Source organism: Hevea brasiliensis, chromosome 13 (assembly GCF_030052815.1).
Source record: "Hevea brasiliensis isolate MT/VB/25A 57/8 chromosome 13, ASM3005281v1, whole genome shotgun sequence".
NCBI lineage: Eukaryota > Viridiplantae > Streptophyta > Magnoliopsida > Malpighiales > Euphorbiaceae > Hevea > Hevea brasiliensis.
Window position 1 is genome coordinate 88,794,526 of NC_079505.1, and position 60,948 is coordinate 88,855,473.

At 37.3% G+C, this 60,948-nt stretch overlaps 2 protein-coding genes and 2 pseudogenes across 2 annotated transcripts; 3 read left to right on the top strand and 1 right to left on the bottom strand.

Annotated features, from left to right (window-relative positions):
* Positions 1 to 8,521: 8,521 nt before the first annotated feature.
* Positions 8,522 to 8,621, bottom strand: LOC131172348 (small nucleolar RNA R71; annotated as a pseudogene).
* A 26,260-nt stretch (positions 8,622 to 34,881) lies between these two features.
* On the top strand, positions 34,882 to 35,396 carry LOC131172232 (proline-rich receptor-like protein kinase PERK9). Its single transcript, XM_058133187.1, has 2 exons — positions 34,882 to 35,303; positions 35,375 to 35,396. Exons 1-2 carry the CDS (start codon positions 34,882 to 34,884, stop codon positions 35,394 to 35,396), a joined length of 444 nt encoding a protein of 147 aa, XP_057989170.1.
* Positions 35,397 to 35,892: 496 nt separating this feature from the next.
* Positions 35,893 to 55,632, top strand: LOC110652816 (UPF0481 protein At3g47200). Its single transcript, XM_058133188.1, has 2 exons — positions 35,893 to 36,201; positions 54,134 to 55,632. The coding sequence occupies exons 1-2, from the start codon at positions 35,893 to 35,895 to the stop codon at positions 55,496 to 55,498; spliced, it is 1,674 nt and encodes a 557-aa protein (XP_057989171.1). The 3' UTR covers positions 55,499 to 55,632.
* A 3,527-nt stretch (positions 55,633 to 59,159) lies between these two features.
* Positions 59,160 to 59,667, top strand: LOC131172233 (BURP domain-containing protein 3-like; annotated as a pseudogene).
* The last annotated feature ends 1,281 nt before the right edge of the window (positions 59,668 to 60,948 follow it).

Here is a 60,948-nt window from a genome sequence, read left to right on the forward strand (position 1 = left end):
CCTGATCTACATTTTGTCCATCTCCTCTCTCACCCTCAGCCTCCTCCTCGCTATCCTCACCTTCATCCTTGGGAGCCAGGTTGGCCATCCAGGAGAAGTCCTCCTCAAGATAACGCTTCTTGAGCTCGGTCAGGAGATCTCTGTGAGCATTCACATAAGCGCCGGCCACTCCAGTCACCATCTCTTCTTCTTTCGCCTTGAGCTCCTCAACAAGGTGAGCGAGTTGAGCAGCTTCATCGGCCCGGAGCGCCTGAACTTCTCCAAGAGCATGATCTCGCTCAGCTAGAACATGAGCTTGCTTGGCCAGCTTGTCCTCATAGTACTTCATTCGCCCCTCAAGTTGAGATATGTAGTCCTGAGCGGATGATAGTTGGGATCGGAGGGAAGCTGCTTCATGACCCATCCTCTCGACCTTTTTACCCAGGCGATGCGCCTTCTCCCGTATGATGTGCTGGTTCACCAAACACTCCACATTCAGGCTCATAGATCGGGTCAGGATGTCTTCAAAATTATCCGGAGACAGCCTATCCCGATCCTCCCGTAGGCAGATAGAGGACCCCAACACCTTAGCGAAACCCGAGTTTTCCCGAACAGTCTGGTTCTTCTCCAGCGAGTGGAGCAGAACTTGAGTGCCGCGGGAAAAGTGCCTCACCTGTTGTTGGGAAGGACCCCCTTCCGCGCTCGAAGTAACTGGATGAGGTGGAGGCTGCTCTTCCCGGCGAGGAGGGGATCGAACCACTTCTACGACCACCGGTCCCGAAGGTTGAGACGAGCCTTCCTGTATTTCCCCGGGCTCATGACGAGGTGTCTGCATCTCCTCGGCCTGCTTCATCTCCCGTACCTTCCGGGAGATCTCCTTCTTTCGTTTCCGGTTCTCTTTGGAGGCTTCGCCGCTTGCCATACCTGCACAAAGAAGAGGTCAGTGAGATCGCTAAGGTCCTGAGATCTGAGATGTAGAAAATGCCGAGGTCAGAGAGCTGAAGCCCACGATCTTTGCCGATGATCAATTCCATAGTCCAATGGTGCAGCTCGGCCGTCACTGCATCCAAACAAGAGAACTTCTCTCGGGATGCCTGTTCCTTCAACTCCATCACCATTGCACCCTCTTCCCTATTCAACACGAGACGCTTCGGAATTAAGGGGCCTTGGTGTAGCTACTCTGAGGAAACCCTCAAAGCTGTTCGGAATTTTGCTCCTTAGAATGAAGAAGCGGTTCTTCCAATTCTTCAGGGAGGATGGCAGATCGGTGAAAAGCCTGCAATGTGGCTTCGCCTGGAAGAACCAGTACTCGTCGTCCTTTCGACGAGTTAATCTATGCAGTTCGGCGAATACCTTAGGCGTAGGACGGAATCCCTTAGCTCGGCAGAGGCCTCGGAAGGCTACTAAGATCCGCCACGAGTTCGGGTGAACTTGAGCTATGCACACTTGGTAAAATTTTAAGACTTCCTTAAAGAAGTCGTCAAGAGGGAACCGCAGCCCGGCTTTCAACTGCTCTTCATATACCATAATCATGTCGTTCTCTTCGAAGAAGTGATCGGCACGGTGATCGCCGTGACATCGGATAAGTTCATATGAATCAGGCTCAATGTTGTACTCCTGGCTGAACGACTGCAAATCAGTTTCTTGAAGGACCGATGGCAGCTCGTCCATGGGAAAATTCTCTCTCCCTGAAGAAGGCGCATGCCTTGATGATGTCGCTTGTCCCCGAGCTGGAACGAAGACCCTAGGAGGTTCAGGTCGTGCGCTTGGCCCGACCACCTCTACTTCATCAGATGACCATGAGAATTGGATGGAAGGAGGGCTCGCCACTCTCTGACCTTCGGCGCTGCTCATTTTCAAAGGAAATAAAGAATTTAAACTAAAAGAAGGATCAAAACCCTTACCGGAGCTTGATCGGAGTCGGGAAGAACTTGAGGAAACGAGAGAATTTTGAAGTTGTTCACGAGAGATTGAAAATGGCATAAGAGAGCAACTGGCTAACCCCACCCCTATTTATACTCGTCCGAGCATTTAATGCTCACGATGTTCCAGGCAATGCATCGGTTAGCGAGACTCGCCAGCTGTTCTGACACGTCTCACGAATATTTCAAAATTCCATAAGGAGAGACCGGCTAGTTAGGGATCAACTAATTAAGGCGAATGTTTGGAAGTACAGATCGGTTAAGGGTTGTTCAGTTAGGAACCAAATCGGATAAACACACCAGAGATTGGAAAATAACCAATGCAAAAATAATAAAAATGATAATTGACAAAATAAAATTTTTATTTCCAAAAGATCGGATTACATCATTTGGGCAATCTCTAGGGATCGGATTACATCAAAAGTCGGACTACATCATTTCGGCGATCTCTAGAGATCGGATTACATTGAAAGTAAAATTACATCATTTGGGCGATCTCTAGAGACCGGTGGAACATCCCATCCAAAAGGCTTATGTCAAAGCCTAGTCTCGTGGCTGAGTCAAAAGATGTATTCAACCAGGAGACTGGCTGTTGACATGGGATAGATGTACAGCTTAGATGGGGGGACTATGACTCTCATGAGAATGAGAGAGGTCGTCATCAAAGTTACCTCTCGAAACCGAGCCGCTGTCAGAACACCCAGTGTGGTGAGGAGCCAGATGAACGCCAAGGAGCAGTCACCGGTGTTGAGGGGAATATTAGCAGTTTTCTCACTCGAAATCAGTTCGCCATTTGAATCGGTCGAATGATTCGATATCAGCACGATCGAGGTCTGCGACCCAGATCGGTTAATTAGTCCGGTTCTCTCATTGTCATCGGATAAGGTCATCATGATTCTTCGATCACCGGGATCGTAAATTTTCAGTCGGGAAATAAAGAGGTCTATCGAAAAAAGATCAAAGGCCACAATCATGGCTGGAACTACTGCCGGAACAGCTAGAACAAGAAAGTAAGGAGAAAAAGAGGAAAATCAAATGGAGAAAGTTTTTGGGTCAGGGGTATATATAGGGGGAGATCAAGCATTTATTGCTAAGCAGAAAACGAAGTAGACGTTTTGGGAATCAAGGGAAATTAATGCTTTGACCTAGACCGGACCCGATTAAGGGGAGGACCAGAATGATACAGATCGGAAGAAGGGAGGCCGGTATAAAAGATCGGAGAAGGATCATGTTAAGAAGATCAGAAAGGAAGAGAGAGCAGAAAACAAAGAGAATAAGGTGCCTACCACTGTCGTCATAATCAGAGCCGAGGTAGTTAAAGCGTTGCAGGTGAAATCTCAACCGCACGCCCCAGAATCGCCTGCATTACTGACAGGTACCAGAATATGTCATGACAGCGCTGTACCTTCCAATTTCCACCGTTGATCTGACTTGTAAGGACTAGCCCGGGGCCCTTGGATCAAAGAAGAAGACGACAAGACCGGCGCCTTTCACTCCTAGCCCTTGGATCGCCCCGGACAAGAGAATTTGGGACCGTCAGATTAAAGGAGGAAAAGGACAAATATTCTGAAGGGGATCTCGGCCGTCTGTCCTGATTCTCTTTAATTCTTGAGCTTCGGATTATGTCCTTTGAAATCTTGACCCTCCATCTCCCTCAAGATAGATCCTGACCCTTCAGGGGAAGCACCCGGTCCCTATAAATACCTGCATGAAAAACTGTTCAAGGGACGGACAAGAAAATGAGGTAGTTACTATAGCGAAAGAACTCTGAAATTTAATTCAGATCGTTACTCTGCTTTCATAAGAAGAACTTTTGGAACCAGTTTTCTGAAGTGTTTTCTTAAAAGATTTTGAACACTGAAACTCTCCATTTTCAGCTCGTTCATTATCCCGTAACGCTCACATTTTTCAGTTCCTTGTTATCTTTATTTTCACTTCCATCGTCCATGCTCAATCTCATTTAAACTCGGGTACAATTCTGACTCGATTGCATTTAGTGAAGCACTCTTTGTTCCAAGGCGAACCTTAGTCTCCCGGCTATCAACTTGCAATCTTATTACGTTTTGTGATTCTGTAGTTAGTTCACTAGATTCGACTCCTTACAGGTCAGTGTTCATATTGCCATTTTATTAAGTTTAGTTCTTGTTTTACGTATTTCCTTTCTTCTTTTTTTTTATGCATGTTATTTTCTTTAAGTTCATATCACGCTAGAAAAAAATACAAAGAAAGGTTGTGCTCTAGTTTATTTCCGTGTCGGCCAATCCATACTTTTGTTAATCTTTATTATTTCTGAACGCAAGTCATCTAGTCCCGAGTAATGTATAAGTGGTTGGATGAAATGTAGGTAATGGCAACTTAAGAGTCCCTTTGAAATAATGAAAGGTCTAAATAATAAGCCAGAAAAATGGTGAGGCTGAGTCATTAGAATAACTCAATAGATTATTGGGCAAGACGTCATAAGACAGAGTAAAACCAAACCCTGGATAACTAAATGGAATAGATCGGCTATCGAAAATGCTGGTGAGGTGACCATATAGGAAGGTCGGAGGATTCGGTTTGGTATCCCCTGCCCAGTCCTAAGGTACCAATAAGTTAAAGAAGTCTTGCTCAGACCCCCTGACACCTTTGAACGTCAGAACCCTTAGCCTTAGGTCCTCTCGATAGGTAAGATTTAGAGAGATCGGAAAAATCCTTATCCGACTACCCTTTAAATAAAAGAGAGCGGAAGGGAGTCCTTATCCGATCCTCAACCAGAATTTCAGCAAATAATTTAAAAAGAGATCGGAGGAGGGTTCTTATCCGATTCTCACCTAAAACTTTAACAAACAACTTAAAAGAGGTCGGAGGAGAGTTCTTATCCGATCCTCAAGCTAAAATTTTAATAAATATTAAAAGAGATCGGAGGAGAGTTCTTATCCGGTTCTCAATCCAAAAATTTTAATAAATATTAAAAGAGATCGGAGGAGAGTCCTTATCCGATTCTCAATCCAAAATTTTAACAAATATTTTAAAAGAGATCGGAGGAGAGTTCTTATCCGATTCTTAATCTAAAATTTTAATTAAAAGAGATCGGAGGAGAGTTCTTATCCGATTCTCAACCCAAAATTTTAAAAAAAGTGATCGGAGAAGAGTTCTTATTCGATCCAAAATTCTAATTTTAATCTAAAAGAGATCGGAGGAGAGTTCTTATCCGATTCTCAAATTGAATTTTAACCAAATAGCCCCTTCAAACAAAATTAACATACAACAGTAACTCACTAAGGTTGTCTCATTTACTTATGTATCTGGGTAATCTGAATTTAGTGAAAAATCAAATATTCCTTTTGTTAAAAGGATTAACATTTCCATTCAAGCCCTCCTAACTAATTTATAAAGAATGCAAAGTTAAATCTACTTACCCTTATTAAGGGACGAGGTGGGGTGCCTAACACCTTCCCCACCCGTTTACGGATCCCGAACTTAGAATCTCTGTTTCGAAGTGGTTTTATTTCAATTTATCTTCGCAAATGGTTTTCTTTAATTTCCCTCAAAATTAAAGTGGCGAGTCCTCATTCTTTTCCACTTCGGTGAGGGTTCGTTCAGGCGATCGCAAAACACCTTGCGACACAAATGATAAAAAATTTTATATCTCTTGAATATAATCAAACGTTCAATATTTATGAATAAAAAAAATTTTTGCTGAGAGTGCTTTATTTCTATAATAAGTATCTCTAACACGAATAAATCTAATTCAATAGATTATGATATACTTATGATTTATTAAAAAAATACATAAATTATTTTACACCAATAATCAGTTAAAAAATAAAAAATTATATTTTATATATTATTTTAATAATATGTCAATTGAGTGACTTAATATAGTCTGGTGTGGTGTATATAAGAAATTTTCTTAACTAATATAATATTTATAAATTAATTATATATAGAGAGAGAGTGTAGAAAAGTAGTACTCGTTTAGAGCTTCTTTGGATTCCATCTAAATGTGGTAGTTGGGTCTATAAATTATGATGTAACTAAAAAAATAAATGTGGTAGTTGGGTCTATAAATTATGATGTAACTAAAAAAATAAATGTGGTAGTTGGGTCTATAAATTATTGGGTCTATAAATTATGATGTAACTAAAAAAATAAATGTGGTAGTTGGGTCTATAAATTATGATGTAACTAAAAAAATAAAATTATGATGTAACTAAAAAATAAATGTGGTAGTTGGGTCTATAAATTATGATGTAACTAAAAAAATAAATGTGGTGATACATACATTTTGTATAGTCATTTAGATTTAAATTCATAGCCATTTTACTTGATTATTAGTCACTTTTAGCTAATTTCATTAGTTATTTAGTTTTTCATAATTGCCAATTTTGGATTAATTTGTAATTTTTACTTTGTTTTGTAGGAAAAATGGTATTTTTGAAGGACCAAAAAGAAATTTTACTTTTGAGGAATGATTTCTGCAGCCAAAGATGTCAAAAACAAGTTTCAAAGTTGAAGTATACATTGGCCAAATTGCGCATAACTTGCCGCATAAGTTATGCAGTTCTGCATAAGAAGAAGAAACTGTCCCAACCACCTGCCGAAATCTGCATAAGTTGCCGCATAACTTATGCAGATTCGTGCCTCCCTTATGCAACCTCACAGAATTGTGCATAACCTATGCTGTCTTGCACCTTGCTCATGCAGTTTCGCACAAGAGAGCCGAAACTAGCTAATCGCATAAGGGACTGCATAACTTATGCAGTCCACTTATGCAGTCCCACAAAAACTTCATTGATGAGCTGGCAGAAGATTCCCTCAGAAAAATCACACCTCAAACACACCATTTTAGGGCTCCTTGTTAGAAAAAAGTGATAAATAGACCCTTATCCCTTTTAGAAAGGAAGAGAAAAAAAGGAGGAAGAAAAAGAAAAAGGAGGAGGGCGGCAGTTGAAGAGTCAAAATCATCTCCCACACCATTTCCAACCAGATTTGGAGATTTCTTTCTTTTCTTGCATTTTTCCTACCTTTCTAATATTGGGTTTCTTAGTTCTTAGCTTAGATTAAAGTTTTATTTCTATATTAACTCAGAATTTCTTGTGTTAAACATGGATTGTGAGTAGTTTTTTTTTTATTCTGGAGTAAGGGATGTAATATTTGAGATATTTTGTGGATTTTGATTGGGTAATCCATATTTTGTGGTCTTAATGAGTTTTGTTCATTTCTTGTGTACTCAATGACATGCTTAGTGTAGGATCCCATTAAGTATTGTTCTTAATCCATGGTTGAGGCACCGAAAGGAGAAAACCTTGTGATAGATAATCAAGAAATTGGACTTAATTGACTTAGATCTAGAAATAGACTAAGGATTAAGAGGATTTACAGATTAATTAAGGAACTTAATGGGTCTTAATTAACTTTAACTCCACGAAAGTAGGATTAGATTGATTAAGGCACTCTTTGTCCCACTTGAAAGGGTATTCAAAGGATTTAAGAATTAATCTCCTTAAAACCCATAAGTTCCACAAGATTGGATAACCAATTTAAAAATCCCAAAATAGCTTGAATATGAACTCCCGAACTCCGGAATCGCCTTTTTATCATTGTTAATTTCTAATTGAATTTAATTGCTTGCCATTTTAAATTTTTCCATATTTCAACTTGTTTATTTTAATTTGATGCAATTTTAGTTTAATTAATACATTGTTGAATAGACTATTAATCTCACACACATAAAATTTACACTTCAATATCTATCAATTTATTGCTTTAATTTCAAAAAAATAGTTTAATTTAGTCAACTTTTTATATCAAAAATTCAAACATTAACACAACTCCTCATGGGAACAATATCTTTTCTATATTACTTGAACGACCCGTGTACTTGCGGTTGGGCCACATCAAGTTTTTGGCGCCGTTGCCGGGGAGTTGTTTGTTTAAGATTGAATTCTTTATTATTTTAGTTGTTTTTAGTTTTATCTTTGTTATCTTTTCATTTTGTGTTTGTTTGTTCTTTTCAAGTACTCTTAATCTTTTATGAGAAGAGCAAGAAGCACAAGTGACACATCCTTATTGTTTAATCCTGAAATTGAGAAATTTTGTAAAGCCAATAAGAAAGAAACCAGAAAAAGAAAAGAAGCATTGAGAGAAACTGAATTAGAAGCAGACATGGCTGATGAAAGAATTAGAATTGGTGGTAATGCTGGAAATAATCGAAACAATGAAAATGCAGCCCAAGGTGAAGAAGTTGTAAATGCTAATGTGCCTAGGGGAAGTATGATGGATCATGCTTTTCCTCGTTTTGATGACTTGAGAGAAAGTATAGCAAGATCAAGAATTGATGCAAATAGTTACAAGATGGATTTTGGAGTTCTTGAAATGATTCAAAATTCCCAATTTGGGGGGACATCCTTTTGAAAATCCACACACACATTTAAAGAAGTTTGCTATGATTTGTGATATGCAAAAACAACATGGAGTATCTGATGATGCAGTAAGATTGAAGCTATTCCCATTCTCTTTGAAAGATAGAGCATTGGATTGACTTGATTCTTTACCTCACAACTCCATTACAAATTGGGAGCAACTCACTGATGCATTTCTTGCACAATATTTTCCACCTGGAAAAACTCAAGAATTGAAGAATCAAATGATAGCTTTTAGACCATGAGAAAATGAAACTCTCTATGAATCATGGATGAGATGGAAGGAATTAGAGAGACAATGCCCACATCATGCCATTCCAAAATGGATGATAAACCAGAATTTTTACACCAATGTTACTCCTGCAATGAGAGGGATTATTGATGCTCAAACAGGAGGAGAATTTATTATGAAGCATGAAGATGAAACTTATGAGCTATTGGAGAAAATTGCAAAGAATACTCATCTTTGGAGTAGTCCAAGAGGACCAGCTCCAACTCAAAAGAGGCAAGCTGCTGGAATGTGTGATCTTGATCCATTCAACATGATTAATGTAGAGTTTGATGCACTTACAAATGTTTTGGCTAAGAAGATGGAAGATTTAAGTATGTTGGTTAGTTCATTATCATCATCTGGAAGTTCACAACAAGTTGCTTATGCAGAAGGAACTACCAGCTGTGGAGTAGACTGTGGAGAGCAAGCTGCATATGTTGGTAATTATGGAAACAAACAAATGGGGAATCCTTACTCTCAAACTTATAATCTAACTTGGAGGAATCATCTCAACTTTTCATGGGGAAATCAGCAAAGTCAAGTCCCAAATCAGAATCTTCAGCCACAACAGCAACAAGGAATTCCATATCAGCAAAATAGGCAACCATTACCTAATTTTCAGCAGAGAAACATGAATCCTACACCTCCACCAAAACAGCAAGAACAAAGTTCCACTACAGAAGCTGTATTACAACAAATTCTTGCTAACCAAACTAAGCATGATGAAGAGATGAGAGAGATGAAAGCAAGGCTAGAACAGATGCAAACACATAACAGAATGTTGGAAAATCAGATTGCACAATAAGCATCTTCCTCAAGTACCAAGTCTTTTGGAAAACTTCCAAGTCAACCGGAGAACCCAAGAGAGCAGTGTCAAGCTATCATTTTAAGAAGTGGGAAAGTTGTAAATAATGAGAAGAGTGAGAAAAATGAGAAAAGTGAAAATAGTGAGAAGAGAGAAAATGAGAAAGAAACTTATGAGAGTGAAAAACAAGAAAGTGAGAAAGAAAATGCAGAAAAATGTAAAGAGAAAATTGAAGAAAAGGAAGAGAAGTATATACCTCCAGAGCCCTATAAGCCATAACTTCCCTTTCCACAAAGATTTCAAAAAGCCAAGCTTGATAAGAAATTTGGAAAGTTCTTAGAGGTTTTGAAGAAGCTATACATAAATGTGCCTTTTATTGATGCTCTTTCACAAATGCCCTCTTATGCAAAATTCTTAAAAGAAATTCTCTCAAACAAGAGGAAACTTGAAGATCATGAAACTGTAGCTTTGACAGAAGAATGCAGTGCTATCCTCCAAAGGAAACTTCCTCCAAAGCTCAAGGATCCAGGGAGTTTTTCAATTCCATGCCACATTGGGGAATCATGTTCCACAAAAGCTTTATGTGATTTAGGGGCTAGTGTTAGCCTTATGCCCCTCTCCATTTATGAGAAGCTCAATATGGGAGATCTAAAACCAACCCACATTTCTCTTCAGTCAGCTGACAGATCAATTAAGTATCCTGAAGGGATTTTGGAGAATGTGCCTCTGAAGGTTAGGAAGTTCTATATACCTGTTGACTTTGTCATCTTGGACATGGAAGAGGATTCTAATATTCCAATTATCTTAGGAAGACCCTTTCTAGCTACAGCAGGAGTATTAATTGATGTTAAAGGATAAAAATTGACTCTTAGAGTTGGTGAAGATCAATTGGTTTTCAATATTAATAACACTATGAAGAAGCATCATTCTGAAGCTGATACTTGTTTGAGAATTGATATCATTGATGAGCTGGTTGAAGAACACTTCAGAAAGAGATATCCGGAAGATCCACTTGAAAATTGCTTGGTTCATGGAGGAAGCATAGACTATGACAACCCTCATGTGGCTGCATATGCTCAATATTTAGAGGGTAGTCCACCATTCATTTCTGCTCCAGTTTTTCAACTCACACAAAAGGAAAAAGTCGAATCTAAGCAACCATCATTCAAGGAAGAAGATGCACCTAAGGTAGAACTTAAGCAACTTCCTTCTCAGCTCAGGTATGAATTTCTTGGCACTAATAACACTTATCCAGTAATTGTAAATGCAAACTTGAGTACTTTAGAGGTTGATAAGTTGTTAAGAGTGTTGAGGCAATTTAGGAAAGTTTTAGGATATACCATAGATGACATTAAGGGAATAAGCCCACACTTTTGCATGCACAGAATTATTTTGGAAGAAAATTGTAGGCCATCTATTGAACATTAGAGGAGGTTGAACCCAAATATGAAAGAAGTTGTTAAAAAGGAAATTTTGAAGTTGCTTGATGCAGGGATCATATATCCTATCTCAGACAGTACCTGGGTTAGCCCAGTACATGTTGTCCCAAAAAAGGGTGGAATGACAGTGGTCAAAAATGAAAATAATGAATTGATTCCCACAAGAACAGTGACTAGTTGGCGAATGTGCATAGATTACAGAAAATTAAATATTGCCACTAGAAAAGATCATTTTTCACTTCCCTTCATTGATCAAATGTTAGAAAGACTGGCTAGGCATTCTTATTTTTGCTATTTAGATGGGTATTCAGGATTTTTTCAAATCCTTATCCATCCAAATGATCAAGAGAAAACCACTTTTACTTGTCCATATGGAACCTTTGCTTATAGGAGGATGCCATTTGGGTTGTGTAATGCACCAGCCACTTTTCAAAGGTGCATGATGGCAATCTTCTCAGATTTCATTGAAGATATAATGGAGATTTTTATGGATGACTTTTATGTTTATGGATCTTCATTTGACATATGCTTGGCTAACCTTTCTAAAGTTTTACAGCGATGTGTAGATACTGACCTTGTGTTAAACTGGGAAAAGTGTCATTTCATGGTTCAGGAAGGGATAGTGCTTGGACATTTGGTGTCTAACAGAGGAATAGAGGTTGAGAAAGCCAAGGTTGAAGTGATAGAGAAAATGGCTCCTCCTACCAATATCAAAGGAATTCGAAGTTTTCTAGGACATGCCGGGTTCTACAGACGCTTTATCAAGGATTTTTCTAAAGTAGCCAAACCTTTGTCTAATTTGTTAAGTCATGACATACCATTTGTATTTGACCAAGAGTGTTTGGATGCCTTTTGTAGGTTGAAACAAGCTCTTATCACTGCAGCAATCATGCAACCTCCCGATTGGAGCCTACCTTTTGAAATTATGTGTGATGCTAACAACTATGCAATTGTAGCTGTTCTTGGTCAAAGAAAAGACAAAAGGGCTTATGCTATTTATTATGCTAGTAGAACACTGGATGAGGCTCAAACAAATTATGCAACAACTGAAAAGGAATTCTTAGCAATTGTCTTTGCATTGGAAAAGTTCAGACCTTACATAATTGACTCAAAGGTGGTTATATTTCCAGATCATGCTGCCATCAGGTATTTACTCCGTAACAAGGAGGCTAAACCTAGGCTCATTAGGTGGATTCTGATGCTATAAGAGTTTGATTTGGAGATTAAAGATAAGAAGGGAGCTGAAAATGTAGTTATGGATAATCTTAGTAGGTTGAAATTGGATGATGAAGAAATGGATGAAGTCCCTATTGATGAGTTTTTCTTGGATGAACAACTTTTCTCTCTTGTTGCTAAACTACCTTGGTATGCAGACTTGGTGAATTATCTATCTTGTGGAGTTTTACCTCTAGGAATGACATGGCAACAAAAGAAAAAGTTTTTACATGAGGCAAAATTTTATAGATGGGATGATCCTTTACTCTTTAGGAGATGCTGTGATGGTTTAATAAGAAGATGTATTCCTGATGAGGAGACACAAAGTGTTATGCATCATTGCCATGCTTCTGATTATGGAGGACATTTTGGAATCTCTAAAACAGCTAGTAAAATTTTGCATGCTGGTTTCTTTTAGCTAAATCTTTTTAAGGATGTGAGGAAATTTGTGTTAGAATGTGATAAATGTCAAAGGAGTGGAAATTTGTCAAAAAGAGATCAAATGCCCCTACATGATATTCTTGAAGTGGAATTATTCGATGTCTGGGGAATAGATTTTATGGGGCCATTTCCTCCTTCATATGGTAATAAATACATTCTAGTTGGAGTTGACTATGTGTCAAAGTGGGTGGAAGCTATTGCAACTCCAACTAATGATGCTAGTGTCACGATCCAACCTATGGGCCGAACCGGCACTAGGACCTGGGCCAGCCTAATGCCCCCGAGGCCCGTAGTAAGCCTAACTGTTCATTAACCCAACTCTAAGGCCCATTTGGGCCCAATTTCAAGAAACCAACCAGACAGAGTCCGGCCATAAAATGGATCTACCAACGGGGAGTTTTTGACTCACCCGACAGTAAACACAAGAATACTCAATTGGGGAGCTCAGCTCACCCTCCACATACTCATCAGCATAAAAATAAATGGGAGCTCAGCTCCCTCATCCAATCCATCAAACATGCATAGAATATTAAGTTTATAAGTCCAAAATAATAATTTAGTTTACAGACCCAAATCAAATAAATATTTCTAACACATGCGGAAATTCTAGAAGTTTATAGAATTACACAAATACTGATAAACGACCTGCGATGGAGAAAAGCAGGTTAACCTCAAAAAAATATCCTCCTGTGGCCTGTAAAAATTTTTGAACAGGAGTGAGCGTTCGACTCAGAGAGTAAAATATCAATTTTAACCATAATCTCTATAACTATCTAAAACTAATGTACCCTGTAGAGTGAAATGCAACATCAACATCATTTTCACATCATAACATCAAAAAGGCAATTTGGAGCACTCACGCACCCTGTAACATCAATCATAATATATGGGAGCTAATCCCCTATACAGCTCTCTTAAATCCAACCTGGTGCCAGCGAAGAACTCAGCTCGGACTTCCACTTAAATACCAAATCGGGGTCCCAGCGAAGAACTCAAGCCGTGTCTACCCCGAAGGACCGGGTCCCAGCGAAGAACTCATGCTGTGTCTACCCGTCCTATCCATAGTCCACACCACATCACACGCACGCCAACGCACGCACACTGCTCCAAATTACCACAACAATATACATGGCACTTTCACAGTTATGAATGCAACATAAATCGTGCCTAAGGTTTAACTACATAAATATATGCATATAAGTGATGCATGGGCATGCTTGAGCATATAATAATATCGAAATTACAATTAAAATTAATATTTTACTCACAGACTTGACAACGGTCACTGTGACGGCTGGGCGGAGGAAGAAGGCTGTCCCGGCTCCCCTGACAATTACATTACATTTATTTAATACAAATGACTCAATACAAATCAAGAAAAGACCAATTACATCCTAAGTCGTGCCGAAAATCCGACAGAGTCTCCCCTATACCTAGGACCTACCCAACCTGAAAAAGGGCTCAAAACACACTTCTATATTCACAATCCATATATCCACAACTCAATCACATCACACAGCCCTTCCTGGGCCCATCAAATCAATCATCCATCACAATATGTAAAATTTCAATTTAGTCCTTATAATTGATCATTTTTGCAAAAACTACCCAAACAAGCTCTAAAAATTCTAAAACTTTGCCCCGCGGTCCTTAGCAATATTACTAGGCTATTGCCAAAAGAATCATAATTTTCTAAGCTACCACGAATATTTTATGGATTTTTAATCCTATTTAAGCACTAGAAAATTACGAAAAAGCAAGGTTCGGGTTTACCCTTGCCGATTCTGACTTCGGGGACGCGCTTGGGACGTCTGACAATGGGGGGGGTAGCCAAAACCTCGGTCCAATTCGGAGACTTTTCCAGTGCAGTGCATGCCGAAATTCACGCACCGGTCAGCGCCGAATTTCCGCGAATTGAGGATACCTACACGAAGCCCATAACACGGGGGTTAGTACATAAATTTTTCAGAATTTTCTAAGCTCATTTAATGCTCAGAAAAACACTGCGAAGTTCCGTGGGACCCACCGAAAAATGGTGTTGGAAAAATTCGAAATTTATGTCGCCGCGAAGCTCTCGACGAGTGGAGCGTGTTGGTACCCTCGGTTTTCTCGTGGGATTCATGGTTTTCGAGAAATCAAGCCCAAAAGTCGAAATGGGCTAAAAACTTCCCGAGCAAAAATTGGACAAACCGCTCGATGGATTTCGGCGTTCTTGATGTCTATGGAAAGCTCTCGCCGAGTAGATGATTTTAGACATAAGACCCGGTCCAATTGGTGGCCGGATTGGCTGGATTTTGGCCGAAGAAGTCGAAACGCCGCGCGCGCGAGGGAGGGAATTCGCCCGCGGTTTTCGGCCGTTTAGCGCGGCCACTGGCTGGGAGGCGGGTGGCGCGGTCGGTGGGGTGGCAGGGGGAGGTGGCTGGCCGGCGGCAGGGGCAGGAGGAGAGAGAAAACGGGAGGAAGAGAGAAGGGGGAAGGGACGCGCGGGGGAGGATGAAAAAGGGAAGGGAGCCGGTCTGATTCGACAGATCCGGTCCGGTTCGATTAGACCGGTTTGATTCAAAATACAAAATTTTAAATTTTTACTCTGCCTCGGGACTGAAAACGAGGTCCAAAAATTCTGAAAAAAATTCCAGAAAACTCAGAAAAATACGTAGACTCCAAATATATTTTTAGTTTTGCCACGTGGTCTTTAAATTAATTTTTAAAATTCATCAAAGTTTATATTTTCGAAAAATAGAACCCGATTTTTAAAATCCAAAAAATCTCAAAAAAATTCTTAAAATTTAAATAAAATTAAAATACCAAAAATGCTCATAAATTTAAAATTTTTGGGGTGTTACATTCTTCCCCCCTTACAGAAAATTCGTCCTCGAATTTCACACAAGGCAGAATAAAGCACATGATTATACATTGAACAGATAAGGGTACTTGCTACGCATGTCCCGTTCTGACTCCAGTGCACTCTTCCAGATCGACTCCTCCATAAAATCTTAACCATAGGGATCTGTTTTGATCTCAGCTGTCTCACTTGGTAGTCCACTATGGCTACAGGCTGCTCCTCAAATGTCAAGTTCTCTTTTAGCTCTATCACATCCTAGTGCGATTACATGAGAAGGATCGGGAATGTATTTCCTGAGCATGGAGATGTGAAACACGGGATGAACGTGAGAGAGGTTGGGTGGTAGCTCCAACCAGTAGGCAACTGCTCCAACTCTATCAGTAACCTCAAAAGGTCCAATATACCGAGGTGCCAACTTGCCCTTCTTTTCAAATCTCATGACTCCTTTCATTGGAGAAACCTTCAGGAATACATAGTCGCCCACTGCAAACTCCACATCCCTCCGTCTGGGGTCTGCATAGCTCTTACGCCTCCGAAAAGTTTTGCTCGTTCCCTGATTAAAGGAACTACCTTTGAAGTGTACTGCACTAGGTCTACATCATGCACCTTTGCTTCCCCCATTTCTGTCCAACACAGAGAGACCTACACTTTCTTCCATATAATGCCTCATAGGGTGCCATCCCTATCTTTGGAGTGATAATCGTTGTTGTAGGCAAACTCCACCAAAGCTAGTTGCTCATCCCATTGACCTCCAAAATCCAAGACACTCATGCGAAGCATGTCTTCCGATGTCTGGATTGTCCTTCAATTTGTCCGTCATACGAGGTGGAAGGTCGTCTTCAAGTTCAGCTGTGTGCCAAGTGCCTCCTGCAACTTTCTCCAAAATCGAGAAGTGAACGGGGCCCTCTGTCGGATATTATGGGCGGAACTCCATGCAATCGACTATTTCTCGAATGTAGAGCCGCATACCGTGCCCACGAGTATGTAGTATTTACTGGTAAGTAGTGAGCTGCTTTTTTCAAGCGGTCTACAACTACTCATATCGATTCATATCCTCGCGTGGTACGAGGCAACCAATCACAAAATCCATAGTGATCATTTCCCACTTCCATTCCGGGATAGGGAGCTCTTGCAGCTTCACCGACGGTCTCAGTGTTCAAACTTCACCTTCGACAAGTCAAGCACTTGGACACAAAGTGCTATGTCTCTCTTCATGCCATTCCACCAATAGCTATCTTTCACATCATGGTACATCTTGGTGGAACACAGGTGGACACTCATGCATGTGTAGTGTGCCTCTCGCATGATTTCATTCCCGAGGTTGTCCACATCGGGCACACATATCCTAGAACCTTGCACTAGGGCGCCATCATTGGCAAATCCAAACTCACCACCTTCACCTTCTTTGTACTCTTTCTATAATCTTCATCAATAGTTGGACTCTGTGATTGGAAACTCTAACTCTGTCCATCAAGTCTGGCCTAACTGAAAAGTGAGCCAACAATACCACCTCATCTGAAAGATCTAGGATTAAACATTGATCCATCAACTCATTTAAATCCTTAATAAGTGGTATCTTCTCTACTAAAATGTGCGACAAACTGACAGAAGATTTTCTGCTCAAGGCATCTGCCACAACATTGTCCTTTCGGTGGTACTGGATGGTGCAATCATAGTCTTCGTAAGCTCCATCCATCTCCTCTGTCTCAAGTTTAAATCCCTCTTTTGTAAGATGTTCTTCAATCTCTTGTGGTCGGTGTATATCTCGCACACTTCAACATACAGATAGTGTCTCCAGATCTTTAGTGCAAAGAATACAGCCGCTATTTCCAAATCATGGGTGGGGTAGTTCTGCTCATGCCTCTTCAGCTGCCTTGAAGCATAAGCCACTACCTTTCCATTGCATCAAAACACACCTAGGCCAACTCTGAAGGCGTCACAATACATGGTGTATTCTTCACCACTCACGTGTAGTGTCAACACGAGCGGTGGTTAGACACTCCTTAAGCTTCGAAACTCACCTCACGATCATCTGTCCAAATGAATGGAACATTCTTCTGGTCAACTTAGTTAGGGAGCCGCTATCTGGAGAAATCTTGTACAAAACGCCTATAGTAGCAGCTAAACCCGAAAACTTCGCACCTCGATGGTATTGTAGGCCTAAGCCAATCGATTCTGACTTCAATTTTCTTGGGATCCACTTGAATGCCGTCACTAGAAACCACGTTTCCCAAGAATGAGATGCTTTCTAGCCAAAATTCACATTTTGAAAATTTGGCATATAGTGGTGCTCCTCAACGTCTGCAACACCATCCTCAAGTGCCACACGTGTTCTTCCTCGGTCGAGAGTATACCGTAATGTCATCTATGAATACGATGACAAAGCGGTCCAAAATGGCTTGAACACCTGTTCATCAAGTCCATGAAGGCTGCTGGTGCATTAGTGAGTCCAAAAGACATCACCAAGAACTCATAATGACCATATCTTGTCCTGAAAGCCATTTTGGACACGTCCTCATTCCTGATTCTCAACTGATGGTAGCCTGATCGCAAGTCTATCTTGGAAAAGAATCTAGCTCCTTGGAGCTGATCAAACAGATCATCGATCCGAGGAAGTGGATACTGTTAGTAGTATGCCCTAGAGCATATCATTTAGTATGTATCTTGTACATAATTTTATTAATAAAAGGCATTTCCACTTTTCCGTTTACATAATATATTTATGTGTAATAGAAAAGGTCCATTGATATTTTGTTAGAAATTCTATTCTTAAGTTGTTAAGAATATGAGTGACAATATTTCTAGCACAAAGTATCATAAATAGGTTCACAATCGAGGATACTTCATAATAAGGACATGACTTATCCAGAAAGATTGTATTCATGTTTGTTCCCAAGTTATTTATATGAGATATAAATAAGATGGAATGGTGAGTCTCATGCCATATAACAAACATGATAGACACTTATACATGATAAGTAGGTCGAACCAGTGACACTTATGACAAGCATATGGAGTTTACTCTTGTCAATGTATTGTCATAAATCATATCAGTGCTTATAATCTTTAGACTTGAGATAGCATAGTTATCTTGTATATAGGTGGTTTGAGTTTGATACCGCTTTCATACTTGTACTATGTATGGGTATATGGGCATGTGTTGGCTCCTAGTAATTATATATAGAGGTAGGTGTTGATCAAGATGGAATCTGTTCCTCTAAGTAAATAGGAATAAAATCCTATGTTCATTTAATTGTTCTTGATGTTTCAAGTTCCTGGCAGACAGATAGATTTATTCGAGAAAGAGTTTCGATGAGAAAAATCTTTTAATCAAGAACTGGAATTAAAAGAGAACATAATATTCATAGCAAATGGAGTTTGACATAAACCATGACTCCGGCTTGAGTTGGGATTTTGTAAGAGAGATTCTAGTGGATGGTAACATATGATTATAGGTTCATTTAAGGTAAATCTTATTACTAATTGGGTGGCCATGGCATGCTATGCTAGGTGTTAACCATGGTCTATGAGGTTCATAAAATGATTTAGAGAAATCATTTATGGTAAGAAAGAGTTCGATGATATTAAGAGTTGATATCATGTCTCATTGCCAATTAGTGATGAGCCTAGTAAGTCACACACATACACAAGTTATCACCTATTTAAATATGATTTAATTAATTAATTAAAGAGTTTAATTGATTAATTAAATAGATTTGGTTTGCAATAAAATTGCAAAGTCCCTAGCATGACTTGAAACCAAATCTAGATTATTGGATGTGTAGTATAAATTAAATTTATATTTAAAGTGTTTAAATATGAATTTAATTGATGAGAAATTAATTAATAGAGATTAATTAATTAATTTATATTTGATATAAATTAATTAGAAGAAGAAAATAATTATTTTGGGTTAAGAACTCAAAATTAAGACACGAGGGCATTTTGGTCATTTTGCGGTGTGACACGTGGCACCATGAGATGGTGACACATGGCATAACACATAAGCTTGCCAAATATTTTTAATCATGTAAGATGATTAAAATCAAGATTAAATATAGGTTTGACACTTGGCACAATGTGATTGGGTCACTTAAACCTAGAGCTAATCAAAAGGTGACATGTGGCTAGGGTTTAATGTGTTAACCTAGCTATTTAAGTGGGGTTATGAAAAGAAAACACAACCAGCAGCCTCTCCTCTCATATGTCACGCCACTTTGAGCCTCTCCAGCTATTTCTCTTCATCTCTCATCAATTCAAAGAGATTAGCCATCAATCTCTTGAATTAAGAACACTAGAAATTGTTTCTAGTGTCCTGTTTGCATCTCTAATCTCTTAAAAGGCAGAACTTGAATTTCTAATTAATAGAAAAGGCTTTAGAAGCTGTTCAAGGGCTGCCATAGGTGTTCTTGGTGTGGACAAGCTAGAGGGACAACATCCGTGTCTCAAGACGAATCTCAAAGGCGCAGACGCGGCAAAGACATCACGAGGTTAGTGTAATCATTCTTGATTTAATCTAGGGTTCTAAAATTAATCTGATTAATTTTAAAATCTTAAATGGCAAATACAGATCCAAAAACATATTAAAAGAGTTTTAATATGTTGTTTATCATTGAAATCAAATAGATAAAAATAAATCTTGCATGGTGCATGTGACCCTAGGTGAAAATTTTTGAATTCAATGGTATAATCTTGTGTTTTTCACGCTTCCGTTCCTTCAATTGGTATCAGAGCCACTATATTTGCCATTTAGATTGTTGATTATATAATTTAATTGTGTGTTTGATCATGAGATCAAGAGATTCATTGCTGGTTGGATCATGAGATGTGGCGTCACACATGGTGAAGCCACCAATGGTGGCGGCAACAATGGTTCCATGGGTGATTCTAGGTTTGGCTTTTAATTCTGCAATTGTTGTATGATCTAAGGCCTATTCTTTGACTAATTAAAGTGTTTAATTAGTTGTTTTAATCACACAATTAAATTATGATTCAAATCAGAATTTTTTAAAAAAATGTTTGAATGTGATTCAAATCTGAATTTTAAAAATTGTTTGAATGTGATTCAAATCTGAATTTTTAAAGTTGTTTGAATCATATTTAAATCTGATTTTTTAAAATTGATTCAATAAAATTCAGATCTGATTTTTTAAAAAATATTTGAATGTGATTCAAATCTGATTTTTTAAAAAATATTTGAATGTGATTCAAATCTGAATTTTTGAAGTTGTTTGAATGTGATTCAAATCTGAATTTTTAAATTTGTTTGAATGAGATTCAAATCTGAATTTTTAAATTTATTTGAATCATATTCAAATCTGGAATTTTAAGTTGAATATGAGATATTCAATTTAATTTAAGAATGTATGTTTTATTTAATTGTTAAATAGTGATATGCATGATGGATGATCATGGACTATAAAAGACCAATGTGATTGGATTTATTTCTTTTATGTTTCTTTGGGATTGTAAATTAATTTATTTTAATTTATTTTGGGCATATATTATTAAGTTTGTAATATTTTTGGGTTGTAATTTCATTTATTTAAGTTCTTGTAAATTCGCCTTGGTATGCCAAGGATTACTATGTAATATTGGATTGCAAGAAGTTCAAGGAGGTCAAGAGCATTGGTGGGACCAGTGGGAGGAATTCAAGATCAAGTGTTGATTATGTACTCCTTCAGCAACTCTTGTAAAATGAATGAATGAAATGCACCTAGGAATGCCCTGATTCAATTCTTGGTGGCTCAGAATTGAATCCCTTAGAAAGTCCATGATCATACCATATTTATTGCTTATCCATGAATGCATGAGATGTATGGGAATGTATGCAATTATATGATATATGCATGCTAAATGGATAATGTGCAAAGTGAGACCTTAATAGTAATTAGGATGGCTATAAAATCTTCCAAACAAATGATTAAGTTGGAAATGCTATAATTAAAGTAATTATAATATAAGCCCTCCATTGGGGCAATTATTTTAAGAAATTTTAAATAGTTGCATGAGATGCAATTAATTTAAGAGATTTTCTTAAGAATAATTGTTAAGCATGAGATGTTGTAAATATGTAAATGGTTTGGTGGCCAATATTGGATGTACCTGAGGACATTAAAATTATTTGCATAATTATCGGCTCAATGGGATCAACTTAACTAATGCAAGATAAGTCAATATTGGATGTACCGAGATTTTGAGCATTAGGGGCTAGTAAAAGGATTGAACCTCACATGAGATGTGATGGGCAAGGAGTTGCTCACTTATAGTTTATTGTAATTCCAATAATGGATGTACCTGAGGATGATCAATAGAATTATAAGAATTCAATCACCCACTAAAAATCCATCCAACTAGGATTTCCGCTTACTTTGGAAGTGTAGGAATCGCTCAGATAGGGGGAGGACCAATTTGATTAAAAGACCATAATCATTTTGGTTAATTACATGATACATTTACTAATTAATCTGGTTATTTTCTGCAGTTAATTTTCTGATAAAAATGAGCACATAACAACCACTACCAACCAATATCAATGCAAGCATACTTGATCGCAATAGGTTGACAGACCTAATCATGTCGATTGGCTAAGAAATTTGAAACTTGTCTTGAACCTTGAACATATAGGATATGTTCTAGATTCAAATGTTCCTGGTCCCTTACCTCCAGAGGCCACACAAGAGGAACATGAAACTTTGGACAAGTGGAAGGAGCATGATATGAGAGCTAAGTGTTACATGTTTGCTTCCACGAGTAATGAGTTACAGAAGCAGCATGAAAACTTGCAGAGTGCAAGTGAGATCCTCCTTCACCTACAAGAGTTGTATGGTGAGCACAGTAGCAATGCTAGGTATGAGATATCTAGGCAGCTGTTTCGCATGAGGATGTCTGAGGGACAGAATGTTGGGGATCATGTCCACAAGATGATTCGGCTGATTGAGCAGTTGGAACATCTTGACTTCAACATGGATTTCCAACTACAGACGGATTTGATCCTTCAGTCCCTTCCTGAGTCTTTTGGGAATTTTGTGACAAATTTCCATATGACTCAACAGGAATGCACCTTAGCTGGTTTACTCAACATGCTGGTTATTGCCCAAAAGAATATGCCAGGCAATAAAGGAAAAGAGGTAGCTTTGGTTGCATCTTTTTCTACTGGAAAGTCCAACAAGAAGAAGGGCAATAAGAAAAAGAAACCTCAGATTCCTGGTCCTTCTAAGAAAATAGCTAAACAGAAAAGGAAGACTAAAGCTGATGAAGGCAAAGGAAAGTGTTTCCACTGCCAACAGGAAAGTGTTTCCATTGCCAATAGGAAAGTGTTTCCATTGGCCAGAGTATAGCAATCTAAATGAATGCAATGCCATGGTGAAAACCAACTCAAGTTCAAAATATATTTGGCACTTAACGTTATGTCATGTTGCAGAAGATAGGATTGCAAAATTGGAGAAAATGGGGATTCTATCCTCATTGGGCTCTAAGCCTACTCCAACTTGTGAATCTTGCCTTCAAGGCAAAATGACTAGATCACCCTTTGTTGGACAAGGGCTAAGAGCTGAAAATATTTTGGAGCTAATACATAGTGATGTATGTGGTCCATTTAAAGAAATGGCTAGAGGGGGCTTTCATTATTTTATTACCTTTACTGATGATAAATCAAGGTTTGGGTATTTGTATTTGATGAAATACAAACATGAATCCTTTGAAAAGTTTAAGGAATTTAAATCTGAAGTAGTAAATCAAACAGGAAAAAATATTAAAGCTCTTCGATCAGATCGTGGAGGTGAATATTTGAGTACTGAATTTGATGAATACTTGAGAGAGCATGGCATTGTTTCTCAGCTGACTCCTCCAGGAACGCCACAACTGAATGGTGTATCTGAAAGGAGAAATCGTACCCTATTGGATATGGTACGTAGTATGATGAGCTATACTGATATGCCAATCTCCTTTGGGGATTTGCATTAGAATCAGCTTTGTATATTCTGAATAGGATTCCATCAAAATCGTTTGTTCCACACCTTATGAGATATGGCATGGAAGAAAACCAAGGCTTAAGCATGTTAAGATTTGGGGTTGTCCAAATTATATCAAAAAGTCAACACCGATAAATTGGAGACCGATCGTAAAAGGTCGATTTGTTGGATATCCAAATGATAGTTTTTGATATTATTTTTATTTGCCTACTTCACAAAAGGTTGTGATAAGTAGAGATGCCACATTTCTTGAACAAATGCTTGTTCAAGAAGGAGGCAAAGGAAGGCAAATAGAGTTAGAATTGGAGAATTCGACCAACCAATGCATCGATGGATATAGATCCATCTAGTCAACCTATACCCATTGATGAAACATCTACAAATGCTCCTCGTAGAACAACCGGTATCTCACCCACCGGTGAGATATGGTTTTCTTCATGAAGAAGAACAAGAATTGTCTACTCATGAAGAAGTAGATCATGGAGATGATCCACTTACCTATGAAGAAGCTATATCAGATATAGACTCTTCAAAATGGATTGATGCTATGAAATCCGAGATTGATTCCATGTATAAGAATCAAGTTTGGGATCTTGTTGACCCACCTAAAGGTATTGTACCTATAGGGAACAAATGGGTTTTCAAGAAGAAAATTGGTTCTGATGGAAAGGTAGAGACCTATAAGGCAAGGTTAGTAGCGAAAGGGTTTCGCCAAAGGCAAGGAATAGACTATGAGGAGACTTTCTGCTTTGTTGCCATGCTTAAATCAATTAGGATTTTATTAGCAATAATGCATACTATGATTATGAGATTTGGCGGATGGATGTCAAAAAATCTTTTCTTAATTGATACAGTGAAGAAAACATTTTCATGGAACAACCTAAGGGATTTGAATCCCAAGATGGTTCCAAGGTATGCAAGCTAAAGCGATCCATTTATGGGTTGAAACAAGCTTCGAGGAGTTGGAACATCCGTTTTGATGAAGCCATTAAATCTTTTGGTTTTATCAAAAATGAGGATGAGCCATGTGTATATAAGAAGGTTAGTGACAGTGCTATCACTTTCCTTGTCTTATATGTGGATGACATACTGTTGATGGGTAATGATACAGGTATGTTGACGACTATAAAGGTATGGTTGTCAAATACATTCTCCATGAAAGACTTAGGGGAGGCAACCTATATTCTTGGGATTATCATCTATAGAGATAGAGCGAAAAGAATAATTGGTTTATCCCAAAGTCTATACTTGGAAAAGGTGTTAAAGAGGTTTAACATGCTTGATTCCAAGAGAGGATTGTTACCAGTGAGACATGGTATCCACCTTTCTAAAGAGATGTCTCCAAAGACACCTGAAGAAAGAGATAAGATGGCCAGGATTCCATATGCTTCGGCTATTGGAAGTTTAATGTATGCAATGTTGTGTACTAGGCCGGATATCGCATATGCTGTTAGTTTGACTAGCAGGTATCAATCCAATCAGGTTTGGAACATCGATAGTCACAAGAATATCCTTAAGTACTTGAGAAGAACTAAGGATTTATTCTTGATTTATGGAGGTGGAGACTTGCAATTGGATGGTTATACTGATTCTGATTTCCAATCAGATATCGATGATAGAAAGTCTACCTCTAGATATGTGTTCATTTGTTTTGGAGGTGCATCGGTTGGAAGAGTTCCAAACAGAGCACGCATTGCAGATTCCACTCGAGGTCGAGTATATTCTTTGCATCGAATGTCGCAAAGGAAGTCGTTGGATAAAGAAGTTCGTGATGAGAACTTACAGAGTTCCTTCCATTGAGTCGCCAGCTCCACTACATCGTGACAATAATGGAGCAACATACAAAGCTAAGGAACTAAGGTCTCACCAAAATCCAAACACATAGAAAGGCACTACCACATTATCAGACATATAGTTGGGCAAAGGCGATATAGCCATGCAGAAAAATAACATCAGTTGAAAAATTCAGCTGATCCATTCACTAAGCCTTTGTCACAAGCTCAGTTAGACTGACATCTTGAGAAGATGGGTCTAAGGTATTGTAATGAATGGCTCTAGTGCTAGTGGGAGATTGTTAGTAGTATGCCCTAGAGCATATCATTTAGTATGTATCTTGTACATAATTTTATTAATAAAAGACATTTCCACTTTTCCGTTTACATAATATATTTATGTGTAATAGAAAAGGTCCATTGATATTTTGTTAGAAATATTATTCTTAAGTTGTTAAGAATATGAGTGACAATATTTCTAGCACAAAGTATCATAAATAGGTTCACAATCGAGGATACTTCATAATAAGGACATGACTTATCCGGAAAGATTGTATTCATGTTTGTTCCCAAGTTATTTATATGAGATATAAATAAGATGGAATGGTGAGTCTCATGCCATATAACAAACATGATAGACACTTATACATGATAAGTAGGCCGAACCAGTGACACTTATGACAAGCACATGGAGTTTACTCTTGTCAATGTTTTGTCATAAATCATATCAGTGCATATAATCTTTAGACCCATAGCACAGCTTATCTTGTATATAGGTAGTTTGAGTTTGATATCGCTTTCATACTTGTACTATGTATGGGTATATGGGCATGTGTTGGCTCCTGCTAGTTATATATGGAGGTAGGTGTTGATAAGATGGAATCTGTTCCTCTAAGTAAATAGAGATAAAATCTTATGTTCATTTAATTGTTCTTGATGTTTCAAGTTCTGCCAGACAGATAGATTTATTCGTAAAAGAGTTTCGATGAGAAAAATCTTTTAATCAAGAACTGGAATTAAAAGAGAACATAATATTCATAGCAAATGGAGTTTGACATAAACCATGACTCAAATTTGAGTTGGGATTTTGTAACAGAGAGATTCTAGTGCATGGTAACATATGATTATAGGTTCATTTAAGGTAAATCTTATTACTAATTGGGTGGCCATGGCATGCTATGCTAGGTGTTAACCATGGTCTATGAGGTTCATAAAATGATTTAGAGAAATCATTTATGGTAAGAAAGAGTTCGATGATATTAAGAGTTGATATCATGTCTCATTGCCAATTAGTGATGAGCCTAGTAAGTCACACACATACACAAGTTATCACCTATTTAAATATGATTTAATTAATTAATTAAAGAGTTTAATTGATTAATTAAATAGATTTGGTTTGCAATAAAATTGCAAAGTCCCTAGCATGACTTGAAACCAAATCTAGATTATTGGATGTGTAGTATAAATTAAATTTATATTTAAAGTGTTTAAATATGAATTTAATTGATGAGAAATTAATTAATAGAGATTAATTAATTAATTTATATTTGATATAAATTAATTAGAAGAAAAAATAATTATTTTGGGTTAAGAACTCAAAATTAAGACACAGGGCATTTTGGTCATTTTGCGGTGTGACACGTGGCACCATGAGATGGTGACACATGGCATAACACATAAGCTTACAAATATTTTTAATCATGTAAGATGATTAAAATCAAGATTAAATATAGGTTTGACACTTGGCACAATGTGATTGGGTCACTTAAACCTAGAGCTAATCAAAAGGTGACATGTGGCTAGGGTTTAATGTGTTAACCTAGCTATTTAAGTGGGGTTATGAAAACAAAACACAACCAGCAGCCTCTCCTCTCATATGTCACGCCACTTTGAGCCTCTCCAGCTATTTCTCTTCATCTCTCATCAATTCAAAGAGATTAGCCATCAATCTCTTGAATTAAGAACACTAGAAATTGTTTCTAGTGTCCTGTTTGCATCTCTAATCACTTAAAAGGCAGAACTTGAATTTCTAATTAATAGAAAAGGCTTTAGAAGCTGTTCAAGGGCTGCCATAGGTGTTCTTGGTGTGGACAAGCTAGAGGGACAACATCTGGTGTCCTGAAGACGAATCTCAAAGGCGCAGACACGCTGCAGCACATCAAGAGGTTAGTGTAATCGTTCTTGATTTAATCTAGGGTTCTAAAATTAATCTGATTAATTTTAAAATCTTAAATGGCAAATACAGATCCAAAAACATATTAAAAGAGTTTTAATATGTTGTTTATCATTGAAATCAAATAGATAAAAATAAATCTTGCATGGTGCATGTGACCCTAGGTGAAAATTTTTGAATTCAATGGTATAATCTTGTGTTTTTCACGCTTCCGTTCCTTCAGATACTTGTTCTTCACAGTCACCTTGTTCAGCTGTCTGTAGTCAATGCACAACCTCAATGACCCATCCTTCTTTCTCACAAATAGAACAGGAGCACCCCAGGGTGAAGTACTCGGACGTATGAAACCTTTGTCCAACAGCTCCTGTAGTTGCTCCTTTAGCTCTTTTAATTCTGCTGGTGCCATCCTGTAAGGTGGCATTGATATGGGGTTTGTACCTGGCACAACATCAATGCAAAACTCTATTTCCCTTCCTGGTGGCAACCCTGGAAGCTCCTCTGGGAAGACATCCATAAATTCTCTGACAACAGGAACATTTTCCATGCTGACACCTTCTACAGATGTATCTCTCACCAATGCCAAATACCCTTGGCATCCACGCCTCAACATTTTTCTGGCACTAATTGCTAACACCAAGTTATATGGAGCTACACTCCTGTCACCATCAAAGCTAAACTCTTCCACACCAGGTATGTGGAAATACACCTTTTTGTTCCTGCAGTCTAAGGTGGCATAATGAGTTGCCAACCAATCCATCCCCAAAATTACATCAAAGTCCATTACTGGTAGAGGAACCAAGTCTGCTGGGAGAATCTTTCCATCCACTACTACTGGGCTACCCAGAAAAACCATATCTACATCTATGTTGTCACTAAGTGGGGTAGCTACCGACAAAGGGCATTCTAAAGTTGTAGGGTTTCTACCCAACCTCATGGCAAACACAGGGGAGATAAATGAGTGCGTAGCACCCGGATCTATCAAAACACGAGCCTCATAGGAACAGACCAGAAGAATACCTGCCACAACTGCATTTGAAGCTTGAGCATCCTAGTGGGTCAGGGTGAAAACCCGAGCTTGACCCCTACCTTAAGTGGCAGAACCCAGATACTGACTTCTACCTCCTGATCTGCCTCCAAATCCACGTCCCCCTTGTCCTCGGCCCTGTTGGCCACTGAACTGACTGCCTGCCATGTTGGAAGCACCTGGATACAACTGGCGTGGAACATTTGCAACAGAACCCTGTGACCCCATCTGTGGCTCACTGAACACGGGGCATTCCCTAGCAAAGTGACCTGGTTGGCCACACCTGAAGCATACTCCTGAACCCATCATACAAGGTCCTGAATGTCCTCTTCCACACTGTGCACAAGGTGCCAAGGAGGATCCTGAACCAGACCCAGAACTGCTGTACCCTGAACTGTTACCACTACTGGATCCATACCCTGGTCCAATCCTGGATTTGTGTCAAAACCACTTCTCTTATTTCTCGCTTCTTCCTCTCAGAATTAGTTTGGCCACCACTGTCCGTAGTACCCATGTGTGGAACACCTGAAGAACCCTCTGCTCTGTTTTTCTTTGCCCTTCCGCTGTCATCCACAGCATAACTAATCTCAATCTGTCTGGCTCGATCAACCACCACATCAAAAGACTGATCAGACATCATGGCCAGGTTCGCATACCTCCTGTCAAGCCCCTTTAGGAACCTCTTCACCTTCATAGTTTCTGTAGCTACTGCTGTAGGGGCATATCTGCTCAATTCCAGAAATTCTGTAGCATATTCATCTACAGACCTGCCATTCTGTCTTAAGGCCTCAAAGGCCCACTGCTTCTGGTCTCTGAAGCTTTCTGTCACAAACCGATTGATGAACAGTTCCACAAACTGAGTCCACGACAAACCCTCCATCCGAGGCAACACGTAGTCATTCAACCATTATCTAGGCATAGGCCCCATGACATGCTGTATACACTCTATTAGTCTTCTATCAATCAACTGCAATTCTGTTCCTGCCTGTCTGCAGGAATCCAAAAACTGATATGCTTCGTCTGACACATCATAAGTACCAGGCACCAATTTCTTAAAATTGATTATCTGTTTGTAAGGTTCCCCCCTTGGTGCGGTGGACTGCTGCTGCTGTGGAGGGTGTACCATATATTGTGCCATCATATCGATGGTTCTTTGCAAACCAGCTAGAGTAGCTGCCATTGGGTCCATGGGACCCTGTGCCATAAAAGACTGATCCTGTACTGGTGGCAGCTGCTCTTCTACTTGAGCAGCTCTAGGCCTCCTACCCCGCCTCTTCGGGGCAGGCGCCTCATCCTGTGCCGACACCTCGTCAGGCACATCTGGTTCTGGTGCAGTGGCAGCTCTCCTGCTTCTACGCATTTTCCTGAAATTCAGCAGCATTAGCCCACAAAATTCAAAAGTGCACATTACACAGCTCTATAGACTCATATCTATACATAATATATGGAACAGAAACTAGAAGCAAAGATAACAATGCAAGACAAATATGAACCCTATATTTCCGCATGTGACTCCTAGCAGACTCTTCCCAACACTTTAGACAAACATTCCCTAAGAATCTGGAGCCTAAGCTCTGATACCACATTTGTCACGACCCAACCTATGGGCCGGACCCAAGACTAGGACAGGCCAGCCTAATGCCCCCGAGGCCCGTAGTAAGCCTAACTGTTCATTAACCCAACTCTAAGGCCCATTTGGGCCCAATTTCAAGAAACCAACCAGACAGAGTCCGGCCATAAAATGGACCTACCAACGGGGAGTTTTTGACTCACCCGACCTGTAAACACAGTAAATACTCAATTGGGGAGCTCAGCTCACCCTCCACATACTCATCAGCATAAAAATAAATGGGAGCTCAGCTCCCTCATCCAATCCATCAAACATGCATAGAATATTAAGTTTACAGGTCCAAAATAATAATTTAGTTTACAGACCCAAATCAAATAAATATTTCTAACACATGCGAAAATTCTAGAAGTTTATAGAATTACACAAATACTGATAAATGACCTGCGATGGAGAAAAACAGGTTAACCTCAAAAAAAATCCTCCTGTGGCCTGTAAAAATTTTTGAATAGGAGTGAGCGTTCGACTCAGAGAGTAAAATATCAATTTTAACCATAATCTCTATAACTATCTAAAACTAATGTACCCTGTAGAGTGAAATGCAACATCAACATCATTTTCACATCATAACATCAAAAAGGCAATTTGGAGCACTCACGCACCCTGTAACATCAATCATAATATATTGGAGCTGATCCCCTATACAGCTCTCTTAAATCCAACCTGGTGCCAGCGAAGAACTCAGCTCAGACTTCCACTTAAATACCAAATCGGGGTCCCAGCGAAGAACTCAAGTCGTGTCTACCCCGAAGGACCGGGTCCCAGCGAAGAACTCAAGCCGTGTCTACCCGTCCTATCCATAGTCCACACCACATCACACGCACGCCAACGCACGCACACTGCTCCAAATTACCACAACAACATACATGGCACTTTCACAGTTATGAATGCAACATAAATCGTGCCTAAGGTTTAACTACATAAATATATGCATATAAGTGATGCATGGGCATGCTTGAGCATATAATAATATCGAAATTACAATTAAAATTAATATTTTACTCACAAACTTGACAACAGTCACTGTGGCGGCTGGGCGGAGGAAGAAGGCTGTCCCGGCTCCCCTGAAAATTACATTACATTTATTTAATACAAATTACTCAATACAAATCAAGAAAAGACCAATTACATCCTAAGTCGTGCCGAAAATCCGGTAGAGTCTCCCCTATATCTAGGACCTACCCAACCTGAAAAAGGGCTCAAAACACACTTCTATATTCACAATCCATATATCCACAATTCAATCACATCACACAGCCCTTCCTGGGCCCATCAAATCAATCATCCATCACAATATGTAAAATTTCAATTTAGTCCTTATAATTGATCATTTTTGCAAAAACTACACAAACAAGCTCTAAAAATTCTAAAACTTTGCCCCGCGGTCCTTAGCAATATTACTAGGCTATTGCAAAAAGAATCATAATTTTCTAAGCTACCACGAATATTTTATGGATTTTTAATCCTATTTAAGCACTAGAAAATTACGAAAAAGCAAGGTTCGGGTTTACCTTTGCCGATTCTGACTTCGGGGACGCGCTCGGGACGTTTGACAATGGGGGGGTAGCCAAAACCTCGGTCCAATTCGGAGACTTTTTGAATTCAGTGCATCGCCGGAAATTCTGCATCTTGGCCAATCGTCGAATTTCCGCGAATTGAGAATACCTACACGAAGCCCATAACACGGGGGTTAGTACATAAATTTTTCAGAATTTTCTAAGCTCATTTAATGCTCGAAAAAACACTGCGAAGTTTCATGGGACCCACCGAAAAACGGTATTGGAAAAATTCGAAATTTATGTCGCTGCGAAGCTCTCGACGAGTGGAGCGTGCTGGTACCCTCGGTTTTCTCGTGGAATTCACGGTTTTCCAGAAATCTAGCCCAAAAGTCGAAATGGGCTAAAAACTTCCCGAGCAAAAATTGGACAAACCGCTCGATGGATTTCGGCGTTCTTGGTGTCTATGGAAAGCTCTCGCCGAGTAGATGATTTTAGACACAAGACCTGATCCAATTGGTGGCCGGATCGGCCGGATTTTGGCCGGAGAAGTCGAAACGCCGCTTAGGCGGAATCGCGCGGCCGGCGCGGCGCTACCGGTGGCCGGGAGGCTGGGTGGCGACCTGGCCTACGGGTGGCGTGGAGGAGGTGGCTGGCCTGCTGCAGGGGCAGGAGGAGAGAGAAAACGGGAGGAAGAGAGAAGGGGGAAGGGACGCGCGCGGGAGGAAGAAAAAGGGAAGGGAGCCGATCCGATTCGACCGGTCCGATCCGGTCCAGTTCGATTCGGCCGGTTCGATTCGAAATACAAAATTTTGAATTTTTACTCTGCCTCGGGATCGAAAACGAGGTCCAAAAATTCCAAAAAAATTCCAGAAAACTCAGAAAAATACGTAGACTCCAAATATATTTTTAGTTTTGCCACATGGTCTTTAAATTAATTTTTAAAATTCATCAAAGTTTATATTTTCAGAAAATCGAACCTGATTTTTAAAATCCGAAAAATCTCAAAAAAATTCCTAAAATTTAAATAAAATTAAAATACCAAAAATGCTCATAAATTTAAAATTTTTGGGGTGTTACAGCTAGAGTGGTAGTGAAATTCTTGAAGAAATTTATTTTGAGTAGATTTGGAGCTCCAAGGGCTGTAATTAGTGATGGGGGTTCACATTTTTGTAATAAGCAATTTGAGAGCTTAATGAGGAAATATGGTGTAGTGCACAAGATAGCTACCCCATACCATCCTCAAATTTCAGGACAAGTTGAAATTTCTAACAGAGAACTCAAACATATCTTGGAGAAAACAGTGAGTAATTCTCGAAAAGACTGGTCTGCCAAACTAGATGATGCTTTATGGGCATATAGGACTGCTTACAAAACCCCTATAGGAACTACTCCCTTTAGGTTGGTGTATGGTAAGTCTTGTCATTTACCTGTGGAGCTAGAGCATAGAGCATATTGGGCCATTCAGACCTTGAATTTTGATCTCAAGCAAGCTGGTGAAAAGAGGCTATTGCAACTTAATGAGCTTGAAGAATTGAGGATGGATGCCTATGAAAGTGCCTGTATTTATAAAGAAAGAACTAAAGTTTGGCATGATAAACATCTTAGGAAAAAGGAATTTAAAGAGGGTGATTCAGTTTTATTGTTCAACTCAAGATTGAAATTGTTCCCTGGAAAACTTAAATCAAGGTGGACTGGTCCATATAGAGTTTCTAAGGTTTTCCCTTATGGAGCAATTGAAATTTAGAGTGAAAAATCTGGGAATTTTAAGTTCAATGGGCATAGATTGAAACATTACATAACTGGAGACCCAATAAAGGGAGCAAGCTGTTACAAGCTCTCTGATCCCTCACCTCTTTTTAGTGAAATGCATGAAGAATCCAGCTAAGGACTATAAATTAGCACTCTTGGGAGGCATCCCAAGTTCTTTTATTTTGCTTTTATTGATTTACTTTTATTTACATTACTTTTGTTTTTATCTTAAATCTCCCCAAATTCAATTTTTGACATTGTTGAATCTTGTCCCTTGTTGATGTATTTCAATGGATGAAGGTTGTTGAACTGCTGGGGAGTGACTCTTAATCTGATATTTTGTCCTTCAACTCTCCCAAGATTGATTTATTTTTACTGCATAACCTGTGCAGGTTTGCTTCTTGGTTTATGCAGAGAAATGAAACTTTCAGCAAAAAGGGGTCTACAGAACATGGCATTTGCTTCTTTGTGAGGTTGGGTGTGTAACTTTTAAGTATTTGTACTTATCATGTTAATATGATGGTAAGTGGGTCATTTTTGTAGTTTTGAGCTTAGTTGGGTTGTGTGATTCAATGTGGACATACTGCATTTTCTTGGCATAACTTGGGGAGTCCATTCTCATTTGTGGATAAATGCAACTTTATGCAGATTTTATTGAGCTTTAATGTGCAAAATGTTGATTTTCAGAGTTTGAGTTGAAATGGCATAATTCACAAATGCTTCTTATGCAAAACTCACTTCTACAAGCTTGTATGATGCAATTGTGATGGATTTTGTATATAATAATGTGTTTTTGCTGATAATTTCTCATGATTTATGCTTCATAGAATTATATTTCTTCATTCTAGTGTATTTTTCAAACTTGCAATTCATTTTCAATTGTAATCTCAATCTTATTGAATTGTGCATAAGTAACTGCATAGCTTATGCAGCTTTTAGATCACAAATTTTGCTATTTTTCATCTCTGCTGCAATCTGCATAAGCCATTGCATAACTTATGCAATTCTGCACAATCACATTTTTGTCAAATTTCACTTCTGCCGAAACTTGCATAAGTGTGTGCATAGCTTATGCACTCTTGCATGACTTCAAATTCTGTATTTCCACTTTCTGCCGAGATCTGCATAAGGGAGTGCATAAGTTATACACTACCGCATAACCACATCTTCTGGAATTCCAAAATCTGCCGAAACTTGCATAAGGGAGTGCATAAGTTATGCACTTCTGCATGACTAACTTTTCTGCATTTCCAATTTCTACCGAAATCTGCATAAGGGAGTGCATAAGTTATGCATTTCCGCATGACCACATTTCCTGGAATCCCACCATCTACCGAAACTTGCATAAGGCAGCGCATAGGTCATGCACTTCTGCATAACTGACTTTTTCCACTACAAATTTCAGCCGAAACCTGCATGACCAAGCGCATAAGTTATGCACTTTTGCATAACCAATTTTTCACACTCTTTATCTTCTACCGAAACCTGCATAAGAGAGTGCATAACTTATGCACACTCATTCTCCCCTTATGCAGTTTTACACATGTCCTGTTCAAATCAAAAAAATTTTTCGGCACCCACTTTCCCACCTCCACTTCCCGTCGTTCCTGTTCACACTTCCCCCACGTCCATTTTTCTCGGCATCACTCTTCCTTCCCACTCCCCTTTTCACCGCCCTATGCCTTAACTTCCCTTTACCTCTTTCACTTTCTTCTTCCCTCCTCCATTTTCACCATCGACAACACCATGGAATCGCCTCCCCATTCCCCTCAAGGCTCTCCTCTCCAAGTCTCGCCCTTGGCAATGCGGTCCCCTAATCCCGATTCCTCTCCACAACAAACCCCTCCACCACCTCCCACAGCCACTTATAAGAGAAAAATTCGATCGAAATCCACCCGACCCATGGCTTCTGCACCACCTCTCACAAAACGCAAAGACCCACCTACCACTCCACTTTCAGAGCCTCCACCCAAAAACCCCAAAACTTCAGCTTCCACACGACAAGGGGTTGGCGTTTCTACCTCTACCCCACAAGCCAAATCACCCTCTTCTAGCAAAAAGCAAACTTCAGCAGCAACACAGGTATCTAAACTACCTTGGCCCCTTCCTGATGCAACTCACAAGGCAACCTTTAAGAGACTCAAGGACAGGAAAGTGCAACCCACTAGGTACATTTCTGCAGATGCCCTCCAATCAGTTGGTTTATTTGATAATGTGGTTGCATACCTTGATGGTTTAGGTTGGATGGAATTTGTGCATAAACAAGAACTAGTTTATCTAGCTCTAGTTTTGGAATTTATTTCCTCATTTTCTGCTACTCTGAAATTGCATGAGATAGATTACAAGCCAACTATGAAGTTTAGGTGTTTGGGGCAAAATAGAGAGCTATCATTAGACCAATTTCATAGTATTTTTGGGTTTGCAATTGATGGACTATTTAGGGTGCCATATACAGGCATAGAGGTAGCAAATAAAGGTCTTTGGAATGCTGTTCAGTTTTGGAGGAGTATCACAAACCAATCTCAGAGTTTTTATGCTGGCAGATCCAAGACCTCTCAAATACTAGACCCTGCACTTAGATTCATCCATAGGTTTATTGCTAGCACTATCTTGGGCAGAGGGACTAGTTCTGGTGCTGTGGGAAAATCTGAATTGTTCATGCTATGGTGTGCTTTTCACAAAGTCAAAGTATCTCCTGGTTATTTCTTTTGTGAGCATGTGTTACATATTGCTACCAAATCTATAGGTGATATAGTCATGGGTGGACTCATAACTGTTATAGCTAAGCATTTTGGGTTTAATCCGGAAGAGCATCCTTTACCAGCACTTTTAGACACTCTATATTTTGATGCTACTCACCTATACAAAACTGGATTCAGTTTGCCACCTATTGACACTGCACAACCAGCAGCAGATACAGGACCCACTGCACAACCAGAGGCACAATCTGTACCATCAGTCCAACAACATTCTACTAAACCTGCACCACCCACTCAGTCTGCACATGATACCCCAGCAGATTCTGCACAGCCTACACCTTCTGCAACTGGACCTTCTTCATCCACAGCACCTCTTCCCTTCAACACTAAAGCCTTATTCACCTATCTTGAGAGGCTTAGTGATGATGTATACTTTGTGGATAGGAAGCTTGAAACTGGTCTTGATACCCTCAAGGATCATCATGATCAACTCTTTGATTTTGTCATGGAAACCAGAGATAAGCAGAAAGAATTAAAAGAGATGATGAAGCAGCTCATGGCTTTTCTAGGAATGCCACCTCCACCTCCATCACCTCCTCCAGAACCACCCCTTCGGCAGCAGCCAGCTCCATCCAGTCCTTTAGCAGCATCTTTGGACAAGGGCAAAACAATAGAATTAGATTAGTTTTTATTTTGCTTTTGTTCAAACTTCTAGGAGTTTTTCTTTTTGGATGTGTTGAAACAATTTTAGTTTGCCTTGAATTCTGTTTTCTTGAAGTTCTATTGGATGGCTATTCCATTAGTTTTTCATTGATTCTCATTGCCTTTACTACCCTTTTGTGCATACTTGTCCATACACTGTATATATTTCTATGCTTCTGCTAGTGTTTGCACATTTTTCCTTGCTATATCATTATGCAGCAGCTTTTGAATATACTGCACAGGCTGTGAAACTCCTTATGCAAATGTTCTGCATAGCCTGTGCAGTTCCTTATGCAACTCATGCAGAACTGCACAGCTTATGCACCCTCCTTATGCACCTGTTCTGTACAGCATTTTATTCTGCATAACTTGTGCAGCTTCTTATGCATCACCATCCTCTCTTGAATTCTCATCTGCTCTATACCAGGTAACTCTTTCTTTTTGCTCTTAAATTTAATTATTCCTGGTTATTCCTCTTTGCTTTGAGTTTTGATAATGCACTGCTTGAGACATTGAGGACAATGTCTAATTTTGAGTTTGGGGGTGTGCATTTTGATTTTTGCTACATTTTTCACATATTGAGTATAAGAACATCTCATCCCATTCCATTTACATATATTGTAAATATTTTACATATGCATCTATACATTCATATACATAATACATTTACACACACATTATACATTACTTAGAAATTGTACACATTGCACACAAATAGATTTCCTCCATTTAGTTAATGCATTGCTCATTTTTAGGAATCATGCATCATGCATTAAAATCTTTTGCCAAATCCCTTTGAGTATTGAAAAGTGGCCCATGAGAGTGATTTGACTTACCTTTAGTTGGGTTTGTGGATTGAAAGTTTCCTAAAAGGTGCAAAGTTTTGAAGTGTTTATCCCTTGCCTATATCTTCTTAGCCAAAAAGCCACCCAACTAGTCCTTTAGAGATTGGAGTGTTTAGAGGGAGTTATTGGATATAAGGTAGTCAAATGATGTCTCACCAATCCTAGAACAAATTTTCTAAACCTTTCAAGGCGAAATACTAGCTTGTACTTGAAAAGAGAGATGATTAGGCATTCTTTAATTTAAACCTTCTCATTTTAAACCTTTGGCCCTTTTCCTAATTAAAATTGACCCTTGCAAACCCCTTTGAGCCTTTTTATCCCTAATTTTTCTTGAAACCCTTATTGCTACCTAGCTAATGTAACACCCCTGATTTTTTATATATTATTATTGGGCTTCGTGTAGGTATCCTCAATTCGCGAAAATTCGACAGTTGTCCAGATCTGTGAATTTCCTAGGCATGCACTACCACCAAAAGTCTCCGAATTGGATCGAGGTTTTGGCTATCCCACCATTGTCAGGCATCCTGAGCGCGTTCCCGAAGTCGGAATCGGCAAAGGTAAACCCGAACCTTGCTTTTTCGTAATTTTTTAGTGCTTAAATAGGATTAAAAATCCATAAAATATTCGTGGTAGCTCAGAAAATTATGATTCTTTTTGCAATAGCCTAGTAATATTGCTAAGGACCGCAGGGCAAAGTTTTAGAATTTTTAAAGCTTGTTTGGGCAGTTTTTGCAAAAATGATCAATTATAAGGACTAAATTGAAATTTTACATAGTGTGATGGATGACTGATTTGATGGGCCCATGAGGGGCTGTGTGATGTGATTGAGCTGTGGACATATGGATTGTGAATATATAAGTGTGTTTTGAGCCATTTTGCAGGTTGGGTAGGTCCTAGGTATAGGGGAGACTTTGCCGGATTTTCGGCATGACTTAGGACGTATTTGGTCTTTTTCTTTATTTGTATGGAGTCAAATTTATTAAATAATTGTAATAAAATTGTCAGGTGAGCCGGGACAGCCTTCTTCCTCCGCCCAGCCGCCACAGTGACCGTTGTTAAGTCTGTGAATAAAATATTAATTTTAATTGTAATTTCGATATTATTATATTTTCAAGCATGCCCATGCATCACTTATATGCAAATATTTATGTAGTTAAACTCTAGGCACGATTTATGTTGCATTCATAACTGTTAGCGTGCCATGGATGTTGTTGTGGTAATTTGGAGCGCAGCGTGCGTTGGCGTGCGTGTGATGTGGTGTGGACTATGGATAGGACCAGGTAGACACGCTTGAGATCTTCGGGACCGGTCCTTCTGGGTAGACACGGCTTGAGTTCTTCAGGGACCCCGATTTGGTTATTAAGTGGAAGTCCGAGCTGAGTTCTTCGCTGGCACCAGGTTGGATTTAAGAGAGCTGTATAGGGGATCAGCTCCCATATATTATGATTGATGTTACAGGGTGCGTGAGTGCTCCAAATTACCTTTTTGATGTTATGATGTGAAAATGTTGTTGATGTTGCATTTCACTCTACAGGGTGCATTAGTTTTAGATAGTTATAGAGATTATGGTTAAAATTGATATTTTACTCTCTGAGTCGAACGCTCACTCCTGTTCAATATTTTTCCAGGCCACAGGAGGATATTTTTTGAGGTTAACCTGCTTTCTTCCTCGCAGGTCGATTATTAATGTTTGTATAATCTTGTTAAATCTTAGAATTTCCGCATGTGTTAGAAATGTTTATTTGATTTGGGTCTGTAAACTAAATTATTATTGTGGACCTGTAAAATTATTATATGCATGTTTGATGGACTGGATGAGGGAGCTGAGCTCCCATTTATCTTTATGATGATATGAGTATGTGGAGGGTGAGCTGAGCTCCCCAATGGATTGTTTATTGTGTTTACAGGTCGGGTGAGTCAAAAACTCCCCGTTGAAAGGTCCACTTTATGGCCGGACTCTGTCCGGTTGGTTTCTTGAAATTGGGCCCAAATGGGCCTTAGAGTTGGGTTAATGAACAGTTAGGCTTACTACGGGCCTCGGGGGCTTTAGGCTGGCCCAGGTCCTAGTGCCGGTCCGGCCCATAGGTTGGGTCGTGACAAATGTGGTATCAAAGCTTAGGCTCCAGATTCTTAGGGAATGTTCATCTAAAGTGTTGGGAAGAGTCTACTAGGAGTCACATGCGGAGTATAGGATTTTGTTTCGTCTTTTCCTGTAATTCTTTGTTTCTAGATTCTACGTTATACCTCGGGAAATATAAGATTACCTCAGTTAGTGTCTTGATTTTCGTGGAGTACATAGAAACATGAAATAGATTTAGCAAACTTATTGAGGTCTACCTTGGAAACACGTACTCCAATAAATACTATATTTTCATCAGTATGGGTTTAAATGGTGTGCCCATTTCGTGCAAGGCACGAGTACATAAAAGTGAGTCTTGAAAGTACAGTTGCCCTAGATAAGGATGAGGATACCATTCTTTGCAACATCGGTGGATGACCCGCATGTAATAAGTTTTTGTTAATAGAAGATTCAAGAGAGATAAGAGATTAAGAGACCTAGTCTGCCAGGACATATCGTAGTAACTATACAATATTCTCGATGTTTGTTCTGTAAGTTGCAGATTACAGTACCGACATGAGATTATTGTGTAGAGCTGCGTACTTCCCTGTAGTGCTTATGATGAGGATGTTGCGAGCACTGCTTTGGTACAAGAATGCCGCAATGCAGTTCTATATCCGCAAAGGAGTTGGGAACTCTTGGTTAGGGATCTAGAGCTAGAATATCGAAGGTCACGCTTGGGTGGTAACTAGAGTCATGACTGGCCATTACCTAGCATGAGCTAGAGTTACAAGAGAAGAGTTGCTATCGCACTGCAGGTTTGGACTAGGTGCAAAGTAACGGTGACAACTATAGAGTGAGACCATCTAGTCTTCGGTATGGAATTTTGGATGGTTTTTGCAGTATGACAAACATTTTGTTTAGAGCTTAGTGAGAATAGTATACCTTGTGTGTATCAGTATGGAATAAAGTACAACCCTACTACCTAGAGAAGGTCGAAACTATGAATATATGATTTACAGAGCTATGATATGATAAGAGAGACATTAGTTTGACATGGTTTTGGGCAAGGTGGTAAATGTAGTACCTTTGTTGCAGCAAGTTAGGGTATAGTCCTATCTTTTCAGAAGGGATCGAAAGTTATTACTAATAATGGTGACCCACAAAATAGTGCCCCAGATGGGACTGTAGAGTGTGGTAGAGAGTAGTTGGCTCGGGTATCCTGGAGAGGATACAAGTTCCATTATAGGAATCATATATAATCAGATCACGATGGATGTAAATCCTTTGAATTGGATGACGGGTTTGGGTGCCCGAAATCTTAAGTTTTGGAATTGAGTAAACATGGAAAATAATAATAATAAAAATAATAATAAATAAAATTACTGCAGAATCAGTTCTCGAGGTAGTAAGGGTATTATGTAAGCTAAAGGATAAGAATAGAAATCATACGATAAAGGTATGACTGCAATTTCCTGAGTTCCTTTCTGACTTCATATTGTTCAAACAGTAGTATAATCTAATTATAATAGTGTTAAGAGTAATAAATTAGCGAAGATAAATCACAGAAGGCCAGTAGACAGAGAAAGTGTAGAATGAAAATTGGGATAATTGATTACAGATGCAATATAATCTAAGTGCTAGTGGGAGTACTAGCTAGAGTGGTCAAAGGACCAAATCTGAGTAGCACAGACATATGATAACGCAATAGAGACTCTGAAAGATATAGTTAGCAAGTACAGCTGTTATGTTAGGAAGAAGAATGGAACCAGGGATAGAATAGTCAAGTTCTATTTTGGGTAAGACAAAGGAAATAAATGAAAGGACAACCTAAAGAGCGCATAATAAAAGGAACAAAGTTAAGATATAGGATAGGCTAAGTGTTATTCTTGGCAAGGAGAATGACAAGGATGGAAAACCCAAAATGGGACCACATTAGTGAGAAAAGTGATGGAGGTATGGAATACAATAATAATGAGTAAATGTTAGAAGGTGTGTGATGGTATTGCGGACTACCTAAATAGGTAGAGAAAGAGAAGTTAGTAAGCAGTAAGTTGAATAAAAGTCAGTCTAAGGGATCAAATAGGTATGATGAGAGGAAAAGAATGATAGATAATGACACATAGGTTTTAGGTTAGACTTTTGAGATAGTGAGAAGGTAGTTAGAGGTTCGTTATGAATGTCAGCAAACATTTTTAGTGTGATCAATGTAATCACTTTGCAGTGAAGCAATAACAACAGAGCAACAGTAGGGGTAGAATAAAAAGTGACAAGTATGGATGGTAATAAATCACTAGAAAGTTTAAGGATCAAATTAATGACCATAGATAAGGGTGGAATTAGTGTTGAAAGAATCTATTAGCGAGAGAAATCTTTCAGGATTCAACAAGGGTTAAGGGCACAATATAAACGATGATAGATATGAATCATAGGTCGAGTATAAGTAAAGTTAATAAATTATAAAATATTATGTCAGGAAGGACGATGGTACAGTAAAGGGTTCATGCAGATGATACCTTATAGGTAGAGCACAATTGTGCTAGGAGATGATGAAATTTGAAGAGAGACTAAGAAACATAGGTTAAACGTTATTATATGGACAATCGGGCGTAGTTGAATATAGAGGATATTTTTCTTTCTTTTCAAGTTTAGCTCGTGTTTTTGATTCCAGAGCGTTATATAAGGAGCGAGATCGAGGCAAGGAGACCTAGTTATTTGAGATTTTGATAGGCACCAATTCATATACAATTTCCTGATATGAGAATGACAGTAAGTGCATACCTAGTGTTAAGTATGAAAGGACGATCAGAGTAATGACAGGAGTTAAATTGAGTTAGCTACTAAGGCTTGCATCGCTTTAAACTATGAGCTAGATGAAGTACTATTTATGGATGAGTTTCAATAGATGAAATTGTTGCTGATGGGTAATTTGAGGTTGAAGTTTAGAAAGCTATGGGCAGTATATATGATTATATTAAGGAGAATGAACACGTGAAGTATCTTGTTTGGAATTAAGGCATGACACATATTTCCTACAGCCGTGTTAGTTCAGATGGAACTTATAGTTTTTGGGACTCATATTCATCCAGGATAAGCAATTTCCTACTAAGGCCGATAGGGAATGATAATGTTCTGATAGTTAAGTTGGAAAAAAGGGGATACAAGAAAAATTTTCTATGGGTAATTATAAGTGTTACATAAGGTGAAGAATGTGCTGGTAGGAGTAAATCATAGGGTTAGAATTCTCTCAGTAATGAAACTAGTAATCAAGATAAGACTAAGAAATAAAAAGAAAGTTAAAGTTGATGATGGGATAGACATCTTTAAAGGAAAAGGTGTAAGGATGAGATAGGACTAAAATTAAGGAATAAGTACAGCAGGTTGAAAAGATACCAACAATACCAAAAATAGGAAAAGGAAAGTGGATAAGATGCAAAGGACAGAAGAGAGCTCGATAGAGTCGCTTATAATGATGAGGATAAGGAGTGTCTAACCACCGCCTGTGTTAACACTACCTATGAGCGGTGAAGGATACACGTGTCGTGACGCCTTGAGTTGGCCTAGGGTGTGTTTTGATGCGGAATGGAAAAGTAGTGGCTTATGCTTCAAGGCACCAAGAGGCATGAGCGTAACTATCACACCCATGATTTGGAAATGGCTGTAGTCTTTGCACTAAAAATGGAGACACTACCGTATGGTGAAGTGTGCGAGATATACACCGACCATAAGAGTTTGAAGTACATCTTCCAACAGAGGGATTTAAACTTGAGACAGAGGAGATGGATGGAGCTTCTGGAAAACTATGATTGCACCATCCAGTACCACCATGGGAAGGCCAATGTAGTAGCAGATGCTTTAAGCAGAAAATCTTCCGCGCTTTGGCGCACATTTCAGCAGAGAAGAGACCGTTGATTCAGGAAGTACATGAGTTGATGGATCAAGGTTTAATCCTAGATCTTTCAGATGAGGGGGTCTTGTTGGCTCATTTTTCAGTGAGGCCAGACTTGCAAGATAGAGTTAGAGTTTTCCAACACAGAGACCAACAATTAATGAAGATCATAGAAAGAGTACAGCAAGGTGAAGGTGGTGAGTTTGGATTTGCCAATGATGGTGTCCTAGTGCAAGGTTCTAGGATATGTGTGCCCGATGTGGACAATCTCAGAGATGAAATCATGCGAGAGGCACACTATACACTGTACAATGTCCACCCAGGTTCCACCAAGATGTACCATGATGTGAAAGATAGCTATTGGTGGAATGGCATGAAGAGAGACATAGCAGACTTTGTGTCCAAGTGCTTGACTTGTCAGAAGGTGAAGTTTGAACACCAGAGACCGTCAGGGAAGTTGCAAGAGCTTCCTATCCCAGAATGAAAGTGGGAAATGATTTCTATGGATTTTGTGACTGGGTTGCCTCGTACCACGTGAGGATATGATTCGATATGGGTAATTGTAAACCGCCTAACCAAATTAGCTCACTTCTTGCCTGTGAAAACTACATATTCTGTGGCACAGTACGCCCGGCTTTACATTCGAGAAATAGTCAGATTGCATGGAGTTCCTGCTTCCATAATATCCACGAGGGCCCCGATTCACTTCTCGGTTTTGGAGGAAGTTACAGGAGGCACTTGGCACACGCTGAACTTCGATGCCTTTCCACCCTCGCAGACGGATAGTCCGAAAGGACAATCCAAACACTGGAAGACATGCTTCGCATGAGTGTTTTGGATTTTGGAGGTCAATGGGATGAGCAGCTAGCTTTGGTGGAGTTTGCCTACAACAACAGTTACCATTCCAGCATAGGGATGGCACCCTATGAGGCACTATATGGGAGAAAGTGTAGGTCTCCTCTGTGTTGGACAGAAATGGGGGAAGCGAAGGTGCATGATGTAGACCTAGTGCAGTACACTTCAGAGATAGTTCCTTTAATTAGGGAACGATTGAAAACAAATTTTCAAGAGGCGTAAGAGTTATGCACTCTGCCGAAGGGATGTGGAGTGTGCAGTATGCGAATATGTATTCTTGAAGGTTTCTCCAATGAAGGGAGTCATGAGATTTGGAAAGAAGGGCAAGTTGGCACCTCGGTATATTGGACCTTTTGAGGTTACTGATAGAGTTGGAGCAGTTGCCTACCAGCTAGAGCTACCACCCAACCTTTCTCATGTTCATCCCGTGTTTCACATCTCCATGCTCAGGAAATATATTCCCGATCCTTCTCATGTACTACAATCGGATGTAATAGAACTAAAGGAGAACTTGACATTTGAGGAGCAACCTGTAGCCATAGTGGACTACCAAGTGAGACAGTTAAGATCAAAACAGATCCCTATGGTTAAGGTTTTGTAGAGGAGTCAGTCAGTGGAAGAGTGCACCTGGGAGTCAGAACGGGACATGCGTAGCAAGTACCCTTATCTGTTCAATGTGTAATCATGTATTTTATTCTGCCTTGTGTAAAATTCGAAGACGAATTTTCTGTAAGGGGGGAAGAATGTAACACCCCTGATTTTTTATATATTATTATTGGGCTTCGTGTAGGTATCCTCAATTCGCGGAAATTCGACAGTTGTCCGGATCTGGGAATTTCCGGCCAGACAGACCAGCTACAGAAAAAGTCTCCGAATTGGATCGAGGTTTTGGCTATCCCACCATTGTCAGGCATCCCGAGCGCGTTCCCGAAGTCGGAATCGACAAAGGTAAACCCGAACCTTGCTTTTTCGTAATTTTTTAGTGCTTAAATAGGATTAAAAATCCATAAAATATTCGTGGTAGCTCAGAAAATTATGATTCTTTTTGCAATAGCCTAGTAATATTGCTAAGGACCGCAGGGCAAAGTTTTAGAATTTTTAAAGCTTGTTTGGGCAGTTTTTGCAAAAATGATCAATTATAAGGACTAAATTGAAATTTTACATTTTGTGATGGATGACTGATTTGATGGGCCCATGAGGGGCTGTGTGATGTGATTGAGCTATGGACATATGGATTGTGAATATAGAAGTGTGTTTTGAGCCATTTTACAGGTTGGGTAGGTCCTAGGTATAGGGGAAACTCTGCCGGATTTTCGGCACGACTTAGAACGTATTTGGTCTTTTTCTTTGTTTGTATGGAGTTAAATTTATTAAATAATTGTAATAAAATTGTCAGGTGAGCCGGGACAGCCTTCTTCCTCCGCCCAGCCGCCACAGTGACCGTTGTCAAGTCTGTGAGTAAAATATTAATTTTAATTATAATTTCGATATTATTATATTTTCAAGCATGCCCATGCATCACTTATATGCAAATATTTATGTAGTTAAACTCTAGGCACGATTTATGTTGCATTCATAACTATTAGCGTGCCATGGATGTTGTTGTGGTAATTTGGAGCAGTGTGCGTGCGTTGGCGTGCGTGTGATGTGGTGTGGACTATGGATAGGACGGGTAGACACGGCTTGAGATCTTCGCTGGGACCCGATCCTTCGGGGTAGACACGGCTTGAGTTCTTCGCTGGGACCTCGATTTAGTTATTAAGTGGAAGTCCGAGCTAAGTTCTTCGCTGGCACAAGTTGGATTTAAGAGAGTCAGATAGGATCAGCTCCCATATATTATGATTGATGTTACAGGGTGCGTGAGTGCTCCAAATTACCTTTTTGATGTTATGATGTGAAAATGTTGTTGATGTTGCATTTCACTCTATAGGGTGCATTAGTTTTAGATAGTTATAGAGATTATGGTTAAAATTGATATTTTACTCTCTGAGTCGAACGCTCACTCCTGTTCAATATTTTTCCAGGCCACAGGAGGATATTTTTTGAGGTTAACCTGCTTTCTTCCTCGCAGGTCGATTATTAATGTTTGTATAATTTTGTTAAATCTTAGAATTTCTGCATGTGCTAGAAATGTTTATTTGATTTGGGTCTGTAAACTAAATTATTATTGTGGACCTGTAAAATTATTATATGCATGTTTGATGGACTGGATGAGGGAGTTGAGCTCCCATTTATCTTTATGATGATATGAGTATGTGGAGGGTGAGCTGAGCTCCCCAATGGATTGTTTATTGTGTTTACAGGTCGGGTGAGTCAAAAACTCCCCGTTGAAAGGTCCACTTTATGGCCGGACTCTGTCCGGTTGGTTTCTTGAAATTGGGCCCAAATGGGCCTTAGAGTTGGGTTAATGAACAGTTAGGCTTACTACGGGCCTCGGGGGCTTTAGGCTGGCCCAGGTCCTAGTGCCGGTCTGGCCCATAGGTTGGGTCATGACAGCTAATGAACCAAACACTCCAACCCTTTTCATGAGAATAATTATTCATAATATTAGGTACAAAAAAAAAAGAGAGAAAAGAAAAAAATACAATAAAAGGGAGAAGAAATGTTTGTCATCTTGTAAAAGTGCTAGTATATGTACTTTTCATTATTGTCATTCAAATTGAAAGAAATCCACCCAAAGTAATTAAAGGAAATGAGTTTGGGGGTGGCATTTTTAGGGACAATCATCAAAAGAAAATATAAGATACAAGTTTAAAGTATCAAAGTGTCCCTCCATTTTTATGTGTTTTGTAAAATATGCTAGCACTTGACAATCCTCATTGTGTATTTCTCTCCTCCATATATATATAAAAAAAAAGAGAAAAAGAAAAAAAAATATAATAAAATAAGAAGTGTACCTTATGTTTTCAAGATTGAAAATATTCTCATGTTTTGAGTCCTTTTTACCTCTTTTTCTTCTTAGCCTCATTTTGAACCCCATGGCCCCATTACATCCCTAAAAAGATCTTTGATCTCTTGATAGTACTTGCTACATTAGTGGAGATAGGAGTAGAGAATTTGCCTATGGGATTGGAAAATTATCCACTCATTCATTTAATTCCATCATTCTCTATAGAGACACTTTGATTATTGATTGTCCTAGAATTCCTTTTGAGCATGACTCTCTCTTTTGATTGGTTGGTTTGGGAATTTTGAATGATAATTGACTTGATGGCTAAGCGGTGAAAGCTTGGATAAGTATTAGATTCTTTGCATTTTAAAGGATGGGTATATGGATTGTTGGTATGGCTAAATGTGTGTTAAGCTACTTTAATAGGTGATTTTCATAGCTCCTTGGATAAGGCACCCCTAAAAATTGCATTACATTTTAAAGTTTGCTTGAGGACAAGCAAAAGCTTGAGTTTGAGGGTATTTGATACATACATTTTGCATAGTCATTTAGATTTAAATTCATAGCCATTTTACTTGATTATTAGTCACTTTTAGCTAATTTCATTAGTTATTTAGTTGGTTTGTCATAATTACCAATTTTGGATTAATTTGTAATTTTTACTTTGTTTTGTAGGAAAAATGGTGTTTTTGAAGGACTAAAAAGAAATTTTATTTTTGAGGAATGATTTCTGCAGCCAAAGATGTCAAAAACAAGTTTCAAAGTTGAAGTATGCATTGGCCAAATTGCGCATAACTTGCCGCATAAGTTATGCGGTTCTGCATAAGAAGAAGAAACTGTCTCAAGCACCTGCCGAAATCTGCATAAGTTACCGCATAACTTATGTAGATTCGTGCCTCCCTTATGCAACCTCACAGAATTGTGCATAAACTATGCTGTCTAGCACCTTGCTCATGCAGTTTTGCACAAGAGAGCCAGAAACCAGCCGAAAACTGCATAAGGGACTGCATAACTTATGCAGTCCACTTATGCAGTCCCACAAAAACTTCATTGATGAGCTGGCAGAAGATTCTCTCAGAAAATCACACCTCAAACACACCATTTTAGGGCTCCTTGTCAGAAAAAAGTGATAAATAGACCCTTATCCCATTTTAGAAAGGAAGAGAAAAAAAGGAGGAAGAAAAAGAAAAAGGAGGAGGGCAGCAGCTGAAGAGTCAAAATCATCTCCTACACCATTTCCAACCAGATTTGGAGATTTCTTTCTTTTCTTGCATTTTTCCTACCTTTCTAGTATTGGGTTTCTTAGTTCTTAGCTTATATTAAAGTTTTATTTCCATATTAACTCAGAATTTCTTGTGTTAAACATGGATTGTGAGTAGTTTTTTTTTATTCTGGAGTAAGGGATGTAATATTTGAGATATTTTGTGGATTTTGATTGGGTAATCCATATTTTGTGGTCTTAATGAGTTTTATTCATTTCTTGTGTGCTCAATGACATGCTTACTGTAGGATCCCATTAAGTATTGTTCTTAATCCATGGTTGAGGCACCGAAAGGAGAAAACCTTGTGATAGATAATCAAGAAATTGGACTTAATTGACTTAGATCTAGAAATAGACGAAGGATTAAGAGGATTTACAGATTAATTAAGGAACTTAATGGGTCTTGATTAACTTTAACTCCACGAAAGTAGGATTAGATTGATTAAGGCACTCTTTGTCCCACTCGAAAGAGTATTCAAAGGATTTAAGAATTAATCTCCTTAAAACCCATAAGTTCCACAAGATTGGATAACCAATTTAAAAATCCCAAAATAGCTTGAATATGAACTTCCGACCTCCGGAATCGCCTTTTTATCATTGTTAATTTCTAATTGAATTTAATTGCTTGCCATTTTAAATTTTGCCATATTTCAACTTGTTTATTTTAATTTGATGCGATTTTAGTTTAATTAATACATTGTTGAATAGACTATTAATCTCACACACATAAAATTCACACTTCAATATCCATCAATTTATTGCTTTAATTTTAAAAAAATAGTTTAATTTAGTCAACTTTTTATATCAAAAATTCAATCATTAACACAACTTCTCGTGGGAACGAAATCTTTTCTATATTATTTGAACGACCCGTGCACTTGCGGTTGGGCCACATCATGTGGCACCATAGACTTTATAGCTAGCCACGGGAAGGGAAATTTGCCAAAGAAATTTAATCTTAATTAATTATAATTGTAATTTATTTTAATTATTTAAAGAATTTTTTATTAATTATAATGTAATTAAGGAAATTTGATAAAATAATTAACATAACTAAGTAAATTTGATTAATATTTCATGAATTAGACTTTTTTTAAAGAAAATTAATACAATTAATATAATTATAAAAAATAACATAATTAGAAAAATTATATAAAATCAATTAATGTCAGATTAAAAATTAACATAATTAAAAAAGAAATAATATAATTAATATAATTGGAATAAATAGTTAATATAACTGTAAAAAAATATTAAGAAAACAATGTAAAACTAAATATTATACAATTTTAAATAAATTATTAACGTATACGTTAGAAGATGTCACATGACAAATTTTTAAAGTGATTCTGTTTGCTTTATATTGATTTTTTTTTTAGGAAATTAGTTCAATTGGTTCCTGTACTTTTTAAAAATATTAATTTTATTTTATTTTTAATTTTCAATTTAATTTAATATTTTTATATTTATTTTAAATTTAAATTAGCTCAATTGTTATACATGCGTCATTTTTTTGGTATTTTACTTTTTTTTCACTTTTTAATATTAAAATGTTATTTTTATTTTTTATAGTTAATTAAATTAAATAATAAAAATAATATTATTTACTATTATTAATTAAAATGAAAGTATGAAAAAATATTATTTTTATATTTTTATTAATTAATTGAAAATAAATTAATTAAATTGAAAAACAATAAAAGATATTTTTATTTTTATGCAATTGACTAAAATTAAAAATTATGATTATAATTAATTTTAATTTATTTAAAATAAAAAATATTATTTTATATTTTCATTTTCTTAATTAAAATTAGAAAATTATAATCAAATAAAGTTAAAAATATAAAATATTATTTTTTCCATATTATTAATTAATATTAAAAAGTTAAATATAAAAAATTATTTAATTATAATTATTTAATTAACCTTAAAAAATATTTAAAAAAATAACACACTCACTGATGAGTAAGTTGCACATTTGATCAATTTAAACTTAAATTAAAAGTAAAAAAGTAAAATTGGACTGATAGTTAAAAATAAAATTGAGTTTATTTTAATTTTTTTATTTAAATTTAATTAATTATAAAATTAAGATATAAGATTTATAGTAAGAATCATTTATTAAATACATGGATGGCTGGTAAAGAAATCCCACTTTATAGATACAAGGAATGCCTTCAATGCAAGCAACTCAACTCAACTCAACTAAGCCTTTATCCCAAAAATTTGGGATAGGCTATATGGATTCGTTTTTTCCACTCTGAACGATTTTGGGTTAAATCCTCATAAATGTGTAATGCTTCTAAGTCATGTTGTACTACTCTCCTCCAAGTCAATTTAGGTCTACCCCTTTTTTTCTTTCTATCCTCTAACCTAATGTGCTCTACTTGTCTAACTGGAGCCTCCGTATGTCTACGCTTCACATAACCAAACCACCTCAATCTCCCTTCTCTCAACTTATCTTCAATTGGCACCACTCCTACCTTTTCTCTAATACTCTCATTACGGACTTTATCTAGTCTAGTATGGCCACTCATCCACCTTAACATTCTCATCTCTGCAACTCTTATCTTAGATGCATACGACTCTTTCAATGCCCAACACTCACTACCATATAACATAGCCGGTCGTATGGCTGTACGGTAAAATTTTCCTTTCAATTTATTGGAAATCTTACGATCACATAAAACTCCCATGGCACGTCTCCACTTCAACCATCCGGCTTTAATCCTATGACTAACATCCTCCTCACATCCTCCATCTACTTAAAGGACTGAGCCTAGATATTTAAAGTGATTACTTTGTAACAGTACCACTCCATTCAAACTAACTCCTTCCCTATCACCAGTTTGGCCTTCACTGAACTTGCAATGCATGTATTCTGTCTTCGTTCTACTTAACTTAAAACCCTTTGACTCTAGAGTACTTCTCCAAAGTTCTAGCTTTCTATTGACTCCTTCTCGTGTCTCATCTATCAGAACAATATCATCCGCAAACATCATGCACCAAGGAATACTCTCTTGTATATGTTTCGTCAGTTCATCTAAAACTAATGTAAAAAGGTAAGGGCTTATGGCTGATCCTTGGTGTAATCCAATTGAGATCGGAAAATCTCTTGTGTCCCCTCCCACTGTGCACACAATAGTAGTTGCTCCTTCATACATATCTTTCAATACTTGTATGTACCTAATAGATACCCTCTTTTGTTCTAACACATTCCATAAGACCTCTCTTGGAACACTATCATAAGCTTTCTCCAAATCAATAAAAACCATGTATATATCTTTCTTCGCATCTCTATATTTCTCCATCAAGCTTCTAATGAGAAAGATCGCTTCCATAGTTGAACGACCGGGCATGAAACCAAATTGATTGAGAGAGATAGAAGTATCATGACGTAGTCGATGCTCCACCACTCTCTCCCACAACTTCATAGTATGGCTCATGAGTTTAATTCTCCTATAGTTTGAGCAACTCTGTATGTCTCCCTTATTTTTAAAAATAGGTACTAAAATACTCTTTCTCCATTCATCAGGCATTTTCTTTGAGTTTAGAATCTTATTAAATAATTTAGTTAACCATGCCACTCCCATATCTCCCAAATACTTCCACACTTCAATTGGTATTTCATCGGGTCCATAGGCTTTACCCACTTTCATTCTCTTAAGTGCTTCCTTTACTTCTAAAGATCGAATCCTTCTAGTATAATTTACATTCTTTTCTATTGTTCTATAATCTATATTCACGCTATTACCATTTTAACTATTATTAAAGAGATCATTAAAATAATTTCTCAATCTTTCTTTAATGTCCTCATCTTTCACCAACATTTTTCCTTATTTATCCTTAATGTACCTAACTTGATTGAGATCTTGACATTTCCTTTCTCTACTCCTTGCTAATCTATAAATATCTTTCTCCCCTTCTTTAATTCCAAGTTTCTCATATAACTTTTCAAAGGCCCGTGCTCTTGCTTGACTAACTGCCTTTTTTGCCTCTTTCTTTGCTATCATGTACTGTTCATATACCTCATTATTATCACATTTAGGTAATTTCTTATACCATTCTCTTTTTCTCTTCACTACCTTTTGTACTTCCTCATTCCACCACCATCTCTCTTTTGAGGGTGGTCCATGTCCTTTAGACTCTCCAAGTACTTTTCTAGCTACTTCTCTAATCTTTGATGCCATCTGTATCCACATATCATTGGCCTCCATATCTAGCTTCCATGCTTCGGACTCAAGAAGCTCATTTTTGAACTTCACTTGCTTAATTCCTTTGAACTCCCACCACTTTGTTTGAGCTACACTATTTCTTCTGACCTTACTTGAATTGTTCCTAAACTTGACATCCAAGACCACCAACCTATGTTGACTTGTTAAAGCCTCTCCTGGAATGACCTTGCAATCCTTGCATAGAGAGCTCTATTTGTCTTCCTGGTTAAGAGGAAGTCGATTTGGCTTCTATGTTGCCCACTTTTAAAAGTCACTAAATGTAACTCTCTTTTTATAAAGTAGGTATTTGCTAGTATTAGGTCGTATACCATGCTTTTTCCCTCCTCATTTCGACTGCCAAAACCAAAACCTCCATGAACATTCTCATAACCTTGTCTATCACTTCCTACATGTCCATTCAAATCTCCACCAATAAAAACATTCTCTTCATTCGGTATGCTTTGCATTAAATCATCCATATCTTCCCAAAACCTTTGTTTACTCTCACTGTCTAGTCCTATTTGTGGGGCATAAGCACTAACTATATTTATTGTTTCTCCTTCTAGTACTAGCTTTACTAGTATAATTCTATCTCTTACTCTTTTCACAGCTACTACTGCGTCTTTCAATGTTCTGTCTATGATTATACCCACTCTGTTCTTGTTTCTCTCCTTTCCGGTAAACCACAGTTTGTACCCTGAATTACCCACTTCCTTACTTTTCTCTCCTACCCATTTAGTCTCCTGAATGCAAGTAATATTCACCCTTCTCCTTTCCAAGGTATCCACAAGCTCCATTAATTTTCCTGTAAGTGATCCAACATTTCAAGTACCAACCCTGATCCTCCTCCTATCCTGCTCCTTCCTAATTGGTCTCCTTCTATGATATCTTCTATTGTTTTCTATGTCTATCTTGTGTTCTGTTCCACTATTTGTTCTACTATCTGTCCTATGGACTAACTCCTTTACCCACACCCGTCCATGATGTGGGAACCCTTGCTCACTTAACACCACACCCGGGTGCCGGCATGCCGCGTCGCTTTCGGTGAACGCCTTACACCCTTGCATATTTATCACTACACCCGGGCTCCGATGTAGAGCATCGTTAGTAGAGGACGCCCCAACGTTTATATCATTTGAATCCATATCATAGGGTGTGACGAAATTTTTAAGCTGGTTGTCACCTATCGCAACCCTTCTCCATTATCCGGGCTTGAGACCGGCTAAGCGCAAACTACTTAGGCGGAGTTGCCTTCAATGCAAGCAAACAACGTAAAATTATATGGGAAATTTTTGAACGTGTAAGCAAGTTAATCCAATTTAAAAATCCATTATAAATTCGTCCAGCAGCGTCCTGCATCCTTCATCAAATGCTAGTTGTGCAATGCCATTTCTTTCCTTCTCAAGAAACCTGAAAATTAGTCAAAAACGCTCGACTCCAGGGCAGCCTTCTTTGCTTTGAAGCTTCAAATTAATATGTAAGTGTGAAATATATATATATATATATATATATATATATATATATATATATATATCCTTTCTTTAATCTTGTTTATAATTAAAACATTCATTTGATTTTCAGCATTATTGCGTTTACAGCAAAGGAACAATGGACGAAAGTAGAGTTACCCATATATCAATTCAGCTTTGCCAAAAGCTTCTTAACCCTTCTGCTGTTCATGGGCACTCCCAGTTTAGTATTTTCAGAGTACCTAATCAGCTACGAAAAGTCTATGAAAAGGCTTATGAGCCGCAAATAGTTTCAATTGGCCCTTACCATCGCGGTAAAGCTCACCTTCAGGGGATGGAGAAGTACAAAATGCACCTTCTAAGACAACTCCTAAAAAGAATAATAAGAAGAAGAGGAGGAGAAGGAGGAGAAAACGAAATTCAAGAGGAAGTGCGAAAATTTGTCGTGGCCATAGGGGCATTGGAAGAAAGTGCTCGTCAATGCTATGACCAACCAATTTGTCTTCACTCGGAGGAGTTTGTGCAAATGATGATTGTTGATGGCTGCTTCATTATTGAGCTAATTCGCAGTTTTGTGGATGTGGATAATCGGAGACAGGAAGATGACCCTAGCTTTGTACTAAAACTCGACTTGTACATCACAAGCCGGGATTTTTTACTACTCGAAAACCAACTTCCTTTGTTTGTTATGTTGGAGTTGTTTAATCTGATGAAGATACCAAGTCAACAGAATTGTGACTTGATATGCATGATCACCACTTACCTGAAATATCAAAATCTATTAATTGGGTTTCCAGTTATTCAGGGCATCTCTTCCCCAGAATGCAAACATCTATTGGACTTGATACACCATTATTGGCTTCCTTCCAGCATATTGAGGGGGAGAATTCTGGGGCAAAGGGATGAATTAAAAGTCATAAGATGTGCCACAGAGCTCATAGAAGCTGGAATCAAGTTTAAAAAGGTGGATGCTCATCCAGAGGGAAGGGGACCTAGCATGTTTGATATAAGGTTTAAAAATGGAAGGCTAGAAATCCCAACCCTAATCATTGAAGATGAAACAGAGTCTTTCCTGCGCAATATCATTGCATATGAGCAGTTGCCTCTTGCAAATGATATATGTTATGCCACCGATTACATGATATTGATGGATTGCCTGATCGACTCCCGGAGGGATGTGCAATTACTTTGTAGATGTGGAATTATTGACAACCGGCTAGGTGACGATGAGGTGATTGCTACCTTGTTCAATAGGCTTGGAGATTATGTAATCCCATCCTCTTGTCACTTCTTTTACTCTGAATTATTCAGCCAAGTGAACAAGCATTGCAGCAAGAAAAAAAATAAGTGGATGGCTAAGCTGAGGCATGACTATTTCAACAGCCCATGGGCAGTGGTCTCTTTCTGGGCTGCGGTTGCACTTCTGTTTTTTACTTTCTTACAAACCATATACACTGTTCTAGCATTTTACAAATAACTACTCAAAGCCAATCAGAGGTATCATGTAGGGAGTAGGAAGTCTAAGGTTAAGTCTTTTTATCTATATATTTTAAGATTATTAAAAAAAAAAAGTGTCTCTTGCTATGTAGCTCATTAGTTATTAATTAATCCATTATGCTTCTATTAAAAAAAAAAAAAAAACTACTCAAACTCCATTCGCTTATTTATTCTTTATTAATTTCTTGCAATTCGTCTAACATCTTCCCATACAAAATTTATCTTCTTTCTCCTCAGTCTTGGACATTTTTTTATATATATCTCGTTTTTTTATGTTTAAATTACTAATGTTAAAGATGCAGGGTATTGAACTTGTTTTGCATGAATATTGGATATATAACGATTTACGGCTTATACATAAATATAATTCTGCAAAAAAAAAGGTTGATATATAAAATATAATGATTTAGGGCTTATTTGGATTAACTGTTGAATACAATCGATAGTTAAGTGATAATTTATTCTTGTTAGCTGATAGCTGATAACTGATAGCTGATGATAGCTGTTTTATATTAAGTGTTTGGTAAAATTATATTTAGCTGTTGCTGTTAATATGTGAAATGATTAATAAGGGTATGTATCATATAATTTATTTTATTATTTAAATAAATATAAAATTATAAATTTATTACATTATATTATTTATTTTATTATTAAATTAAATATATAATTATTAAATTAATATATTATATTATTTAAATAAATATATAATTATTAATCTTTTATATTATATCATTTATTTTATTATTGAAATAAGAAAATAATTATTTTTTTAAGATAATTAAATAATTTAAAAAATAAAGATAAAATAATAAAATAATTATTGATATTAATAGAAAAATTATAATTAATTTTAAGTTTTTGGATATAAATAAATATTTTATATTTTATGTTATTAATAAAAAATATTTTAACAAAATTGAAATACGTTAATTAAAATATTAAAATTATAAATAAAAAAATAAAAATATTAATAATATTAATTTTAAGTTAAATAAAAAAGGATAATATGGTCAAAATAAAAAATAAAATCATATCGCCTATCACCGATGAAAAATCTAAAAATAGAGTGGTACAAACCGATGGGTATCATATCAATTGCCTATCATCATTTCTATCGCCTATCATTTCATTTTTTAAGCTTGCCAAACACCACAATTTACCTGTTTGGATGTCTATCAGCTATCAGCTGAACCCAACAGGTAAACCAAACACCCTCTTAGTTTACATAACAGTATCTCTTTAATTCATATGTAATTAATTTAAATTTTTCTTATATAAATTCTGTCTGTTATAAACTCAAAATATATGATATTTGGTGAAATCTACTTATTAAATATACGAGTCTCACATGTTTGTCTCTCTTAGATCTATGATAAATTATAAATTGGGTTTAGGTAAAAATTTTCCTAACTAATTTATTGTTCTAACCGCAAAACTAAAATTAATAAAGAATTGAGCAAACAATGTATTATTCCATTGTTTTGGTATATTTGATTTTTTTAGGAGTACCAATAGATATAAGTTATAATCTGGGCTTAACTTACTATTATTATTATTATTTTTAATGCAGTAAGGTGGTATTATGAATCAAGTTTCATATATTGTATTAAGTTATGGATTAATTTTCACACATCATATTAAATTTATCTCTTAATTTAATTAAAGACAAGTTCCTTACATCAAAATTTTAAAAAAAAAATACTAATTTCAAACTTTATTACTTCATTATTTCGCTATTGGTAAATGATCATACTGCTTTATATGATGAAATTGGATAAAACTTATTTATATTTTTTTATTATGAAAATTTAAATATAAATATATGAATTTTATTTATTTTATATGTAAATTTTATTATATATTGTATCTTGTGAATGAAAGTAAATTTTATTATATATTGTATCTTGTGAATGGAAATTAATTGCTTTTGGACATCGTTTTGGTGTTTGGTCAAAATATTCAATTCACCTTTTAGATCAGGTGTTTATTACAATTACTTTATTTTTTATTTATTTTGTTTGTATTTTTTAATTATTAAATTGGACTTTATTAATTTATCTATGGTACTTATTTTTACTCTCTTTTTTATTTATTAAAATATCATTTTGTGTCTATTTTATAATTTATAAAAAATAATGATTCGTGCTGTTACTTTCAATAATTACTTTTCCAAAAATTAAATCTGAAACTCAGTATGCATTTCCATTACACCTGCTCTTATTTGTTTCCTGGAAAACTCTCCTTATTTGCGGGCGAGAGAACATACATTGGTAGTATCGTAGAATTTTTTTTTACTCCCTTTAGATAATGTTTCAACGATGATATGTGGATGCAAGAGTTTTGCTATCCAAATTTTATAAATGAGAATATTCAAGTTGGCAAGTTGCATGAAATTTAATGAATCCCCGTACGTTGATATTATATCTAGTAGGGCTGTGCACGGTTATTGGGCAACCGAACCGAAGAGCCGTACCAAATCGATAGGAATCGTATCGAACTGAATTTATTTTGATAATTTGGTAAGGTTCTGATTTTTCACTAAGAACTGAATCGGAATCGTATCAAACCAGAACCGAATCCTTAACTAAATTTATATATATACTTTTCTATGTTTTTTAAGATGTATTATATACTTTCAATAAAATTATATATACTTATGTATGTATATATAATTATGAATTAAATATAACTTAATATTACATTTTATTTTTTTATATTTTTTTAATAATTTTAATTATAAATACATTAAATTATCTTATCATTCTTAATTATAAATATACTATTATCTTTTATATATATATATATATATATATATATATATATATATATATATATATATATATTAATTCTTAATTATATTTATATCTTATAGTTAAATATTATATGATTAATAAATAGTTAAAATGTATATTATATGATATATTATTATATTATATAATATATTTAATCCTAAGTTATATATGCACCTTATAATTAAAGATTATATAATTTATGTATAACTAAAAGATATATTATATGATATATTATGTATTAATAACTCAATTCAAAATTTAAATGCTAATTTAAATATGACTTTTAAAGAAATAATTACATAAAATTATTTTAAAAATCGAGAATCGAACTGAGGAGCATTGGCAATCAATGTTGCCAAACACTCCTATGCCAACTGCTCTTCAAAAACTTTTACCTCCTGCAGGTAGTTTCTAATCTCAAGTTCCGAAAGATCCCAAGGTTTTCTTTTATTTCTTCAGGCTGCGTATGCTCCTACTATAATTATAAGAATTTCTTGAGATAATCTTCGAAAAAGTTGACAGACAAATATTTATATTTTAAGTCACATATACACATGCACCGGCCCCATTTTTGAAAGTTTTTGCAATGTAATGTAAAGCTTCTATTAATTCAAGTCACTCTCACTGATATGCTGCTCTGTAAGCAGATATGGGGAACAAAAGCACTTCTCTTCAAACGACAGCGAATGATAGGTACCACAATTGAGAACCCAGCTGATACCATTTAGAATTCCTAGACACAATCTTAGAAATCGGTATGGTGGAGCAACCAAAAATTTCAATGAAAGTGCTTTTTCCAACGCAACTGTATTATTTTTGCATAAGGATCTCCGTCATGGAAGAAGGATGAGACCTGCATTCGCTAGATCTCAATATGGAGCTCGTTTCATACCTCGTCAAGTTGCCGAGTCCATACCATTTTCAAGCAACAAGGTACCAGAAATTTAGAACCGCTTTGCAATAAAACCTGAATCAATAGAAGCCAATAACATTAAAACCGCAATTGAAGACTGTAAGATACCAAAGCTTAAAGGAGAAGATAAGTATTGTACTACCTCATTGGAGTCCTTAGTTGATTTTATCGATGGAAAGCTTGGGAGGAATCAAAGTGACGGGAGACAAACATGTAGTATGCCACAAGGAAGAATATGCATATGCTGTGTTTATTCGCCATACAATTAATCCTACAAAGGCTTATACAGTTCCACTAATGGGTTCTGATGGTGGCTGTTTGCACATTGATACTTCAGCTTGGACCCCAAAGCACTATGCATTTCAAGTCCTCAAAGTTAAGCCTGGGACAACAATTTACCACTTCCTCAACATCGATACCCTTCTCTGGGTTCCAATCTAATTCAATTCTTTTCTTCTACATAATAAGTTTGTATTTTTTTTTTTTTTAAATATAGTTTGTATTCATAATGCTAAGTTATTTGGATATTATGTAATATATATAGGATGTATTCTAAAAATCTGCGGAGGAATTCTTGAACTTGAGCGGAGTCACACCCCGCAGAGCTACATTAATTGAGTTTTCGTCTTAAATTATGAAATAATGTGTTCCTAAATTTTTCATATCTCAAGGAATTTTAGCTTTTATTATATAAGGTTAATTATAGTCCATGGATGTTAAGATGAAAGAGCCTGTGCACAGAAGCTTGTGCAACTACTGCTTCCTCTTCGCTGCTAGAGTTGGAATGTCATGAGTTTGATAGGCTTAGGGCAATGTTTGAAAGTTGAAATGAAATGTAATTACATAGTCGCCTGTAAAAATAAAAATACTTGATAAGGGAACATTTTTTTTATAAGTTAAAATTTTATTGAAGTAAGAATAAACAAAAAGACTAGAAAAAACTTAACAAATGTCATACACTAAAATCCAGCCAGTAGGCTGACCAAATTGAACTTTTGCTAGGGTTCAATATAATGATCAAGCCAGTAAATAGATAGCTGGGTGAAAAATGAATTTATTGCATAGCAAGTGATGTAATTCTAGTTGGATTATACTATGTTAAGGGACCAAAGAAGAATTTCGGCCAGCCTTAGTTAGGGTTTGAAATGAATGATTTTGATGTGTTTGATTGGTTGTTTAGGTTGAATGAAGTATGTAGATATTGAATATGCATTTTGAATGCATTAGATTTAAACTTTGTGTAATTAGAGTTTTGAGCATGTGAAAAATTGGAAAAAAAGTTGAAAATTGGTCAATTGATGCCATTGACCTTACTTGAGTTGAGAAATGGTCAATTGTTACCATTTGTGGTGTGTGTGAATTGATAGAAATAAGTTTCAATTCGGATTAGTTAGGGTTAGTTTGCAGACAGCTTGACCTAGGTCACTTTCAGGGATCAAAACTAAAAATTTACCAACCCAATTGGTGTGAGGCCAATTGGGAATGTGTCACGACCCAAAATTCTGAATCGTGATCGGCGCATAATTTAAGTATTCTTAAATCATGCAAGCCTTATCAGAGTATCTTGAATGAATATATTGTCACTTACTATTCCCAAAAATAGACAAAATCTAAATAAACAAAATGTTGAATAAACATCATAAATATCCCATAAGTAAACTGCGGAGTCTCTACAGATTTCAAATAAAAACTTAAACTGTTCAATAAACTAAACTAATTATT

Bases quoted from the DNA above. Each gene is read 5' to 3' on its own strand.
- LOC131172232 (XM_058133187.1), top strand. From the start codon at position 34,882: ATGGAATCGCCTCCCCATTCCCCTCAAGGCTCTCCTCTCCAAGTCTCG. The intron at 35,304-35,374 runs GTACATTTCTGC...TTGATGGTTTAG, and splicing joins AGGAAAGTGCAACCCACTAG to GTTGGATGGAATTTGTGCAT.
- LOC110652816 (XM_058133188.1), top strand. From the start codon at position 35,893: ATGGGTGGACTCATAACTGTTATAGCTAAGCATTTTGGGTTTAATCCG. The intron at 36,202-54,133 runs GCACCTCTTCCC...TTTGATTTTCAG, and splicing joins CTGGACCTTCTTCATCCACA to CATTATTGCGTTTACAGCAA.